Source organism: Solanum stenotomum, chromosome 1 (genome assembly GCF_019186545.1).
Source record: "Solanum stenotomum isolate F172 chromosome 1, ASM1918654v1, whole genome shotgun sequence".
Lineage (NCBI taxonomy): Eukaryota > Viridiplantae > Streptophyta > Magnoliopsida > Solanales > Solanaceae > Solanum > Solanum stenotomum.
Window position 1 is genome coordinate 78,569,584 of NC_064282.1, and position 61,717 is coordinate 78,631,300.

Sequence of the window (61,717 nt, forward strand, 5' to 3'; positions counted from 1 at the left end):
AGCACTTCTAGTCAGTTTAGAGGCTTTTTTCTGACATAATTAGATTCAACTATAGTCTTACTCAAACTCACAGTTTTCATATTTTCAGAGTTAGTATTTTGTTATTCCCCATCATTACAGATTATTTATATGATTTAGCTTTTGCACAGTTTTATTGCTCAGTTTATCTTTAGTATGCTTATGATTATGCGAGAAAGGTTAGCTTGGGGTCACTCGTGATCCTATGTCTCGTGTCCGCATCCAGGAGATAGCCTCGGGGTGTGACAAACTTGGTATCGGAGCCTTAGGCTTAAGTGTCCTAGGATGTTTGAGAAGCCACACTAAGTAGAGTTTTTTCCATGGGCGTGAAGTGCACCATATCTAATAAGAAGGAGGCTGCAAAGTGTTTTAGGAAAATCTTCAATTTCTTTGTTACTCTTATCGTGCGTAAGGTATGATCTCATTTTTCGTGCTAATCCTTCGTTATGCGCTTTTAGTAATCATGCCTCTTTGTAGAGTTTATAGATGAAATGTGAATGTCGTAAATGCAAACGCAGCTCCTCCAGTCCCACATCAAGAAGCTTCAAATGCTGAATTCTGAAACGCTATCCAGTTGTTGGCTCAGTGTGTGACCCACCAGAAAAATTAGTAGGCTCCAATTTTGGCAAATTCCAATGTTGGGTCAGCTACAGGTAGAGTTCGTGATTTTGTGAGGATGAATCCGCTTGAGTTCTTAGGATTGCAGATTGGTGAGGATCCCCAAAGATTCATTGATGAGGTCAAGAATATCTTTGGGGTGATGCAGGTAACTAGAAATGATCGGGTTGAGTTAGCATCCTATCATCTTAAAGATGTAGTTCATATATGGTATATTCAGTGGAATGAGAACATGTGTACAAATGCAGCTCCTTTCACTTGGTATTGCTTTAGTGAGACCTTTCTGGATAGGTTTTTCCCAAGAGAGTTGAGGGAGGCAAAAGCTCAGAAGTTTATGAGTTTGAGGCTGGGTTCTATGACGGTCCAAAAGTATGGGCGCCAGTTCACCCAACTCTCCAGGTATGCTCCTCATATAGTTGCTGATTTCAGGGCATAAATGAATAAGTTCATATATGGGGCATCCAATCTAGTGGAGATAGAGTATAGGAATGCCATGTTACTTGAAGATATAAAAATCTCTAGGCTTATGATTCACGCCCAGAAGGTTGAGGGTGATAAGCTTAGGGAACATGCTAAGGAGAATAAGAAAGCAAGGACAGGCAACTATGACTATTCTCACCATAAATCGGGTGGTGGAAGTCGCTCCCAGTCTCAACAGAAGTCTTCAACTCCAGCATATTCATCAGTTAGTGTTTCATCCTCCAAGTTCTGTATTGATCAGAAAAGTAGGGCATCACACTCTAAGACTCAAGGTAGTGTTTCAGGCACCAGAACTTACCCAAGTTGTTTGAAGTGTGGTATAAACCATCTGGGTGAGTGTCCTACACGAAAGGACGGATGTTTTATGTGTGGTCAGTTTGGTCACAGGTTGATGGATTGTCCTTCTAAGCAGGGTCAGAGAGGCAACAATGGTAGAGGTCATTCTACAACTTCAGCAGGACATGCAGGTCACCCGACTCAGCACGATAACTAATCTAGTATAGGTGGCGGTCAACACCCAAATAGGTTGTATGCTCTCCAGGTTCACCAGGATCAGGAAGATTCTCCTGGTGTAGTCATTGATATGGTACGAGTCTTTGACCTTGATGTTTATGCATTGTTAGCTCCACGGGCTAATTTGTCTTTTATAGATCCTTATATAGCAATCAACTTCAATGTTAGTCCAGATATTCTCTCTGAACCTTTCTCAGTATCTACTCTAGTCGGTGACCTAGTTATAGCTAGACGGGTATACAAAAATTGCCCTGTCACAGTCTCCAAGAAAGTCACTTCAGAAGATCTTGTAGAGTTAGAAATGGTAGACTTTGATGTCATTCCAGGCATGGATTGGTTACATTCATGTTATGCCTCAGTTGATTGTAGAACTATGATTCTTTGTTTTCAGTTTCCAGATAAATTAATTTTTGAATGGAAGGGTAGTAGCTTTGAGCCTATGGGTCGATTCATTTCTTACCTTAAGGACAGAAAAATGATTTCTAAGGGTTGTCTCTATCATCTAGTTTGGGTTAAGGATTCAAGCTCCAAAACCCCAACTCTTGAGTCAGTTCCAGTAGTCAATGAGTTCCCAGAAGTGTTTCCAGAAGATCTTCTAAAAGTTCCTCCTGAAAGGGAAATCAAGTTTGGAATTTATCTCCTTTCATATACCGTGCCTATTGTTGTTCCTCCTTACATAATGGTTCCAGCTGGGCTTAAAGAATTGAAAGAGTAGTTGAAAGACCTTCTAGATAAGGGTTTCATCATACCTAGTATTTCCCAATGGGGTGCACCAGTTTTGTTCGTGAAGAAGAAAGATGGGTCTCTCAGAATGTGCATTGACTGTAGGCAATTGAACAAGGTCACAATAAAAAATAATTATCCTATCCCTAGGATTGAATACTTGTTTGACCAATATCAGGGTGCTAGTAATTTCTCAAAGATAGACCTCATATCGGGTTATCATCATCTTCGAGTCAGAGATAGTGACATTCCAAACACAACCTTCAGAACTCAGTATGGTCATTATGAATTTGTAGTTATGTCATTTGGACTAACCAATGCTCCTGCAGCTTTTATGGATTTGATTAAGAGAGTGTTTAAGTAGTATTTGGACTTGTTCGTTATCGTCTTTATTGATGATATCCTCATTTCCTCTAGGAATGAGGAAGAACATGAGAATCATCTGCGGGTTGTTCTGCAGACTCTCAAAGATCGATAGTTATTCGCTAAGTTTAGCAAATGTGAGTTTTGTTTGCAATCCGTTGCTTTCCTTTGGCATATTGTGTCTAGCAAAGGGATTCAAGTAGATTCTCAGAAAATTGAAGCAGTGAAACAATGGCCAAGACCTACCTCTGCTACAGATATCAGAAGTTTCTTGGGTCTAGCAGCTTACTACAGAAGTTCGTCGAAAGATTTTCATCCATAGCCTCTTTAATGACTAAGTTGACGCAGAAAAAGATGAAGTTTTAGTGGTCAGATGATTGTGAGAAGAGCTTTGCACAATTGAAAACTAGGTTGACTACAACTCCTGTTTTGACTCTACGAGAGGGTTCAGATGGTTATGTTATCTGTTCTGATGCATCCGGAGTCGGCCTAGGTTGTGTGTTGGTGCATCGTGGTAGGGTTATAGCTTATGCTTCTAGACAACGTAAGGTGCATGAGAAAAACTATCGGACTCATGACCTCGAGCTAGAAGTAGTGGTGTTTGTACTTAAAATTTGGAGACATTACTTTTATCGTGTTCATGTAGATGTGTTCACAGACCATTAGAGCCTTTATTATGTGTTCACCCAGAAAGAGTTGAATCTTCAGCAGAGGAGATGGCTTGAGTTCCTCAAATATTATGATATGAGTGTGCATTACCATCATGGTAAGGCCAATGTTGTAGTAAATGCTCTTAGAAGACTATCTATGGGTAGTGTAACACATGTTGAGGAAGAAAGAAAGGAGCTAGCAAAGGATGTTCACAAAGTTCCTCGCTTAGGAGTTCGTCTTATAAGCATATCAAATGGTGGTGTAATAGTTCAGAATATTTTTAGTGGCGGAGGTTAAGGAAATGCAAGACACTAATCCTATATTGGTTCAATTAATGATAGGTGTATAAACTAGCTTTTCCATCAACTCTCCAAATCCTCTCAGAAAAGCATCATCAAAATCAAACCTACACTCCTTTTCGAGTAATTGGCACAATGCTTGTGCAATCTTGGAGAAATCCTTGATGAACCTCCTATAGAAGCCTGCATGCCTAAGAAAACTTCTAACACCTTTGACAGAGATAGGTGGTGGAAGCTTTTCTATTACCTCGACATGTGCTCTATCAACCTTAATACACTTCTCAGAAATTCGATGACCTAGAACTATCCCTTATTTCCCCATGAAGTGGCACTTTTCCCACTTGAGCACAAAATTGCACTCTTCACACCGTTTAAGTACCTCGGCCAAATGATCCAAACAACCATCAAATGAGTCACCTACCAAAGAGAAATCATCCATAAATACCTCAATAGTGTCCTCCACCATATCAGAGAATATCGACATCATGCAACACTAAAAGGTCATTGAAGCATTACACAACCCAAATGGCATTCGTTTGAAGGCGAAAGTCTCATAAGGGCAAGTAAAGGTGGTCTTCTCTTGGTCTTCTAGAGCTATGGAGATATGATTGTAGAGCGAATGACCATCAAGAAAGCAATACCACCCCTTACCAGGAAGGCGATCCAACATCTGATCCATGAACGGCATAGGGAAGTAATCCTTTTCTGTTCAAGCATTTAATTTTCGGTAGTCTATCCATACTCTCCATCCAGTAGCTGGTCTCATCATAACAAGCTCGTTTTGTATATTAGGTACCACAGTAATCCAACCATTCTTGGGCACACATTGAACATGACAAACCCAACTACTATCTGCAATGGGATAAATGACTCCAACATCCAACCACTTGATAATTTCCTTTCACTACCTCTTGCATCGTCGGATTTAGTCTCCTTTGGTGCTCGATACCAGGCTTGTGATCTGGCATTAGTTGGATTTTATGAGAACAAATGCCACGATGAATTCCAATAATGTCCGTAATATTCCATCTCATAACTCGCTTGAACCTCTTCAACATAAAAACCAATGCCTCTACTTGTACCGCATTCAAATCTACCGCATTGATGACTGGTAAAGTACCATCTCTCCCCAAGAATACATACCTCAAATGTGATGGTAGAGCCTTAAGCTCCAATTTTGGAGCCTCTTAAATATATAATTTTTCAAGTAGATAGTCCTGATTCTTCATATCTAACTCAAGCTTCTTTTGTTTGGAACGGAATTTGNGTCCCATAAGGGCAAGTAAAGGTGGTCTTCTCTTGAACTTCCAGAGCTATGGAGATATGATTGTAGAGCGAATGACCATCAAGAATACTATACCACCCCTTACCAGCAAGGCGATCCAACATCTGATCCATGAACGGCATAGGGAAGTAGTCCTTTTCTGTTCAAACATTTAATTTCCGGTAGTCTATCCATACTCTCCATCCAGTAGCTGGTCTCATCATAACAATCTCGTTTTGTATATTAGGTACCATAGTAATCCAACCTTTCTTGGGCACACATTAAACAAGACAAACCCAACTACTATCTGCAATGGGATAAATGACTCCAACATCCAACCATTTGATAATTTCCTTTCACTACCTCTTGCATCGGCGGATTTAGTCTCCTTTGGTGCTCGATACCAGGCTTGTGATCTAGCATTAGTTGGAATTTATGAGAACAAATGCCACGATGAATTCCAATAATGTCCGTAATATTCCATCTCATAACTCGCTTGAACCTCTTCAACATAAAAACCAATGCCTCTACTTATACCGCATTCAAATCTACCGCAATGATGACTGGTAAAGTACCATCTCTCCCCAAGAATACATACCTCAAATGTGATGGTAGAGCCTTAAGCTCCAATTTTGGAGCCTCTTAAATATATGATTTTTCAAGTAGAGAGTCCTGATTCTTCATATCTAACTCAAGCTTCTTTTGTTTGGAACGGAATTTGAACCTATCAAGTGTGGCAACCAATTCATCATAGTCTTCAATATCATCACCCTCAAAATTCATCATTACCGCTGCCAGTGCATCAACACCCAGCCTCTCTTCAATAAACACATCAAAACCTCGCTCCATAATATGATTTACCACTGACACTGACTTGAGATCAGTTTCCTGCTTCATGGACTTACAAATATTAAAAGTTACCTCTTCACTATTCAATGTGAACTTCATCTGCCCTTTCTTCATATCGACCAAGGCGTGCCCAGTAGGAAGGCATGGTCTCCTAAGGATGATGGGAACCTCAAAATCAACCTCACAGTAAAGTATCACAAAATCTGCTGGAAAGATAAATGACTCCACTTTCACAAGTACATCTTGGAGAACACCAATGGGCCTCTTTACAGTTCTATCGGCCATGAGAAATCGCAGTACAGTCGGTTTTGGAGCCCCTAAACCCAACTTCTTGTAAATAGACAATAACATTAGATTGATGCTAGCACACAAATCGCACAACGCCTTAGCAAAATGTGACAACACGATGGTACATGGAGTAGTGAAGGCACCAGGATCCTCCTTCTTCTGCACAAGTGACCTCATAGAAAGAGCACTACAAAGTTGCAACCTATTATCATCTTCAAAACTGACTGCCCTCTTCTTGGTTACCAAATCTTTCATGAATTTTGTGTACCCAGTTAATTTTTCCAAACCTTCTATCAAAGAAACATTGATGGAAAATTGTTTAGACATACTGATAAACCTGGGATACTTTCCTCCCTCATTCTTCTTTACCAACCTCTGTGGGAATGGAGGTGGAGGTCTAAGCATGGGGACAACTTTTTAGGTTACTTCTGCTTCCTTCTCTGTAGCATTCCTGGACTCTCCAGTAAACATAATCTCATCATTATCTTTATCAACAATGATTTCAACCTCAGGCGGCATAGGTGGATCAATGGTCTGTTTACCCCCTCGAGTAGTGATTGCCATACAATGCCCATCAATCTTTGGATTTTTTATGGTGTTGCTAGGAAGAGTGCCAAGCTGACGTGGTTTTATTATAGTGGAAAACTGATTCATCTTTTGCTCAAGTTGCTTGATCGACACTACATGGGCATAAACTTTTTGACCAATACCAGACAAGTCATTATGCATCTCCTTCACATTGTTATTAGTCAAATAAAACCTCTTCATCATCATATCCTCAATACGTGACATACTACCCCCCAGCTTCCCTATTACCAGATTCCCGATTTGCAGGTAGAGCATAAGGGCCAACCCTATCGATTTCATTCCCATAGTTATTCTTATTATAGTTGTTGTCACGATTGTAGTTTCCATCCCGAACATATTGACCATCCCGGTTGTAGTTACCATAGTTCCGCTCTTGGTTTCCTTGCCCTTGGCCCCAATTATCCGAGTTGGAACCTTGGGCGCTCGCTAGGAAACCCCCGTATAATTATTTACCAAGTGCGCATCCTCTTCATAGTAACATTCCCCAACCAGTGGTGGTGGATTCCTAGTCAAATAATTCACGACATTTACCTTTTCGTCACTTCCGCTCACGTGCTTCAACACCAACCCCAATTCGGTCCTCATCTAAGCCATCTTCTCACAAATATCATCGGCAAATTGACTAGCTGTAGATTGAACTGCAAAAGTGGTTCTCCCGGTTTTTTACTTTCTAGTGCTCCAAGCTTTGTTGTTTCGGGGGATTTTCTCCAATTTCTCAGTAAACTGCTCAAAAGTGAACTCACTGTATGAACCCCAAACGATAATATCAAGCACAACCTTACTATTGTCATCCTGACCTATGTAGAAGTATTCTTTCAACGACTCATCATTAATGCGGTGATTCGGAACACTTCTTATGAATGCAGTGAACCTATCCCATGAACTACTAACAGACTCTCCAGGTAGTGCCATGAAGTTGTTCAGTTTATCTTTGTGGTTTAGCTTCTTTGACAATGGAAAGTACTTGGCTATGAACACCTTGTGAAATTCATCCTATGTATGAATGAAGTTATACTGGAGCTCAAAAAACAACACCGCAGCATCACCGGTCAAAGATAAAGGGAGGACTCTCAACCCTATGACATCCATGTCCAATTCTGGTCGACCCACACAACTTTTGCAAACAATCCTCAACTTGTCCATGTGTCCATGTGGATCCTCCGATGCCATACCAGAAAACAAACCCCTCGCTGTAAGCATCTGCATCAGAATGCTAGTCACCACAAATGTATGCCCCAAAGGTAGAGGAGGTAGAACAACAGGTCCTTCGGATTCAACGGTATTGAAGTTGACCCTTTAATTATCACACAATATTAGTTCTAGTGGATTTTTTACCCTCAATGCATCTCCCAGTTGATTACCACGATGATCCTCAGCGTGCTCATTAACAACCCCAGGAGGCTGCAACTCAACTTCATCACCTAGATTTCCTCTGATTTATTTAACTTCGACCCCTTGATTATTTATCTTTCGCAAAGTTTTGGTCAACTCTGGATCGTATGGAGTAAGTGGTTTGCCTCGACTGTGTGTACTTGCAATACACTAGAGTAGGATCCTTAGAGAAACAAAAACAAAAGAAAAAGAAAAATTAGGAAATAATTGACTAATGTTCAATAATGTAGTTAAACTTAATCTAAAAACCTTATTCCCTGGCAGTGGCGCCAAAATTTGATACGCTCAAATTACACCTCCATAAAGAAGTATAAGCGATCGTTGTCAAATAAAGAACCCAACTAGTTGGTTGAGGTCGATCCTACGAGGAATATGGTTTAGACATAAACTTAACTCACTAATATATTCGTTTAGCCAACTTATATCCAAGACATGTAAGTAAAGGGGAGGGGGGTTTGTGTAAAAAATAACTTATTATTATTTAGAGAAAAAGTGAGCAATATTCGACTGTAGTTGTTAGCAATGAGAGAAAGAAATGAGGGTGTATGTGTTCCCCATAAGCTCATAACGTGGTAATCCTAATAATTGTAATCCTATCCTAGTGTAGCACATGCAAATTAGTAAGTTATGTATCCCTAATTGCTTGGTCCATCAAATAAGGAATTTCACTCCGCACCTTGGTACGACTACATATGTATAATTTATTAACCCTTACTTTTACCTCAGATTAGACATCACATCAATGTATTACTTAGTTTTCACCCTCGCACACATTGACATTAAACTGTTAGATAGTATCACACTAAATCTCCATCGACAAATATTTTCTTATTAACGACCTCCTTGGTCCAGCAAGTAGCAAAAAGGTGAGTTCTAACGTGTGAACTTGTTAAAAAGACTTCTAAACGAAAGAATTATCAATCCATGCATCAACACTATTCAAGAATTACTTAGTTATTATTCATACTTTGTTAATTGCTCATGGTTCCCACAAACCCTAATGGTGGATTTAGTTAATCATACTTGGAAGAACACAATTCATATTTTTAGAAGAAGAATTCACGAACTTATGTAATGAGTAGAAGAAACCTGTATTCTCCAATTGAAATTCAAAGCAAAATCATTACCAACCAAAATTTGGAATTCAAATTGCTAAAGTTTGCAAGTTAATTCCCAAGAAAATACCAAGAACTAAAAGTTAACAATAATGTCTAACCCCCAAAAATGAGGTTTACAGACCCTATTTATAGAAAAAGGTGTCCTAAACAAAAAGGGAACGAAATAAGGAAATACATTGTTGGATGCGGCATCGATCGACGAGACTAACCTATGGACCATGGATAGACCTACGGTCCGTAGGTCCCTTCCGTAGCTCAAGACTTAGACTTTTTCTCAGAAGCTGGAACCTTCAACTTTAGACACAAACGTTGGACGTGCAGTACAGATTGTAAGATGACCAACGGTCCATGGGTCCCCTTCCATGGCTCCTCCCTTAGAACTTTTCCTCAGGTACTGGAACTCAAAATCTCTGAATCAATCAACGGCTGTGCACGATGGCACGTGGGTCAAACTACGGTCCGTCACTCTCTTTCGTAGTTCCACACTTGGTTAGATTTCCCGGAGGATCATTCTATGCTCAGTACTAGAAAGGTACTGAGAATGCAGGATAGAACAAAAACTGAACAATGAGCATAACTGAACAAAAGCATATACTGAGCAATGATAAGAGATAGGCATGGTACTATATTGAGACTACTGAACATGAACTAACTGAATCCAATGACCAAGTCCATAACATGCTGAGGCTGAAATCTGACTGTAACTGATTACATAGTCAATGCAATAGAATCTGACCATAAAGAAGCTACTAATAACCAACATAAAACCACATGTGCTAAATGTGGAGTCTGATGTATACAGGCCATCGAGAGGACCCAATATACCCTACCAGAGGTATAGAGGCATTACTGGCGTGATCACTAAAATGTAATGCCCACATAGGGGACTTATAAACCTATGGTGGCACGTAGTTCTGGGACTATTCGAGTACGCGGAATACTAGTCCACTCGGTATTAAGCTACTCCCAGTTAGAATGTATATATAAGCTATTATGATTGACATGTGAAGTACTGGATAGCTCAATTATTGATATGCAAATAATGAGAATGCATCAATTATAACTGATAATGTGGCAATCGTAAAGTGAAGCATGTATATCTGAAATAACTGACCTAGCATGCATAATTCATGAACTAAAAGAAGTACATAGCTAGGGTTTTGAATATCATACAAGAAACTAAGCAATAACATGATAATCTGAATTGGCTATTTCTAAGAACTAAAACCGAATAATTTCTAACATTCAAGAAACCCTAGGCTTAGATAAAATTATGGGAATCAAGATTCTGACTGAAATCTAGAGACCTAATGGGTGAAAGGAACCCACTAGTGAAATCCCACATACCTAGTGACGAAATTCATGGAGAAATCTTTTGATTTCAGGGATGGAATTAATGAAAACTCGTTGCGTTCTTGAACTAGGGCTGCTTGACTTCTCTCTCTAATTTGCTCTTAGTTTAATGAATTGTTTTGGTGAATAAATGATTAGGTTAGGTTCTAATTTGTTTACTAGGCTAAAACTGACCAAAACCACGTAGTTTAGGGGTTAAACAACGTAGTTTAGGTGTCCAACACATAGGGGAAAAGACCAAACTACCCCTAACTTAAACGTCTGACAGGCTGACCACGGCCCCTCTGACGAGCTATCAAAACGACCACAGACCGTCGAGTCGGTCATGGTCCTTGGTCCAGTAGTTGCTGACTTTGGGGCTTCGACCACGAGCCCTACCACGCCCTGTGTGATGGATCACAGACCGTGAAGGTCGACATGGTTCTTCACTTGGGTTGGTGTCCTACTGGCTCAAGACCCGTCATCAAGACCACAACTAGTAGGGGACTCCGTCGTCTGATTTCAGGGCCTGAGGGATTCCAAATCTCCACCACGGACTCCTATATGGCTCGTGAAGTGGTCCACGACTCGTGAAGGGTCCCGTGGTCCACCTATGATGGATGATACTGAGTCCACGGGCAGTTCAACGCATCGTGGACCCTATCACGGTCCGTGAACCCTGCCATGGTTTACTATTTCAGGTGATTTTCTGTTGCACTTTTCAAAGTCTAGTTTCCGAGATGTTACATTAGAACCCATATGAACCTAATTTATGGGATCTCCAATCACATATGTTGGTTACCATCATTATTGATCTTCTCAAATGATAAAACTCTTACTCCCCTAAATGTTTTATTAGTCAGTTGATCAGATTCACCTTCGGCTAGACATTATTTATTTACGTCAATAACTTATCTCACTGCAGTNTAGTTTCCGAGATGTTACATTAGAACCCATATGAACCTAATTTATGGGATCTCCAATCACATATGTTGGTTACCATCATTATTGATCTTCTCAAATGACAAAACTCTTACTCCCCTAAATGTTTTATTAGTCAGTTGATCAGATTCACCTTCGACTAGACATTATTTATTTACGTCAATAACTAATCTCACTGCAGTATTTTCATCACATTGTGTCTCAAACACGTGTATCTAATTTAGTCACATAAAAATTGGTTTTATTCCAATAGGAATACACACTTATAGTTGTCTTAACAACTTAGTCTCATCACTAATCAACTCCACAACAACTAACGTTATTTAGTTGATTTTTAAATTATAGTGTTGCCACAAATAATAATTCACAATTACTTGTGAATTTTCAGATTCACATTGTACCATTCTAGTTTAACAAAATATTCAATTATACTTGTGACACCAATGACTTCCTTTCAAAATAATGCATCAAAAAGCAATATCATTTTCAACAAGAATATGGGAAATAAAATCACTTTTAAGAAAACTAAACAACATTTTTTTTCCTTTACCGTTACATTCAATCACATCACAAATGACTATCACAACTATCTATATGCAACATTTATTAACATACAGTTAAAAAACTTAGATCATGTTTTTCTTTACACTTTTGTTTAGAATCATGTAGCACAACATTGGCAACTTACCCCTTTCTTTCAAATATTTCATAATAGAGGAATAACATTCATAACCCTAAGGAAGAAACCCCTACACTTTTAAATATTTCATAATAGAGGAATAACATTCATAACCTAAGCAAGAAACCCCTACACATTCAAATATATTATAAAGTTTTTTATTTTATTGTAGCATACCAATTTATTCATCAAAAAAAGTCTATCTATGATAACTTAGCCAATTTAATAATCTTTTGTTAACAGAAGCATTCGGTAAAACAACAAGCATAAAACTCGTGTCCATTAATATGTACAAACATAAATTGCTTCAAGTCAAATCTAGAAATGGTAATTCACTAACATTAGGCAATGGGTCAGTTGCAAACATGAAACAAAATATAATTCTTGAAAAAAAAAAATCTTTCTAATTATCAAAAGGAATATAATATCAAATTAAACATTAAAAGCACATACCACCACAGTTGACATTTTATCAAATTCTTATAAATATTCATTCATTTTCTAATATTCACATAAAATCAAATTGACTTGACTACTACAATCATGTACTACCTCCAAAAATGCCAATATATAGTTGTGAATATTTAAGAAGAATTTTTCATTCTAAGAACTTCAAGTAGTTCTAGAATCACCAACACATATAATTTTTTCTTCTCCAATTTGGGTGTACGACACAATAATTTTAGTTAGCATAAATGTAGTAAACAATACAAAAATCTAACACCCACTTTCTCACTTTCACATATTAGCCACAAGATTCACTTGATAAATGACCACAACAATTTACATCCTCCTCTTAGTCACATTTATTTTTACTTAGCGAGATAATCATTTCTCCGAATCTTCTCAAACATAGAAGGATATGATGACTTAATTTACCACACACAAATTCAATAAAAATATGAACATATAATATCATGACATACCTTATTAGGTCTAACTCACAAAGATTTAGTCATTTTCCGCAATAATGATTTATATGTCTTGCCTCTTCAGTCCAAAACGAGCAATATCCAAGTGAGAAACATTAACCTCAACTAAGTGGGCCCCTTTGGGCCAAACAGAATTTTCACTTGGAATTCCACTAAACCTTTCTTTCTCTTCCTTTTTTCTTTTGTTTTCATTGCATACATTAACCATCTTATAAATTAACAATAACACAACTGCTTTATGCAAATTCAACTTTCTGCCTCCCTTTTCACTTTAAACAATACTTCAACAAATTTAAATAATTTCTTTTAGTTGGCACGGTACTATTGTAAATAACGCTCCAACCAATAGACAAACATAATAAGGCCGGAAATTTGAACAAAGGGGCTGAATGATGCAATCTTTTCAATATTATTTTTGGGAGAGGGAGATAGTATTTTTCGTAAGAAAAAAGTTTAAAATATCCTTAATATTGTTGGAAATCTTACGGAAAAATACCTTCATCACGAACAGTTGTACCAAATTCACCAAAGCTTGTACTTCACCAATAACTTTTATAGGAAATTCTCATATCTTGAGGTGTGTCGAAAGACACTATCCTTAAGGATATTTCACCCGGTATTGGTGTATCCCCAGGATTCAACAAGCTCTTCTAGTATAAAGCAAGGAGCCAGAAACTCACAAAGATTCAATAGAATGAAAACCCAACATAAGAATATATTAAAAGAAGAATTTTTATCTTGTATCCACTCTTACTCTCCATCAATAAAAATTAGATTTATATAGGAAATTAGTAACCTCTCTAATATGTTAATGGCTGAAATAGTCACGCATTAAACACAACTAACGAATTGAAGGCCATTCATTTCAGCAAACAGACGTTCGGTAAAAACCATATTATGATAGAAAATAATGGCTAATTAAAGGATAATAATAATAATGGCAACAAAATATTATTTATGGAGAGAAAATATTTAGGAAATAAAATAATATTGTCATTCAAGTATAATAGGAAATAAAATAATATTGGCTTTCAAGTATAATAGGAAATAAATAATTCCTTTTGAGCTACTAGAATCATTTTTCCAACATTCTAACCTATCACTACCTTTATTTCCTTTTTAAGAGGAAGGTCTATTAGTCATTTTTCTTTCAAAACATGACTCACATGTTGGTAGTGACTTCACTTTCAATGAACCGTTATGTCCATTCGTTAACCAACCACAATGTTTTATCCGAATGAATGATGTAGACATGTTAGTGTACAAATAAGTTTCATTCAATTTAAAAGATAATTTCTCTTCTGAGACAAATTAAAATAGTTCAATTAATGAGAGATAATACTAATAATAAAATGCATACATCAATATACCATAAGAGATACCATATTTATCAAACTCAATAAAAGAAGAGTTACAAAAAAAAAATACATTTAAGTATTCATCTCTTATTTAGCTAGAAACCGAAAATAATTTCTTCTAACATGAACATATTCAAAGAATTTTTTTAATTAATATATTTTCTCTATCGAAAGAAATACTTGAGTAGTACTAACTAAGTCCGTAAAGTACATTGAGAATTTGAGATATAAATATTAAATACATCATTATATGTCGAATAATCATAAATAACAAAATTCAGGGCTCATTTATACATATATATACATGCATCTAAAATAGACAATCGATGGGATTGGAGAACTACTCATGCAATACACATGTACAATGACCGATATTCACTCCATAAACTTATACAAATCTAACTCAGATAGAGAGTCTACTGTTAGTTTATGTCAGGTGAAAATCACCCTAGTAACATGTTACATTGATCCAATATTATATTACTTACTTTAGGACACTTACTACAAATTATCAAAACTAGCGATTAAACATGCAGTTACTTGTATTAATTTCATCTGATATGGAGGAAAGTCTAAGCAGACACATAAAACTAATACTTCACTTCTATTTAATCTTGGTAATCAATGGAGGGATCGCTATAACAAAAATGACCAAAAACTAATATCATGATAAAAAAAAATATTCTTACTAGGCCGCTCTTATTAATCTACCAAAGTTCAAACCAATCAAAGTCCCTTTTATCGAATTCCAAAACTATGATCAATTTGGTATAAAACTTGTTTTAGTCAAAATAGAATTCATAATTTTTCGATTAGCAATACTTATAAGATATTATCATTTGTGAAATATATACACGAATGAAGAACAAAGAACAAAATTCTAAAATCTATTTACAATATCAGAGTACTATTTTCCAAAAATCAACATATTTATGTATATATTGAATATTAAAATTCAAAACATACCTTACAATTATTAATGCATATTGAACAACAAATTTTGAAGAAAAAATAACCACTCATGCAACGTATATATATGGTGTCAGATATTCATTCCAATAAATTAAGAACAAAAGCTAACTCAGATGGAGAGTATACTGTTAATTTAAACTAAGTGAATATCATTTTCTCTAGATCCATTGATCCAGTCATATATTACTTAGATAGGGAGAGAATACAGATTATCAAAACTAGAGATAAAATATACTGACTTGTATTAATTTCATTCGATATGGAGGAAGGTCTAAGCTAACACATGAACTTAACACTTCACTAGAATTTAGTCATCCATAGAGAACAAACTCTATCACCACTATATCATAGTCGAGTAATTTTTCATTTAAATTAATATTCAAATTACAAAAATATCCAAAATAATAACTTCATCTAAAACCACTTCAAATTACCAAATCACTTTTTAACTGTGAATATTTTAAATTTGACCATTTCTGATGAACCTACTGATTTCAAATCACTTAGAGTTTAGAAATAATATTTATCTACAAAGCTATGATCAAATTGAGATTCAAATGATTTATGGAAAAATAATCAGCTCTATATCCTTATCATATATCAATTCATGTTAAATCATAAAGAGTAATCATGTTCCTAATTTAATATAATTCACATAAAGAGTGACTTTATCATATTCAAATCAAATTTTAATCCGACAAACTACCTAAAACCCATCTAAATAATTTTTGATGGAACCATCAAATTTCAAGTCAATTAGAGATCATAAAATTCATGACCACCTAAACCATGACCAAATGTGAAAAATAATCATTATAGATATAGTTAAACATTAAAATAACTTGATTCAGATGTGCATTCTCTTTTTATAATTATCTCATGATCATGTAACATACTTCGTGTCCTTTCTTTGGCTGAGACACTCAATACCTTCTTGTAACAAAATATTCTATAAATTAATACAGTTGAAAATTCAAGATATTATGTTTCTCTCTGTTGAGTGAAAACCTCGATATCTCTTATCATGAATTAATTTAAGTGTTACTATTATTTTAAGGTAAATTGCCATTTACGTAAATAAATATTTACCACTAATATTCACTTTAGAATAATTTACACCTGATGAATTGAGGATGTTCTAATGACTCAAATAAATAGATCATTTTAGTGAATCCTATTTATTAATCATAATTCTCAATTCATGTATTACAAAATATGTTATCACATGTATAAAGTCTAAAGAATTTTCAATGATTTCAAATAAATAAACCACTTAAGTGATAACTATTTATTAGCCAAAAATTCTTAATTTATACAAATTGATTTATATATGTAATGAATAACATGCTCAAATAATTATTAACCAAAAAGAAAAAAAAATAATCCAATTCACTTGAATAGTGAGTGCCACTGCCACTTAATAAGATTTGTCGTCAACAATTAGTCAAGAACAAATTGTATAAAAATAAAAAAGAACTTCACAATCACTTCAATGATAATTTGTTCATAAACAACCTCTTGGATTCCCTTTCTTATCAAGCTTTGCAAATTTGATGGATTAATTAGAAAAAACCCCTAAAGAAATTGCAACGAGTTGCCGATAAGAAAAGCAATTACATGTGCAGAAGTTCATAACTTCATTTATTAAATTAAAAAATCCATTGAACTTTTACTTTTCTTTTAACTGACGTTTTCAATTTGGGTTCCATTAATTTAAAAATAAAGGACTACAAATAATCATTAAGACAAGTGTGCGTTGTTGATGTCCATTCCTCGGTGAATGTGAAAATATGTCGTCAACACATTTTGCCCTCTTGATCATCTCAAATTTAACAATGTATGTACTTTAGCCAACGAATCAACAAACGTCAAGTTTCATATGATTCGTTCTTTTTGTGATAAAAATATATTTACCTAATACGAATCATACATACAATTGCACACATATATTTTATGTTATCTATAAAGATGTAAATATGGCTCTTGATGCCAATTGTTAGAAAACTATATGCACAACGAAAGTATACCAGAATCATACAACTTATATGAATAATTGACAATACATTGTTTATGCTAGAACAAGTACAATCATGTTAGAGCATATAAACTTTTCTGAAATCTAATTAAAGAACTACCTCTTGAATCGTGAGAAGATACCGTCAAGTGAATCCAAAAGCTAGTCGACAAGCTAGAACCTTTAAGCGAATCCACAAGCTAGTCCACAAACTGGACCACAGTTCTGCGGTCTTCTACAATGATCCCAAGTTCACTTCCGAACTCTCTCAATACGTGAGTAGACATGTATTCTATAGAAAACTTATAGTTTTCAAGGGTTAGAAGAATCCCTATTTGTAGAGATTTCGTCATAGTCGAAGGATGAGAAGGAATACCATGTCATTCCTTGGAATAGAAAAAGACATGTACATCTCCCTTTCCTTAGAATAAAAAAAGTTATGTCCCTATCCCTTACCTTAGAATAGAAAAAGTGATATACTTCTCCCTTACCTTAGAATAGAGAAAGACATATACTTCTCCCTTTTATTAGAATAGAGAAAGACACATACTTCTGCATTTTCCCTTTAGAATAGATTTAGAGTTCTTGTTAATTATGGTCACGGTGGGGACCATAGATTAATTACTGAGGCTTCCTATTATGAAAATAATTCCAATAATTAATTTGAATTATTCTTACCATAGTAAATTGTAAATAACTCCACTAGAAATTTGTAAGTGCACTCCTCTATTTATATTTCGAAATTCCCCATTAAACACATATTTAATTCCCTATGTTAAGTATACTAGTACTAATTAGTAAATTAAATTACTGAAGAATTTAATTCAATGTTCAATTTCCTTTAGAGCACAACTTTACTTGTTTCATGTGTCGGATTCATAAATCCACTTGCAAAATTTGACACGATGAGAACTTATAAGCTTCTGAAAAAGACATATCATCAATCTTTATATCGAGACATGGATTCCATAAACTTCCTTATTATTTCACCAATATATAATATTATCATCCAATCTAATAGGCTTATTGACCCATCTTACAATCTCACCTTTTAATAAATCAAAATGATAATTAACACATATCAATCGTAATAGTTATATAAGGATTAAGAATATAAGTACATTTAATAGTTTAGGAATATGTTTTTGTCAATCAGTCTAAAACAACTATCTCTACTCGGTCCTGTTCAGTACATACAAAATGCACTAGAACAAGAAGTTGGAGCTATACCATTCCCCTAATCAAGATAAATTACATATAATCTTATGCTAGAATTGTACTGATGGCATGTCCAATTCCCATCTTGAATTGTGAACAAAAACTTTATACTTAGAAGAAGCGATGATTTAATCCTCTGTGTATAAACTAAAATTCTATACACTCATCTACTATATAAGTGAACAGACACCGTAAATGAATAAATGATCTATTGAAAATGAATAAATAATTATTCTATAATGAATAATATATCTATAAACATGGCAAATAGTATATATCCCAACAGATGCATCTGCCGATGGTGGGACTGTTGTCTTAATTATTGGCTCGGCAACAATTTGCTGCTTGCGCTTCTTAAGAAATGACTGTTGCAAGGCATTTGAATTTTGTTGTAGGAACCAAGGTTTGCCTATACGGGTAGCATTATTAGATTAGTTTGACCATCAAGTGATTGTGGTTGCTGAAGCTGCATGGAAGACTGATGAAGTTGCTCCGGAGAAGAAGAAAGCTTCTGCGGATGATAGGGACTAAGAAAGAAGTTTATGTGCTTCTCAAGAGAAAATAGTTTCTCCTTGTGATCAAGTTGAATATCATGCTTGTTAAGCACAAGAAAAGCATAATGCGTTCCAATGTTATCTTGAACATCTTGAGCTTTTCAATTTGCTCACTTGTAAGACACAGATGAAGAGAGTCCTACTTGAAAACGGAAACAAAAATTAGTTTAGTCACAATCTTGTTTCTTCCCTATGCAAACTTTTGAAATTCAGATTCAAGTACCTCGCACGGCAAAGAAATTTGAGGAAAATTCAAGAAATGGCATATAGAGACAAATAACATAGCTTGAAAGGTTCCCACAATTCAACAGAACGTTTACTCAAGTGCTCTTTAAATTTAGATAAATCAAGACCCTGCCCGATGAACTTCGGAGGCCTTAATTCCATCCCCAAAAGGATAACAAACTAACATAAAATGGCATCTACACTGCAGTGTCTACCTAGATATGTGAAAATAACTCCTTTTATGGTGTGGACAATCACAATGATTCACAATGTTTTGACACAAACAAATGATGCAGATGCTAGAAAAGAAAGGGGGTTAACCACACTACAACATATTCCCACTATGAGAGTACTATTTCTCACGATAACAAAAATCAACCAAAAAAGAAAAAATGTGAATTTAGAGTTTGGAGTTTCCAGCTTCATTTCCCATATAGAGCTTTGAAAAATACATTTCCTTCATACACTTGATTTGCATTACAATTTTTTATCAAGTACATTGCAGAAATGTCAGGAACACATTCCCATGTTGTAAGGTGATAATTAGTTCAACTTATGATGCAGTAGAGAACAAACTAGAAATCCCCACAAAAGAACATTCCAGATAAAGAGGTTAAAAGTGAAGTAGAAGAGGATGACTACAACTGATTAACATGTAAATATATAAGTATGCATTTGAGGTTTGCTTCCATAATATGATCATAGACCAGTCCAACTAGGAGGAATTAGAATATGCTTGTTTTAAAGTTGGGTTTGGAGATATACAACAGTTTAATGGAAATCGTCATCTTCTATTTTTTTAAAATTTACACCCTTCGCAAGTGAAAAATGATAGGAAAGGAGTATACAAAGCATGTTAGTGTTATATGCTTATTCACGGAGAAGTCAAAGTATTCCCACTTATTCTTAGTAACTAAAGCAAATTGATGAAACACTAAGAAGAACATTTTCCAAACTTACATATATATTACCTCATGAATTAAGATGATATGATCTTAGTATTTAACAACTAGTTTTCTGTATTCAATTAATTTATCAAAGAGTACTTGACTTCTCAATTATGTCAGTTCTTGGGAAACTATTTTTTGTAGTCGACAATATTGGATGAAGACAAGCTTAAAAAAAGCACCATTGACTGTGATGATTCATATAATCGACCTCAACTTGCTTGGGATTAAGGTGCAGTTGTTGTAGTGCTTCTAATTTGAGAATATACCAGTTTCAAATAAGTTATGAGGTAACATACACAATTCATGTTTCCTTTAAAACATGTAATATATAAAGCACCTTGTCGGGGAGGGGTACGACCATGAATTTAGCTGAACACTTGGTATGGTAAACCTATTTTATTACTCAATCATCATTAGAAATATATCAAAACATATGTCTATTTCTTATAATGTTATAACCAACTATTTTATCAAAATTCACATATGTAATTTGTAGAGTTTCAAATAAAAATACTATTGCAACCAACACCTCCGGGTAAACGTCTTCCTTACAATCAACTCTATTTGCATTTCCCCCATTGGAGTTGTAGAATATAAAGGTGCTACAAATAAATTTTTTTTTGAAGATAACACAAATATTACAGAAGTTGACTGATTACATTATAAAAATTTCAGGCGAATTTTGGGGTGGTGTTAGATATTTCAGGTATATTCATACAATTTAACTTCTCTCCAAATGTACTTGTCTAAGAAAGTTAAGTTTAAAACATTACACTGGGTATTTGGTTATATATTAATATTTCAATCTTCTAATCTGTCACGCCCCGAGGCTACCCCCTTGACGTAACATTGCACCTAGGATCACGAGTCACCCCAAGATAAACCTGAGTCTAGCATATAACAATCATACGAAAGAAATAACTGAATAAATCATGTATTATGTGGAAGCTAAAAACAATGGATATTTGAAATGGGGAAAAGCCCAACTAGTCCGAATATATAAAACATAACAAGAGTTTAGTAATAACTGAAACAACAATTAAAAACACTAGTTGAATCTCTTACTATGTCTGAAAAGCTTTTAACTGAGTTGAGTTGCTAGGAAATTCCCCCAGCTTACTCCAACAAGACTGAAACCTGAAAGTAACAACTGGAAAGTAAAACATGTCTGTTGTCCTCGAACAATTATTACTTACCACTAAAGCAACTGAAATCAAACTGTGAATCGAACTAAGCGTAATCTGGATGCTCAATATCCGAACCTACATCATGAAATGATGTAGAGGAAAGTATGTGTCAGTACTTGGAATATACTGAGCATATATGATACATATATGTTAAGCTGAAGAAAGTATATAAGCTAAGAAATGCATAAGTGAGCAATGATATAATTTGAACAATGATATACATATGTACTGAAGTATAACTGGAAACTAAATTGCATGCAATGGCCAAGACTAATCATGAAGATAACATGTTGAACTGTATACTAAAGTAAATGCTGAAAACCTGGTCAATGCAACAAGAGTCTGACTTGGGAGCTACTATAATTGAAAAACCACATGAGCTAAACGTGGAGTCTGATGTTTATGCCTTATTGAGAGGACCCAATATACCTTGGTAGGCGTAAAGAAGCATTTATTGTGGCATGATCACTAAAAATGATTCCTAACATAGGGGACTTAACCTACATGGGCACGTAGTTCTGGACTTTGAGGGTACATTGAACCCTAGTCCAACTTGGTGCTAAGTCTACCCCGTCTAAATATTCATTTAGCTAAAATGCACTAAATATGAATACCTCAAAACCTAACATGCCACTGAAAATTCAAAATTTATATACTGAGAATATGAAATTCGAAATCTGAAGCATGCATTTCTGTTTGACTGGCCTAGCAAGTATATTTCATGAACAAGGATAAATTTAAACAAGCTAGGGTTTTGAATTCTACGCAAGGAACTATACTACTTCATTAAGAAACATGGTATTTAGATCAAGGGAACCATAATAATTGAATTTACCATAAATCTTCAAAATCTAGAAACTCTAGGTATGAACAATTCATGGAAATTGAAGATACTAATTGAATTATAGGTACCAAATGGGTGAAAGCAACCCACTAGTAAAATTTTACAAACCTAGTGACGAAATCTGTAGAGAAGTCCTTCAGATTTCAGGGATGAACTTTGAAGAACACTCTTGCTTGTTCTTTGGTGAAGTGGTCGACTTTTCCTCTTCTTTTTGCTCCAAGTTAGGTGATTTTTGGGGAATGAGGGTTCTGGGACTTGTCTGACTAGATTATTAGGCTTAGAAAGAAAAAAATGATGAAGTTTAGGCATCAAATAATGTAGTTTAAGTGCCTAACACACAAGGGAAAAGACCAATGCGACCCTAACTTAAATGTTACCGAAGTAACTTCTAGACAGGTTTCGCGGGCCGTCCCATTTATTTTATTTTCTTTTGAAAGATATGGTCATATAAAGTTGACCCTAAACTCTAAGTCTTACATGTACCCTTCACGGACGACTTCATGGTCTGTGTGGTGCTTCACGGACCGTTTAGACATCCGTGGTGCTTAACCAGTGACTTCAGGGGTGAAAACTCACTTAAAAGCTGATGATGTTACTTCAAGACAGGCTTCACGAGTCATCTAGAGCCCCACAGCCCATCAAGTGGGTCGTGTAGATGCTCTGCTCCACAGGGCTTCACTAAAATGAGCATAACTTTCTACTCTTGGTTCGGAATTAGGCAAACGTGGGGGTGTGGGAAAAAGGACTAAAAGACCTTTAATTTGATAGGTCGTGGGCCACCTAAATTTGTTTGGCTAAATATAAATGATCATTTAAAATTTACCCAAACCTCAAAGTTTTTCAATCCTCTTTCACGTGCAACTTCACGGCTCGTGTGTAGCTCAACGGACAATCTAGTGGGACGTGGTCCTTTAGAGTAAGACATGAAGTGGACCGTGTGGACCTCCAAGGGTCGTTTAGTGGTCTGTGGTCTTTCACCTTTTCCAGGGTCCACAACCACGAGCAGGTTGATGGATTGTGGTCTTCTTCATGGCCTGTGGACCCCCTCCATGGTTTGCCCTTCTTTCTTGGTCAATTTTAGTTATGATATTTGAGGTGCTACAATATCTCCCCCTTGGGGTCATTAGCCCTCAAATGAAGTCTAAACAAGCTGAGTTTGGATGAAAGAGTTGAAATCTTTACCAACTGATTACTAAAAAATAATATCTAACTAAATAAAGTTTGATGAACATGGAAATATGCTGAAATGCAAGGATAACTGGGGGAACAAGATACTAATATTGAATTACACGAGTGTCAACTGGGAGACATGAATGGAACTATTACCTCAAGCTGAAAAGGAATCAGAAGGAAAGAGGTGAGGATACTTGGCCATCATGGCTGCTTCTACTTCCAAAGTAGCTCATTCTACAGACCGACTCCTCCACAAAATATTTAGTGAACAAACTTCCTTATTTCTTAAACCATAAGCTCTTTATAAGTGAGACTATCCTTCACAACTACACTCTCTAATGGTACTATCGATGCCGGTTCACCCACACTTTTTTTAAGAAGGAAATGTGAAGGACTTAATGAACCGCTACTAGTTTTGTTGGAAGCTCTAACTCATAAGCCACATTACCAACCCTTTTTCAGGAATTTGTAAGAACCTATATACTTGGGACTGTGCTTCCATTTATTTCCAAAATCTCATCAACCCTTTCATGGGTGACTCTTTTAGGAAGATCCAATCATCGATTTCAAACTCGAAGTCCCTTCCTCTCACATCTACATAGGACTTCTTATGACTGAGTTGTCCTTACTCTATCTTTGATGAGTTGAACTTTATCTATAGCCTTATGAACCGAATTTGACCCGATCAAGTGTGTAATCTACTTCGAACCAATAAATTGAAGACATGCATCTACGCCCATATAGTGTCTCACAAGGGACCATATGAATATTAGAATGGAAGCTATTATTATAGGTGAACTCTATGAGAGGTGGGTGATCATCCCAACTACATTTGAAATTGATCACTCATGCTATCAACATGTTCTCTAAGGTCTTAATGGTATATTTTTACGACAATCCATCTAAGGATGAAATGTCGTACTATGATTTACCTGAGTACCAAGACCTTTCTGAAACGATTTCCAGAAACACGATGTAAAGTAAGGACCTCTATCTGAGATGATAGACAAGGGAACCCCACGAAACCTGACTATCTCATTGATTATCAGTCTAACATAGTCCTCCACCAAATCTATAGTCTTGAAAGCCAAAAAGTGAGCTGACTTAGTAATTCTGTCCATTATCACCCAAATGGAGTCATGTTGTTTGCGAGAACGAGGTAAACCCATAATTAAGTATGTGTTTCTCACATTCCACTTCCACGTGGGAATGCTAATCTCTTAAGTCACACCTCTTGGTCTCTGATGTTTTACTTTAACCTGCTGACAATTAGGACACTTAGCCAAAAAATCTCCAATGTCCCTTTTCATGTCGTTCCACCAATAGACTTCTTGTATATCACGGTACATCTTAGTTGCACCCAGATGATTAGAATATATGGAATTATGGGCTTTTATAAGGATCTTCTACCTCAACTCACCCACATTTGGAACACATAAGCAACTATGGTAATGAAGTACACCATCTCCCCCTGGGGAGAAAACCTCAACTTTTTGATGATGAACTACACCTTTCAACTGAAGTAATATAGGATCGCTATGCTATTTTTCCTTAACCTCTGCTACCAATGAAAAGTCTGATCTATTTTAAACTATCACACCGCCATCTGATGTGTCTGTAAGGAAAACTCCTAAGAGAGCAAGTCGGTGAACATCTTTGGCTAACTCTTTCTTTTCTTCCTCAACATGTGTTACATTACCCATGGATAGTCTGCTAAGGGCATCAACTATTACATTGATCTTACTCGGATGGTCAAGCATGTTCTTGTCATAGTCTTTGAGGAATTCAAGCCATCTCCTCTGACGAAGAATCAACTCATTCTGGGTGCACATACGGGAGGCTCCTATGATCTGTGAACACATCAACATGAACACCATACTAGTAATGTCTCTTAATCTTTAGGGAAAACACTACAGTTGTAAGTTCAATGTCATTTAGTCGGGTAGTTCTTCTCATGGACCTTAAGCTACCTAGAAGCGTAAATTATGACCTTACCTTGCTATATCAATACATAACCTAGGCCGACCCTAGATGCATCACAATAAACCACATAATCGTCTGAACCCTCTAGTAGAGTCCAGAACAGAGCTATAGTCAACCTGGTGTTCAATTCTAATAAGCTTTTCTCACACTCATCTGACCATTCAAACTTGACCTTTTTCTATGTTAACTTTGTCAATGGGGAAGCAATGGATGAAAATCCTTCAACAACCCTCCTATAATAACCAACCAAACCAAAGAAAACTTTGATATCAGCTAGAGAGATGGGTCTGGCTCAGTCGTTTACTGCCTCAATTTTCTAAAAATCTACTCAGATCCCTTTGCTAGATATCACATGACTATGGAAAGCTATCGACTGTAACTAGAATTCACATTTGCTCAACTTAGCAAATAACTAGCGATCTTTTAGAGTTTGCAGAAAAACTCTCTGATGTGTCACTTTCCCTTCCTCACTCTGAGAATATATGAGGATATCATCAATAAAGACATTAACGAACAAGCTCAAATAATGTTTGAACACCTTGTTCATTAAGTCTATGAAAGCTGCATGAACATTTATTAGTCTACAAGATATATCTACAAATTCATAATGGCCATACAGAGTCGTGAAGACTGTCTTCGGGATGTCACTATATCTGACTCTGAGCTGATGATAGCCGGATCTGAGGTCTATCTTAGAAAAGCAACTAGCACCTAGAAGATGGTAGAACAAGTCATCAATCTTGGGGATGTGATACTTATTTTTTATTGTGACTTGGTTCAACAGATGATGGTCAATCCACATCCTAAGAGAACCATTTTTCTTGCGCACGATCAACACTGGGGCACCCCATAGAGATATGTTAGGTCTGATGAAACCTTTATCTAGAAGGTCTTTCAACTGCTCTTTCAAGGGAATTCTTGAAGAACCCATGATCCCCAAATTCTCAAAAATTGGCCTATGATGTGGGTCTTTATGAATATGATCTCTATTGATGAAATTATGTTTATATTAGATTGTATTGATGTTTCCTATGATTATCTATACTTATTCATGTTGAATTGTTGGCATATTGATGAGTTGAGGATTATGGCCTTATGGGCAAAGTTATGGGTTGATCCCTTTGTTTAAGGAATTGTACTTAGACTATGTTTATGATATTGAATTACATTGTTGATTCCTATTTCTACCTATGTCAATTGATTATGAATTGTTGAGGATTGATCCATGGTGATCATGGATTGGAGAATTGGTAAGTTGACCTAACTTCTAGTCTATAGTATTAGAATTGATGTTTTGTGGTTTGATCCACTTATGGTGGAGGTGTTCACTTCTTGTCTATCTATGCATGTTGAAATCATGGCCTTGAAGGCAATAGATGTGAAGTGAATTGATGATTACGATGCATATTTTTATGAAGTTATGCTATGAAGGCTATGTATAAAATCCTCAATGCTAGCATGATGTTTAAAGTGTGTTGATGATGAGGAGTATAATACGAATGATAATGTTAGGGATAAGGTGTGGTCTAGAATCCCTAAGGGATTTATATGTGGATTGCTCATGAATTGGGGACATTGTGAATGTGTTGTGATTCCTTTAAGGGAAGAGCACTCAATATCACTGTTGTTGCTAATATGTCACTATGAGGACCAATATGCACACACACACACTGTACATGTATAGCTATGAATATGATGTGTTATGGTGTCTATTGAAAGGTGAACTCTTATATGCACCCTTACATTTTATTATGCATGCAAAGTGTATCATTAGCAAGGTATGAATATGTGTTGTATAAAGGTGGTTATGTGAAAGGCTTTCTCACATATGTACACGCACACATGAATGAATGAATAAGGTTATGATAATCTAGTGAAAGTGAGTCTCTTGAAAGGTTTCCTCAATTGTACTCTAAACTAGACTATGTTATGAATATGGTATGATTATGTGAAAGGTCATTCTCACATAATGTAGGTTCTATGATGAAAGGTCATTCTCATCTTAGAAACCTTAGAGCTATATGATATGAGGGATTAAGTCCCTAAAGCCTATTTTATGAACTAATGTTAAATAAAGGCTTAAAGATGTTTAAAAAGGGAGTTGGAGATTAGCACTGAGTGAACATGAAAAATGAGAGTGGGGGCTTCACGTTTAGCAAGTCCGGCTTCCCAGAAGAGAACCTTCATGTTTAGTAAGTCCGGTTTCCCAACATAGATGTTGTCTCATGAGATGGAAACCTCCACTCTTAGTAACTCAAGGTTTTCTAGTAGCAATCTCCTTGTTCCATAACAACGTGCCCTCGTAGGTATTAGCTTAGTGGATCCTCTAGATAGCTATTATGTATGTAGGTCCTACTTTGGCAAGTAGTACCCTTTCTTTTCTGTGTGGGAGTATAACACCGGATTCCATGTAGCTCACATGGTCTATGTTGGTTATGGCAATGTCTCCCAAAAGTTAAGAAATGAACTAAGATAAAAATGTGAACTCTAGTCATGATTTCTTAAAGAGTTACTTAGTGTAGGTAGGACTATGGACCCTAATTATGCATTGCACAAGTGGACTCTAAGGGAGGTTATGATTAGGCTCTTTATGTTTTGAAGACTATGGTCTATGTATGTTAATATGAAAGCATGTTAAGGTTTACTTTACTTATTGCAAGACATGAAGTATGATTATGCATGTGAATTACACTTATGACTTCTTAATGGGTTTGCTTAGTATATGTGGGGGTATGGGACTCCATGTGTACATTGCACAAATGAGCTTGTGAAGGGGTTGTAAGGGTGGTTTACCTATGGTATGGACTAAATGAGTTATGACTAAAGATGTAGTAAAGGAATGAGTCCTTATATGATGTTATGAAGTATGTTGGTCTTACGTCTAATGTTAAATGAAGATGTTATGATTTGTTGAATATGATGTGCCTAGTCTATGGTGGCTTCCTAGGAACACTTGGTGTGAGTAGTATTATGGGATGCTACTTGCACATTGCACTAGTGTGACTTGGGGGTTGTGTTAGGTGATGGTTCCTACGTGAAGACTATGTATTATGGTGTACTTATGACTCTATGAATATATGTGGTTGGATTGATGAAGGCTATATGTAAGTTCACCTTTGGTAACCTTAAAGTGATACATTGCACCAAGTATTCCATAAGGGTTGCTTGAGAAAAGGAGTTAAGATAAAGAGGAAGGTAATGTATTGTATGCATTGAATGTGCCTAAAATGCTATAAGTGGCTCTATGTTCTATTATGAATGGTTTCGATGTGTCTGTTGATGTATGTGGTTTATATTGTGCCTAATGTACTAAATGCTCATGAAGTTTATCTAAAAAGGCATAATGCATAGTTTCCAACTAAATGTCCTTTTAAAAGCATGTTTTGCGTGGTTATCATACTTAGTGCATTCTTGTACTAACACCATTCTTCTTCATCCTTTTACACCAAGTGTAGGTGGTGGTGGATAAAGGGTCTTTCCTAGAAGTGAAGAGTTTGGCTTACTATTCCCAAGTTCGGGTGTGTCCTTAAAGATTCAAGGACCTTTATGTTAAAGAGTTTCCTTAAGTTCTATGTACTAGATAGTAGTTTCTTTTGTATTGTAAGGGTTGTGTCCCTCTTGTGTTGTAGTCATGTTTTAAGATGGCTACCTTGAGACGTAGTACTCCGATTTTGTATTAAAGGTTTAATGAGGTGACTTTTAAGTCTTGTGTTATATTATGAGAAAGTTTTATGTTTTCCGCTATTTTTCTATGATAAATGTTATGACGAATGCTAAGGGCTTGTATAAGACTTCCGAGAGGTCGAACACGCCATTAACGACTAGGGGCTGCTGTCGGGTCATTACAATCTTCTGGAAAAAACTCATTTACGACAGGGACTTACTCAAAAGTTGGGATTTTGGAGTTTGAATCCTTAACCCGACAAGATGATAGATACATCCTTTAGAAATCATTTTATTGTTCTTAAGTTAGGAGAAAAATCGATCTATAGGCATTGAGCTACTACCCTTCCACTCTAAGACTGGCTCGTTTGGAAACATAAATTGAATGACCCTAGTTCTACAATCGACGGAGGCATAACATGAATATAACCAATCTATGCCTAGAATGATATCAAAATAAACCATTTCTATCTCTACAGGGTCTGTAGAGGTGACTCTCAGGGACACTGTGACATGGCAATTTCTGTATACCCATCTAGCTATAACTGGGTCACCAACTGGAGTAGAGATTAAGAAAGGTTGTAAAAGAATTTCCTGACATGCATTAGTACTACAACATTCCTTCCACAACTAGTACCAAGTGTAGGCCACTCCCTTCAACTAATAGGTGGTCAAATTTGCACTCTCGACTGGAGTGATGCCCATAATGTATGTTACCTTCTAGATGCCGTCAAGAAACTCTTGTGGATCTTATTAGACCCATGAAACTCTAGGAGGTTCATACAAGTGAGGCCCCCAATTCTTGTTGCAATAGTGTTAGTGTATGACAGAGCTAGGTCCACAACATATTGATTGACCTGGGCGGTCATGACCTGAGTAAGCACTTAGAGGGAGCCCTAAAATCGAGTTGCATGACTTGCTCAATCAATGGGTCTACTAGAGCTGCTGGCTATTTCCTAGTGTAAATTATTCTGGGAGGCAGTTTCCAAAATGCAAAGAGTAGGAGTTAGAAGGAGATTAAATTGACTTTACACTCTATAGCACGATCCAGAAAAGAATGAAGGGAGTTTTTTCTTAGAACACCTCATAGCCTCCCTCTCATAGGTGTGGTGTGCTTCACATTCATTAAAGAGACTTTACTTAGTATAGTTTTCAAACACCCAGGACTCTTGAATCTAATGCTCTTATACAAAGTTTTTCACACGTCGGGGCTACCCCCTAGATGTAACACCAGACCTAGGATCACGAGTGACACCAAGCTAACCTTGAGTCAGGCATATAACAAGCATACTAAAGAAATAACTGAGTAACTCATGTATTATGTGGAAGTTAAAAACAGTGGATATCTGAAATACGGAAAAGCCCAACGGGTATAAATGTAGAAAACATAACAAGAGTTTAGTGATGACTAAAAGAACATTTAACAACTCTAGCTGAATCTACTACTATGTCTGAAAAGCCTCTAACTAATGTGAGATGATGGGACATGCCCCCAGCTAACTCCAACAAGATTGAAAATTGAAAGTAAAGACTAGAAAGTAAAGCATGTCTATTGTCCTCGAACTATGAGGACTTACCACTGAAGCTACTAAACTCGAACTAGGAATCGACCTAAGCGTGATCTGGATGTTGAATTCTTGAACCTACATCATGAAACGATGTAGTGCAAAGTATGCGTCAGTACTTGGAATGTACTGAGCATGCAAGATATAGATATGCAAAGTTGTATAATGTATATAAGCTGAACAATGCATAACTGAGCAATGATATAATATGAACAATGATATACATATGTGCTGAAGTATAAATAAAAACTAAATTGGATGCAATGACCAAGTACTAACCATGAAGATAACATGTTGAACTATATACTGAAGTCAATGCTGAAAATATGGTCAATGCTATAACAGCCAGATTGTGGGAGCTACTATTAACCAACAAAAACCACGTGAGCTAAAAGTGGAGTGCGATGTATATGCCCAATTAAGAGGACCTAATATACTTTGCCAGAGGTATCAAGGCATGATCGTTGTGTGATCACTAAAACTGATGCCCAACAGAGGGGACTTATAAACCTATGCCGCCACATAGTTTGTTACAACCCAAGGCTACCCCCTTGATGTAACACGAGACCTAGGATCACGAGTGACCCCAAGCTAACCCTAAATCTGGAATATAATGAACATACTGAAAATAGCTAAGTAAAATGAACTAAGTGGAAGCTAAATTAATTGATATATGAAGAGAAACAAGCCCAACTAGTCTAAATAATAATATAACATAACATAAGCTTTTTAGTGAAGACTGAAATAACCATTTAACAACTAAAGTTGAATCTACTACTATGTTTGAAAAGCCTCTAACTGGGTTGAGTTACTGGGACATGCCCCTATCAAATTCTAACAAACTGACAACTGAAAGTAAAGACAAAAATGGAAATCATATCTATTGTCCTAGAAGTATGAAGACTCACCACTGAAGCGGCTGAGGTCGAACCGAGAGTTGATCTAAGCGTGATCTGGATATTGAGTGCCTGAACATACATTATGAAACAAGGTAGCACAAAGTATGCATCAGTACTTTGAATGTACTGAGCATGCAGGTTATAGATACTAAGCTGAATAAAAGTTATATAAGTTGAACAATACTGTCACACCCTAGACTTAAACCCTGGGCGGGACTATCACTCGGGAACTATTGTTGGCCCCAAGAGAACCCTGTCTTACTACTCAGCGGAAGATTTACTCATGATATGAATACTTTTAAAGTAAATTGAAATATCAATAAAACGTAGAATATGTAAAGAACATTCAATAGCCAAAATGGCACTCAAGTCTCAATCATCAAAACAGGAATGGAAAGACTCAAGAACTAACATCAACTACTGTCTATGAATCCTCTAACAACTGAGATGGACGTTGGAACAAGATCCATGACATCCTAATGAACTAACTGAAAACGCAATAAAAAGGGAATCCTCCAGAAGCAAGGAGGCTCACCAACTGACTTTGAGTGCTCAACTGGATCAACGAGGCGCTAGATGTTGATCCTAGTTACCTGTAGCAGCATCATAAAATGATGCAGGCCAATTGTCACATCCTGATCTAACCCCGAAATGGAGACATGGGACCTAGATGTAACATCCTGCAATTTGAAATAGCTAGGAAGAAGCTAAGAATTGGAAATAGTCATTTTTGGAAAGAATTGAAATCTGAAAATTTGTTTATGTTAGGAAAAGTGAGTTTTTGGTCAACTTCAAATGGCCATAACTTATAGATATTGATGATTTATGTGTACTTCCAGATATGGTTGGAAAGCTCTTGTAATGATCTTTCGAACGCTGTCGAGTTTGTACAATTCCGAGTTTGTATGAGTATGTTATGCCCTTTGGAAGTTGGGTTGTTGGATTATGGAAAGTCCAAATCCGGATTTTTGAATGGTAGTTTGGTCTTTTCCTTACCCTTTTATTTTAATTCGTTTTTTGTAATTACTTAGGGGTGTAAACTGAACTTATCCAATTTATGCTTTTGGAAAAAAAGTTAGGGTTTTGAGAAAAGAGAAAAGAAAAGGAGAAAAGAGGAGAAAGGAGAAGAACGTTCATTATTTGTATTTCTTTATATTGCACTTGTTTTAAACTGTTTTATACTAAAATGAGTTCAGTTATGTTGAGTTGAGTTGAGCCAGGTAAGTTCTTCATGTTCTTTTCAAATTCTTTTCAAGCCTATGTTGTGTTTAGCATTCCAACTCGCATACTCATACATTCAATGTACTGATGCCAGTTGGCCTGCATCGTATGATGCAGACATAGGTAACTAGGATCGGTATCCAGCGCATCGTTGATCTAGTGAGCAATTTAGAGTCTGTTGGTGAGCCTTTTTGCATTACGGAGGATCCCTTTTGTTTACTTTCAATATTAGATAGTTTATTAAGATGTCCTGGGCCTGTCCCGACATACATCTCATTTTGTTTTAGCGGCTTCATAGATAGTCAATCAGATGTTAGTCCATTCGTCTTCATTTTGTTATTGACTTATGTTCAAATTTGAATTGCCATTTTGGCTAAGTTAAATGTTTATTTTCAAACCATTATGAGTTCAGTTTGAGACAATTAAGTTGTTTAGCATTTGAATTCCTTTTTAATTGCATATAGTTTTCTGCTAAGTAAGTAAGCCAAGCCAATGGTTTGCTTGGGGCCAACAATGGTTCTCGAGTGCCAGTCCCGCCCAGGGTGTAGGCTCGGGGCGTGAGAAACTTCGTATTAGACCACAGAGTTCAAGATTCCTAAGGAGTCTATGAAGCCGTGTTTGTAGAGTCCAATTTATCGGTGTGAAGCGCGCCACATCTATAATTATGAGGCTGCAACATTTAGGAAATATCTCACTTCTTTCACACTCATTTCATGCGTTAGAGTTTGATCTCTAAAAGTTTCCCTCTAATTCGTGTTTGCGTGTGTTTCTAGATAATCCTGCTTCCACGAAGAGCAGTCAGAGGTCGTCCTGGTAGGAGAAATGTCGAGGAATAAAGGGTACCAAATGCATTAGAAATGCAACCCCAATGTGAGGTCACCAAGGCTGAATTCCATAAAGCTATCCAGATATTAAGTCAAGTTACGACCTCTCAAGTTAGACAGAGAGATAATCGACAGAGAGTGACTGATACTTTAAGGATCCGTGAGCTTTTAAGGATGAACCCACCAAGCTTCACAGGTTCAAGTGTCACTGAGGATCTGGAGAACTTCATTGAGGAGATGAAAAGGGTATTTGATGTGATGCATGTTGCTGATGCGGAGAGGGTGGAACTAGTTGCATACCAAATGAAGGGTGTCACTAGAATCTGGATTGACCAATGGAAAAAGAATAGGGTTAAGATGCGCCAATAGTGAGTTGGGTTGTGTTTGAGAGTGCTCTCATGAGGCGTTTCTTTCCCCGTGAGTTACGAGAGGCAAAGATAAGAGAACTTCTCACCCTTAATTCGTAGTCTATAAGTTCTCATGAGTACAGTTAGAAGTTCACAAAACTTTCCCGCCATGCTCCGGAGATGGTTGATGACATGAGGAGCAGGATGAGTTTATTTGTGGTTGGGTTGTCTCCTCAGTCAAGCAAGAAAGGCAAGGCAGCTTTGCTGATAGAGGATATGGACCTAGCAAGACTTATGATCCATGTACAACAAGTTGAGGAGGATAAGCTGAAGGATAGAGAAGAGTTTAAGAATAAGAGGGCTAATACATCAAGGAATGAGTTCAGGCAGCAAAAGAGTAGTGCGAACCGGTGTTCCTTCCAACAAAAACAGAAGGGACTTGCCCCATCATCTGCTAGTGCACCATCACCTAAGAACAAAGATGAGTACAATAGTTAGAATTTCCAGAGTTTCAGAGCTAAACTTGCCTATTCTCGAGGCAGTATTGCACAAAGGGTTAGTAAGCCTCCTGCATGTACTAAGTGTGGTAGGAACCACTCATGGATGTGTCGTGATGGCTCTACTGGTTGTTTCATGTATGGTTAGAACGGTCATTTTATGAGGGAGTGTCCTGAGAACAGGCAAAGTAATGGTAAATAGGGTAATAAAGCCCAGTCTTCTTCAGTTGCTTCACCAGATAGAGCTGCACCTAGAGGAGCTACTTCAGGTACTGGTGGAGGAACACACCGATTGTATGCTATCAATAGTCTCCAAGAGCAAGAGGATTTGCCAGATGTTGTCACTGGTATGATCCAAATCTTTGACTTTACTGATTATGCTTTGCTAGACCCAGGAGAGAGTTTACCTTTTGTAACTCCTTATGATGCTATGAATTTTGATGTTATTCCTGAACAACTTAGTGAACCATTCAGTGTTTCTACCCTTGTTGGTAATTCTATTCTAGCAGAAAGAGTTTATCATGATGGTTCTGTTTCCATCAATCACAAGATTACCATGGTAGATTTTGATATCATTCTAGGTATGGACTTATTTCGTGCATGTTATTCCTCAGTTGATTCTAGAACTCGAGTTGTAAAGTTTCAATTTCCAAATGAGCCAGTCTTAGAGTGGAAAAAGTAGTTCAGTAGTGCCTAAGGGTCATTTTATCCCTCACCTAAAGGCAAGAAAGTTAGTTTCTAAGGGGTGTGTCTATCACTTAGTCCAAGTTAATGACTCTAGTGTTGAGATGCCACATATTCAGTCAGTTTCAGTAGTAAGAGAATTCCTAGAAGTCTTTCCAGATGATCTATCCGAAGTCCCTCCTGAGAGAGAAATAGACTTTGGTATAGACCTTCTTCCAGATACTCATCCTATATTTATTCCGCCACATAGAATGGCACCAGCAGAGTTGAAAGAGTTATAAGAGCAGTTGAAAGTAAGGGAATGTGATATTCCAAAGACAACATTCAAGACCCGTTAAGGTCATTATGAGTTTCTGGTCATGTCATTCGATTTGACTAATGCACCAACAACGTTCGTGGACCTTATGAATAGAGTCTTTAAACATTATTTAGATATGTTTGTTATCGTTTTCATTGATGACATGCTAATCCATTCTAGAAATGAAGAAAATCATGCTAGCCATCTCAGAATAGTTCTTCAGACTTTGAAAGATAGAAAGTCGTATACCAAGTTCTCCAAGTGTGAGTATTGGCTTGAGTCTGTGGCATTCTTGGGCTACATAGTTTCCGGTGATGGAATTAGTGTTAACACTCAGAAGATAGAGGAAGTGCAGAATTGGCGTTGGATATTAGGAGTTTCTTGGGTTTGATTGGCTATTATAGAAGGTTCGTCGAAGGGTTCTCATCTATTTCATCTCCTTTGACCAAGTTGACTCAAAAGATAGTGAAATTTCAATGGTCTAAAGCTTGTGAGAAAAGCTTTCAGGAAGTGAACAAGAGGTTAACTACTACCTCAGTTTTAACCTAACCGGAAGGTACTCAAGGTTTTGTGGTGTATTGTGATGCATCTAGAGTTGGCTTGGGTTGTGTATTAACGTAGAATGGCAAAGTTATAGCTTATGCCTCCAGACAGTTGAAAGTTCCTGAGAAGAACTATCCAGCACATGACTTAGAGTTGGTTGTCGTAGTATTTGCTTTGAAAATATAACGTCATTATCTTTATGGTGTGCATGTGGATGTGTTCACCGATCATAAGAGCCTTTAGTATGTGTTTAGTCAGAAAGAGCTTAATCTCAGACAAAGAAGGTGGCTAGAATTACTCAAGGGTAATGACATGAGTATTTTTTACCACCCAGGTAAGGGTAATGTTATTGCTGATGCCTTAAGCAGGTTGTCTATGGGTAGTACCGCCTATGTTGAGGAAGATAAGAAAGAGTTAGCAAAAGATGTGCATAGACTTGCACGATTATGAGTTCTACTAATGGATTCCACAGAAGGAGGAATTGTCGTGATGAATGGGACTTAATCATCATTAGTGTCAGAAGTAAAATGAAAGCACGACCAAGATCCTTTATTGCTTGAAGCAAGTGTTCATAAGCAAAAAATGTGATGATTTTTGAACAAGGGTGAGATAGTGTTTTGAGGTATCAAGGTGCATTGTGTGATTGGGTGTACTTGAAATTTTCACCCATGAAGGGTGTTATGAGGTTTGGGTAAGAAGGGAAAACTTAGCCCCCAGTATGTTGGTCCTTGTAGAATTTCCAAATGCATTGGCAAGGTAGGTTATAAATTGGAGTTACCACAAGAGTTAACAGTAGTTCATCTGGTATTCCATATCTCCATATTGGAGGACTGTATGGGAGATCCTTCACTTATCATACCAACCGAAGATATTGGTATCAAGGATAACTTATCTTATTAGGAGATTCATGTTCAGATTCTAGATTGCCAACTTCGCAAGTTGAGAACAAAAGAGGTAGCATCGGTCAAAGTTCTTTGGAGGTACCAATTTGTCGAGGAAACTACTTGGGAAGCTGAGGAAGATATGAAAAAGAGATATCCACATCTCTTTGAGTCCGGAGAAAACGCAGACCAAGGTACTAATTCTGTTCTTAGTACTCTTTAAATTATATGTAAGAATGTTGTAATTGCTTTGCTTGTTGGGTGTTTGAACTTGATGTTACCACCCTTAGCCTAGTAAGAGTAATCTCATTCGAGGACGAATGTTCCCAAGGGAGAGATATTGTAACATCTCGCCACTGGAAATAGCTAGGAAGAAGCTAAGAATTGGAAATAGTCATTTTTGGAAAGAATTGAAAATCTGGAAATTTGTTTAGGTTAGGAAAAATGAGTTTTTAGTAAACTTCAAACGTCCATTACTCCCAGATGTTGATGTGATAGATGTACTTCAAGATATGGTTGGAAAGCTCTTGGAATGATCTTTCCAACGCCACCGAGTTTGTGAGATTCCGAGTTTGTATGAGTATGTTATGCCCTTTGGAAGTTGGGCTGTTGGATTAAGGAAAGTCCAAATCCGAATTTTTGAAGGGTAGTTTGGTCTTTTCCTTACCCTTTTATGCTAATTCATTTTTAGTAATTACTTAGCGGTCTAAACTGAACTTAGTCAGTTTACGCTTGTGGAAAAAAAGTTAGGGTTTTGAGAGAAGAGAAAAGAAGAGGAGAAAAGAGGAGAAAGGAGAAGAACGTTCAAGATTCGTCAAGATCGTCGAGTTTGGCTTGTGAATTTCGTCAGGGGTGATCGATACAAGGTATGTGAGATCACATAACATTGGGTTAATTCTCCCACACGCCAATCATGATTTGTTTCAGCGAATTTAAGTTCTTGAAAGCTTAGAAATTGAGTTATTGAATGGGTTTGTTGAAGTTTAATTAGATTCTTTTTTCGTTGAGGAGTTGTTTGATCCTAATCTTTGATTTTAAGTTCGATCCATAATTCAATTTTAGGATCAATTAGGAGTCAAGTCAAGAGAAGTCTAGAAGTCAAGAGTTAAGTTAAGAGAAGTTCATAAAGTTTCTTTTTTTAAAAGTCTCTTACAAATGTTTTAAATTTGTTTTAAGACTTAAGTTTTGAGTTGAGTAAAGAGTAAAGAGTAAAGTTTGAAGTTCATTTCTTCAAAAGTATATGGGGACTATGTATTCCCAGAGAGTTTAAAATGTTTTCACATTTAAACAGGAAAGAAAAACCTTGATTTCCAAAGAACCTTTGAGCTAGTTTTAAGAAAAGAATAAATGTTTTCATAATTAAGCAACAGGGGAAACTTTGATTTCCAAGATAGCCTTTGAGCTACGTTTTGTGCAATTATCTCAATTCACAAAAAGAAGTATATTTTTAAAATGAAGGGCTAATATAATATTTTGGGAGTAGTATTGAGCACCGAAATGGGTACGATCTTGAGTTCAGATAACTCACATCTCCATAAACCATGTAGCCATAATGGGTAGAACAAGGTCATACTTTTTAGATGAATCCTTTTCGCATAGACTAGTGGATCCACTTAGTTAGTTAGGTCCTATACCCGTGGCAGGGTATAGGATGCGCTGGCAGCGTGAGGGAGATCGTTGTATCATCACAATAGCTCTTATGTGATGGTTGTCGGTTAGAGAAATTCCCACAACAGTACTTTGAATTTTTATATACATCAGTTTATTTGTATTACATACATCTCAGAGTTATTTGTATCTTTGAATACAAACAGAGTTGACATTATGTTTTAAATAACTTTTCTTTATATTGCACTTGTGTTAAACTGCTTTATATTGAAATGAGTTCAGTTATGTTGAGTTGAGTTGAGCCAGGTAAGTTCTTCAGTTCCGTTCAGATTGTTTTCAAGACTATATTGTGCTTCGCACTCCAACTCGCATACTTGTACATTCAATGTACTGATGCCAGTTGGCCTGCATCGTATTATTATGCAGATGCAGGTAACTAGGATCGGCATCCAGCACATCGTTGATCCAGTGAGCAGTTCAGAGTCTGTTGGTGAGCCTCTTTGCATTCCGGAGGATCCCTTTTGTTTACTTTTCGTATTAGATAGTTTATTAGGATGTCGTGGGCCTGTCCCGACATCCATCTCAGTTGTTTTAGAGGCTTCATATATAGTCTGTCAGATGTTAGTCTATTCGTCATCATTTTTTTGTTGACTCATGTTAAGACTTGAGTTGCCATTTTGGCTGAGTTAAATGTTTATTTTCAAAACATTATGCGTTCAGTTTGAGACAGTTAAGTTGTTTAGCATTTGAAATCCTTTCTTATTGCATATAGTCTTCTACTGAGTAAGTAAGTCAGGTTAAGGGTTCGCTTTGGGCCAGCACTGGTTCTCGAGTGTCAGTCCCGCCTAGGGTGTAGGTCGAGGTGTGACATAGGATCACAAGTGACCCCAAGCTAATTGTGCTAGCATGACGTGAGCATACTAAGAATAATAATAACTGATGTGTAAGCTAAATCATGAAAGTGAAAGTGATGGGGAATACCCATATACTAAAACTGAATATATCAACTTTCAGAGTTTAATACAAAAGAAACATCAAACTCAAATACTAAGTTGAATCTAACTATGTCCAAAAATAGCCTCTAACTGACTAGAAATACTGGGATAGGCCACATCTAAGTCTAACGAAACTGAAAATAAAAGACTGAAAAATGAAAGATAACATGACTATTGTCCTCGAAGAAGGAGGACTCACAACTGTAGTTGTTGAGCTGGAGATCGAAAACCGATCTATGAGTGATCTGACTGCTAAGGACGTGAACCTACATCACGAGAAGATGTAGCGTAGAGTATGCGTCAGTACTTGAAAGGTATCAACCATGCATGATAAAGTAAAGCTGAAATTAACCGATAACTGAACAAGTAATAAAGCAAGAATATAATATGAATCTAATATAGGTACTGATTACTACGCTAACTAAATACAATGACCAATTTATATCATACTCAGACTTAGTACTGACTGTGTTGAAATGTGGTCAATGCAATGGAGTCTGACTGAACTGTGAGAGCTACTAATAACCAATAATAAAACCACATGAGCTAATTGTGGAGTGAGATGTATACCCTCCATAGAGAGGACCCAATACACCTGGCCAAAGGAATAGAGGCATGTTGGCATGATCACTAAAATGATGCCCGCAGATGGGACTTACAATCTAGGTGGCTCGTAGTTCTGGGACTATATGGGTGACTGACCCTAGTCCAACTCGGTATTATGCTACTCCCAATATATTAAGTGATTAACATATTACGACTGCATTTTTGTAATATACTTGATAGCTCAAAACTGACATGAAAACTGAGAATGAACATTCAAGACTGAGACATGTATATCTTAAATATGAAGTATATGACCTAGCATGTGTAATTCAAGAACTAAAGAAGTACATAGCTAGGGTTCTGTAATTCATGCAAAAAATAAAGTAATAACATGACAATCTGATTTGGAGCATTTAAATAACTAGTTCGTGATAATCTATTGAAGTTCTAGAAACCCTAGGTCTAGTTGATATTATGGAATCAAGAATCTGATTGAAATCTAGGGACCTATTGGGCGAAAGGAACCCACTAGTGAAATCCCACATACCTAGCGATGAATTCCACGTAGAAACCTTTCAATTTCGGGTCTGGAACTAATGGAATCTCATTGCGTTCTTGAACTTAGGTTTGATCGCCTCATTCTCTTCTTACGCTTCTAAATTTCTATGTTTTTGATGCAATATCTGACTTAGGTAAGTTCTAGTAATGTTTATAGGCTTAAACTAATCATAACCACGTAGTTTAGGGTTAAAACGATGTAGTTTATGGGTCCAACAAAATAGGAAAAGACCAAAAGACCCTTAACTTAAGTTGCAGACGGTGCTGACCACTCCCCCTTTCACGGACTGTGAAAGGGACCACGGACCGTGAAGTCCCTCGTGGTCTTCACTTGGTCCTGTGGTTCTGAAGGGTCGGTCCACGAGCAACTACCACAGCCTCTGTGGAGGACCACAGACCGTGAAGGCCTCCGTGGTCCTCACTTGGGCTGAATTCTGGAGGCTCAAGGCTAGGGGTCAACTACTTCAACTTCTACAGACGCCCTCACAACCCATCATAAGGACCACGAATGGTGAAGGTCCTCGTGGTCCTCACTTAGGCATGGGGGTTTAGAGTTCTACGTTTCGGGGTACTGGTTCAGCCACTACAAGCACCACCACGGACCGTAAAGGTTCCCGTGGTCCGATGTCTGGGATTGGTGACTTCCAAGTATTGACCACGGGCAGGTCAATGGACCGTGGACCTTATCACAGTCCGTGAACCTTGCCGTGGTTCACCGCTTCAGGTAGTTTTCTGCAAAAAAAAAATTGAGTCTGGTTTTCGAGGTGTTACACCAAATGGCATCAATATATTGAATGTATGAGCATGCGAGGGGAATTCTAAACAATACATAAGCTGGAATTGGAATCCGAAAGAAACACTTACCTCAACTTTACTCAACTCATCAATTGATGCAGTTTATATGAAGCATTTAAAACAATAAGAAACAACTCAATATACATATATAATAAAGTAATATAACTTTGTGAGAGTTTCTCTAACCGACAACCATCACTATGAGCAATGTGATGATACATCGTCTTGCCCACGTTGCCAACACTGTCATATAACTTGTCGTGATATAGAACGTCTCAACTAAGTGGATCCACTAGTTAATGCTAAAAAGCACTAAAGAAACATCTAAAGAGTATGACCATTTCTACTCACGATGGTACATCGTTTATGGAGACATTGAGTTGTTATGAACTTGTCCCACATTGGTGCTCAATACTACTCTTAAAATAATCAGCTCATATGTTTTAAAAACAAAAACTCTTTCTGTGATTCGAGATAATTACTCAAAAACTATCTCAAAAGCTCTTTTGGAAATTAGTGTTTCCTCTCTTGTTTAAATGTGAAAACATTTACTCTTTGTGAATACTTAGTTCCCATATACTCTTTTTGAAGACATGAAATTCTTGTGTTTCTCTTACTTAACTCAAACTCAAGTATTAAAAAAAGTTTAAAACATTTGTAAAAGATTTCTTGAAAAGACTTTATGCACTTTCTAGACTTGGCTTTTCACTTCCCTTGAATTTGAATTTATGGATTCAAGGTTATGATTCACATGTATGGATGATTCTAGATGTTTAGAAGTCATTTAGTATAGATAGAATCAATAGGAAGTGTTAGTACACTTTAGAAGGAGTTAAACGGGCAAAACGATGAAAAATGGGTTAGGGCAGACGGACCTAGTGCTCTGCGCCTACCCCCAAAGTTCTGAGACCACTTTTTGGCACATATATGGTGGGATGCCCAGCCCTCCTAGCGCAGCGGGGGCGTGCTGCGCCAGCATTCTCCTAGGCGAATCTGACAAATTTGTCCTCTGGTTTTCAAACCTTAATTCGATAAATTTTGATTCTTTTTCTCAATATCTCTTTAGATTCAGATACCCAATACGTACGCACAAGAATGTAACTCAAAGAAACTCTAATAATCAACATTAAACTCTCAAAAACTCCTCACTCTCAACCCAAATTCAAGAACGAAAGCAATTCACGAACACCCATCAAGAGCATTCAAACATCCAAAGGATGAATTCACGATATAATAAACATGTTTGAAACGTGGGTGAACGAACCCAATGTTATAAAAGTCTCACATACCTCGTAGGATTGAATCCTTGGCGAAATCCACAACCAAAATCTCAAGAACTTGACGAATCTTGAACTTTTCTCCTTTCTCCTCTTGAGTTCTTTCTCCAAAAACCCTAGCGTGAATTTCCAATTGTCTAAACTGAACCAATTCAGTTTAGAGCCCTAAGTAATTACCAAATCGAATTTAATTAATTGGGTAGTGACAAGACCACAATACCCTTCGAAAATCCGGTTTTAACTTTCCGTATCTAGGCAGCCCGACATCGAATAGGAATATCTCCCTCATACGAACTCGAAAATGAGCAAACTCGGTAGCGTTGGAAATATAATTCAAAGATATTTACTATGGTATCTTGTAGCACACCAAACTCATCCTGAGCTAGGAGTTATGGTCATTTGAAGTTGACCCAAAACTCAAACTTAACATAATTTAAACATATTTCCAGATTTTTCATTCTTTCCAAAAATGAGTCTTTCTAACTCTAGATTTTTCACATAGCGAGGTGTTACAAATACATAACTGAGCAATGATGTAATCTGAACAAATATATTAATAGTAAAATATAACTTAAAAACTAAACTGAATGCAATGACCAAATACTAATCATGAAGATAACATGTTGAACTGATTACTGAAGTAAATGCATAAAGAAACGTGGTCAATGCATTAAGAGTTTGACTGTGGGAGCTATTATTAACCGACATAAATCATGTGATATAAATATGGAGTCTGATGTATACTCCCCATCGAGAGGACCCAATACCTTGACAGGTGTATAAATGAATGGTTGTGGCGTGATCACTAATATTGATCCCCAAAAAAGGGGACTTATAATCCTACACGGGAACGTAGTTCTTGGACTATGAGGGTGCGTTCAACCCTATTGCATCTCGGTTCTAAGTCTACTCCCAACTGAATTCATCTGAAGCTAAAATGCAGTAAATACTGATTTACGGCGAAAGAATTATTTGTGATCTCTAAGCAAACATTTAAATCCTATGTTCAATGCCATTAAGATAAAACATATAGGATGCACCAACATATAGTGTCAAATTGATTTAATTGCTAATCTAATAACTACAATTATGAATTCAATGATCAATCCTTTATCTTTCGTTAGAAGACCCTATTATTCTTCTTTTTGTTACCATCTTTTTACTAAGAGGTGATTAGTTATACTTTAATTTGTGCAATTTTTCTATCTTGATTGCAGGTGGATGTATAACTATCGTCCACAATGAACTTTTCTTTGGTACAAATAATTGATATGTCATCTTCCTAATTATGGGATTAACCTATAATATTGAACATAGAACTTAATAATTATTAAACTGGATATTTTGGAAGAAAAAATAATAATTGTTTTCAAAAGTTTTATTCATTGTTGTTCATATAAAAAAATTGAGATATCATTAGTAACTTAAAGTATTTATAAATTGCAAGAGCATTAATTTTAAAGACAAGAAATCTTAGGAAAAAAAAACAAAGATTAGTAATTTTGGTGGGTTGATATATTACAAAGTTTGCTAGTCATATCCATCTCAAGGGTTCTAAAAGGTAAAAAAATAAATCAATAATTATCATCAAATGATTTATTCACTATTTTGTGCTTAGAGGTATGTTCAGGCTTTCAAAACCATGAAAACACTACAATATCAATAAGTTTGAAGATAAAATATTTTGCCATGACAAGTAAACTATAATGAATATTATAGTCAAGATAGTATAACAAATATTTATATTTGAAGACCAATTAAAATAGTATCATTATTGAAGGAAACACACTTTATGAATAAAAAAAAAGAATTGAAATAAAAAGAGACCATAAAAATATTGTGCAAATTTGTGACCTTTGTTTGTAAAAGTGTTGCTAAAGATCCAAATAGACAAAAATTTGGAGAAGCATACTTCAAATTTTAGCAATTGTTCCCGCATAAAATATAAGTAATTTATCTGATTAAATCCAGTACTTTACATTATCTAGGAAAGGGTGCATGAGTTCACGAGTGCACGAAACATAAGCAATTGAATTATCCAAACAATCATGTTGTAAGTTGATAATATTGTTTTGTTGCATTGCCTTCCATGGAACCCTGTATGGATTTCATTTGTTTATTAGTTTTGACCAGCAAGATACTATAGTTGCTAAAGCGGCATGGAAGACTCATGAAATCGTGACATCTGGTGGGTTGGCAATAGTATGGTGTATTGTTGCTTTGCTTGTTGTTGTTGCATTAACTTCTATCTTTGAATAAGTAGTTATCGCATATGCCAATGGTGGTACTGCTATCTTAATTACTACTTATGCAATATTTTCTGGCTCTGCGACTTTCTGTGCCAAATGCTTGAATTTTGTTGTGGGGAATCGAGGTTCCCTACACTGGGTTAGTTCCACTTTGTGAACTTAATGAGCTTATGTCAACTTGTTGACGATGGTTAAAAGGATTCTGTTGCAAAGATCCCGTAGACACCTGTTGCAATGACCTCAAATAATTGGAACTAGGTTGTATTGTATTTATCATGTCTTGTTGAGAGATGGAATTTGTCGATATGCAAGACAAGGAATTACTCTGCAAGTTGGTGCAATTATTTTATTGCAATGAGTTCATTGCTTGCTGATGTTTCATTAACTGCTAACTTCGAAAAAGTTGTTTCTGCATCAATAGCAGTTTGCATAGCGGTGTTAATTATTGGTTCTACAACATTTGTTGCTCGTGTTGTATCAAGAGTAAATATGGCAGCACATTTGAGTTTTTTTGTAGGGATTCGAGGATTACATATTGCTTTGCTTGTTGCTGTTGCATTAACTTCTGTTTTTGAAAAAGTATTTGCTGCCTCTGCCGATTGTAGGAATGTCGTATTACTAGCTAGTTTTGCGACATTTTTTGGCTCTGCGACATTCTTTGCCATGCTCTTGAATTTTGCTGTAGGGAAATCGAGCTTTGCCTGAACTTGGTTCATTCCACATTGTGTACTTAAAAAGCTTTTGTTATGATGTTGAAGACTGTTAACAGGATTCTATTGTAAGGAGCCAGTAGCCACCTGCTGCGGTGAGTTCAACAAATTACCATGTCCCAAAACCCATCTGGAACCAGGTTTTACCATATTTATCATGTGATATTGAGAATAGGAAATCATCAGAATGCCACACAAGGAATTATGTTTCAAGTTACTGCGCTATTTCTGTTGCATCGGTTGATTAGTTTGACCATCAAGAGATTGCGGGTTATGAAGCTGCATGGAAGACTGATGAAGTTTCCCCTGTTGTGGAGAAGAAAAAGTCCTGATGCGTGTCCAATTGGAACTAAGAAGGAAACTTATTTTCTTCTCAACCGTGACTAGTTTGTTCTTGTGACTAAGTTGAATATCCTGCGTGTGAAGCCGCAAGAAAAGCGTAATACGCTCCAGGATCACCTTGAACACCTTGAGATTTTTAATTATCTTATTTTCAAGACGCTGATGAATCATGCATAACATCAGAAAGAAAAAAATCAATTTAGTCACAGTCCTATTTATTGTCCTTAGCCCTACTTTTGATATTCATGCTTCAAGTACCTCCCACGTCAACAAAAAAGGGAGTAAAGTTTAAGAAATGACATAAAGATACAAATAGCATAGCTCGAAAGGTTCACACAATTCAGCAGAATGTTCATTCAAGTGTTTTTAAATTCAGATACATCAAGCCCTTTCCCGATGAATGGAGGCCTTAATTTCTTCACCGAAAGTAAAACAAACTAACAAAAAAATTACATGTGAAAATAACACTTTTATGGTGACCACTGCCACCTCGACTTCACAATCATTCACAATGCTTCAACACAAACAAATAGTTCACAATGCTTCAACACACACAAATGATGCAGATGCTAGAAATGAAAAGGAACTAGCCGCATTACAACTATCAGAGCATTGTTTCTCAAAATGACAAGACATGAAAGGAACAAAATTAAAGAAGCAAAAATGAGAGAACACTTTCTCAAGATGACAAGATGAAACTTTCAAGAGAGTAAGCCAAAATTTGGATCTATGATGAAGCACTTAAAGGGGTGTTAATGGCATACCTGCTGCACTTTATGAGAAATTTTCTCGTATAAATCATTCAGGTCCGATAAGTACATCTCCTTCATATAATTGATCTGTATTACAAATTTTCAATAAATCAAAATGTGGAAATGTCATGAATGCATTTCCATGTGGTTAGTTGATAAATAGACTAAATGTACAATGTAGTAGAGAACAAACTAGACAATCTTCACAAAAGAACCTTCTAGATAAAAAGGTTAAAAGTGAAGTAGATGAGGAAGACCACAACTAATTAACATAAAACTGATAAAAGAAGTAACTGATCTTTGCTTCCTTCAGTTTCTTGGTACTCACATCAAGAATACAACTTCCGCAATGTGTCGACAACTATGAGGAATTACAATAGACTTTTTAAAAGTTAGTTTGGAAGATATAATGATGTTGTTGAAAACTAAATCCTGAAATAAGACATACATAGGCTGGATGAACTAATAATAGAACTTGGTTTCATACATTACCACACATTTATTACCTCTTAACATCAATGTATTTCATACTCGGATTGATTGTTGGTTATTATTTTGCTACTAAATCCTTAAACAAGACATACATATGTTGGAAGGACCACTAATAGAACTTGGTTTCCCACAGGTTGATTGTGAGGAAGGTGGGGGTCGCCTCCTCCTGAATTGGAGTGTTGTAGAAGCTAAACGTATGTGATATATCAATGTTGATGTCATTTACTAATAAAGTAAGAATGCTTCAAGGTTGGTGCTCTTCTCTACCTTTTCTTGGAACAACGCATTTTCTAGTAAAAGAGGGATATTCATTACAGAGAGTGTGCTTGTAACATGGGTTTTTTGGGGCACAGTTCTAAATTTGGTGGATAATGGGTCTGCTCCTCTACCCTCTTATACTTAAATACTAATAATTTGTTAGATTCGCCAAATCCAACATGTCATATGTTACACTCTTACCACTAGATCAAAGTCCGTTCATCTACTTCAAAACATTAATCTTTTTTCAATACCAACAACAGTCTTGTGGTGCTTTGGTGAGTCCAAATATTCTATTACACAGAGCTGTAATGCTATGTTGGGACAACAGAGCAGTCAGCGACATTCTGCCTTCTATCTATCCACCATTTCTTTATGGAACTTTCTCTGGATTCCTCGGTTTGGGCCAAAGAAGCATGACTGAACTTTCACAGCCAACACATCGATTTATTGTGTGGTTGGTTGTACAAGGGAGACTACTTACAAAAGAAACATTAAGGCATCTAACTATTCCAGTGGAAGATTCTACATGTTGTCTTTGTGCAAGTCAATCTCTCGATACTTCGTTATACATCTTGGATAAAGACATTGAGAGATGGCATCCAAAAGTGGGTCGGACTAACCATACATCAGAAAGTGTTGGAAGGCATACAGAGGAAAAAATGAAATTTCAGAAGGAAGTGATCACAACTATTTGGGGAACAATGATCTATCATACATGGAAAGCAAGAAACTAGAAGATTTTTAGAGGATCATCGGTAAATACTGAGATAGTGTTAGGTCAAATTAAGAAAGAAGTTATAGAAAGATTAGACATACTTAAATGATCTAGGTAAGCTAGAAATAGGCATAGGTTGATCACCAAACTACTCAGCACCTAACAATTTTTCATGTTTAGTTCGAAACCTATGCTTCGTAGTACTCTTCCTAGAAGGTAGTTGAGATGATAGGTTACCTTATGATGTAATGTTCTTTGTTGTTTAATGGTAATTTATAGTTTTATAAAAAAAAAATATAATACATAGTTGGCTTCACAAGTAAAAAATGATGGAATGGAGAATATAAAGCATGTTATATGTTTATTCTTGGAGAAATCAAAGTATTCCAACTTATTACTAGCAAGTAAACCAAGTCGTGTAAGTAGAGAAGGACAATTTTCAAAAAAAGAAGAAGCATTGAATTCTCTATTATAAGAAATAAAATAAAAGCCAAAAAAAGTATACCAACTAATACAGATGAAAGGATGTCTTCTCACATAACACATCTTCATATAGCCATATATTCAGGTATATACTTCTTGTACAAATAGGTTTATCCATCAAACTAGCAATTAAAGATTTTAGTTGCCGGAACATAAAGCTAATTGGTGACATTCCATGAAGACTTTGACCCGAACTTACAGACAGATTATCTGATAGATTAAGTTACTATGATCTTAGCACTCAACAACTAATTTTCCATAATCAATTAACTTATCAAAATATGCTTCTCTTCTAAATCATGCCACTGCATGTGAAACTAATTTTTTGCTGTTGACAATATTTGACAAAAACAGCCTTACACAGAGCACCATCGACAGTGAGGTTTCATGGTCGTTTCTAAGAACTTACCCGTTTACACATTCAAATTTCTATTTGTTCTAAGAAGTTGATTACATAAAGCACTTTGCAGGTAGGGGTACGACCATGAATTTGGCTTAACACTTGGTATGGTATACCTTTTCTATTACTCTATAATTATAGGAAATATTTCGCAACATTCAACTATTTGTTTATAATGTTATAGCCATTCAATTTATCAAAATCCACGTTTCAAAGTTTCACATTTTTCAAAATCTTGGGCAAATTAAAAGTGCCATGGAAAACCATACCTTTTGATAAACCTCATCCTGCTAATCAACTCCATTTGAATTATCCGTCTCAAACTATAGAATGTAAAGGTGCTATATGTAAAGCAAAAACTCAGGATAACACAAATATTAAAGAACTTCATTGCTTACGTCATTACATTTTTAGGAAATGTTTGCGACAATGTTACACATTTCATGGTTCTCAACCACTTCACTGAATACTATGCCACATCCTTACGACCAAATGTACCTGTTAAACAAAGTTATGTAATTTCGACTTTTATTGGGTATTTTATAATATATTCATACTTCTATCTTTTAATCTATGCTAATATAATGTACGAACCTCCAACGCAAAATTTGAATTGTAATATATTAATACTTCTATCTTTTAATCTATGCTATTAAAAAGTAAGAACCTCCAACACAAAATTTGATTACAATTCATAAGTGCAATTGTGTTGCATAATATTGTTATTACAATTAATGATCATACTTCTTTTGAGACAAGAGTCTATTTACAGAGATAACTCACAGTATGGATAACTAATCGAGATTATAGTGTTATTATTATTGAATAACAATCGTGGATAACAATAGTGAGAGGATAATTAATCCGCAATATGTAATGATCTTAATTGGTATAGCTTAATTCGAAGCTAAATTACGGAAGGAGAGAAACTACTTTGGAAAATAAACAACCAAGATTAAATCCCATTTAAAGAGGAACAAGGATCAGGATCTCGCGACATTATTTGAAGGTTATTATAAACTGCCAAGGAAAGAGAATGCAACAAAGAATTTCTGGTAAATCAATTTCTCTCTCATTTCTCTTCCCTTCTATTCTCTTCTTCTGTAATTCTAATATTCTCCTTTTCTTCTATCCGGAGATTCGATATCTTCCATGGATACCCACTCATTTCCACGATCTTAGATTTAATTAGTTTTCAATTTCATTGTATTAGACATCCATTTTCCAGTTTATATAAATCATAGAAAATTATCCCAAAAAAACTGAGTTTATTTACTTTTGAAATTGTAATATACAATCAGATCCTAATTGAGAACATGAGAGGATAACTTGTCCTAACCAAAACCCACACTTGCTACTACCTTCAGGTTTGTATAAAATAAACCCCACTCTAGGATGATAACCCACAAACCACACAACAAAAATAAACATAAACACAACTAAACAATTTTCATAGTAGTAGTTTAAGATCATTGACAAAACAGAAGAAAAAAACTAGTATAGGTAAACATCGAAAAAAAAGAAGGAAAATCACTACCTTGAGCATTATTTTTATCAATATACATCTCCATTCTGACCAACCTTTTGACACCTAACATGAGCCCTAGTATATATATTTATATGTGGAGTTATGTTTGTGTATAGTCTCTCAAATAGTATTATTTTTATCAACTTTGTTTTTTTTAAAAGGTTACTCAATTAATGATAGTTATATTTAATAATCATTTTATTTTATTTTACAAAAAAAAATTAGTCATTTTTGTTTTGTAATATAAAGCTCACTCGGATAATTATTTCAAAAAGTTATTCAACTCTGTTTATTTATAATAGAAAAATTACTTAACCATACTAGAGCTGAAAAAGAGATCAAATCAACCTAAAAAAGAAAGAAAGAAGGAAAGAACTAAATATAATGTTATTGATTTGCTGCATAAGGAATTACACCCTCCAAGTAAGCATTAAAATCCTCTATTCAATGTCATTAAGATCAAATTTCTAAGACGCACCAATTGATATTGTCATAGCTAAAGTAAGCGATACTCTAGTAACTAGGAGTATCGATTCAATTATCATTCCTTTATCTTTTATTAGAAGACCTAACGTTCTTCTTTTTATTACAATTACAATGCTTCTACCCAAAGGTGATAAGTTATCAATGAATTTAATTTGTATAATTTTTCAATCTTGAATATTGACGGATGTATAACTAGCCTCTACAGTCAACCGTACTTTGATACAAAAGATTGATGTGTCACATTCCTAACTATGAGATTTCTCCACTAGAAAGTTTGTTTCCATGCTTCTATCCAAAGGTGATAAATTATCAATTAATTTAATTTGTCAATCTTAACCATTGGAAAACATATAACTCTCCTTCACAATCAATTGTACTTTGATACAAAAGATTGATGTCACATTCCTAACTATGAAATTACTCCACTAGAAAAGTCGGGTGTGTGACCGTACAAGAAATCTTATGTGATAACCTTTCTTTTATTTTTAATGAAGGATTAATTGGTACTTTAATTAATAATAAGTGTAGTTGGCCAAACCCATTATATGTCTTTGTTGCAACTATCTTTTAGCGATGGAAAGAAAACCAATTTGGGCAATTCATTCCTTAATTTTGGAGAGTAAAATAAATTCGCATAGCATAATTTTGTGAGCATTTAAACTCAAAAATATCCACAAATAATAATAAAGATGGTCTTACTTTCCTAAAAATTAAGAAGAAAAAAGCATGTTGCTTAACATATTTTTCAAAAATATAGTTTGTCCGTTTCCAAGTTTGCAGTTCACAAATTCAATTGAAAGAAGCCAAAAGAAAGAGTTATTACTATAGAAAAAATAATCTTTAACGAAAATTAATAGCTTAATTACTGTAAAATATGTATTTTCAAAGACAATTAGTACTCTCTACAAATTTCACAAAAGTTTATAGCGACATTTAATCTAATAAAAATCAATTAATGTCGGTAAAGGCTCTAGCACTCTTCGTTAATGTGCATATTTATTGATGATAAAAAAATGTTTTAGCTATAGTGTATTTAGTAGATATTTTAATTTCAAGAAAATTTGATCTCTTATTATACCTAAAAATAAGAGAGGAAGAAATATGACAAATTAGTGCCTAAAAATAAATTGTCTCTATACTAATATTCTTTGAAGAGTGCAATGGCATAGAAAATGAATGTTCCTAAGATAAAACAATAAAAATAATATACGAATTGTGGCAAGCAAGAGAGCAATCATATTGGTTCTTTTAACAAACTTCACCATTGGTTTCGTATTTGTTATCAAATATTTGTTATTTTTTGCTACCAAATATAGCACAACCTACAAGCAATTTTCCCAAAAAGTATATGAAGAAATGTCACACCCCGAGTCTACACCCTGGACGCGACTGGCACTCAAGAACAATTGTTGGCTCCAAGCGAATCCTTGGTCAGGCTTAACTCTTAGCAGAAGGCTCACTCAATAATAATAGAACTTTAAAAGTAAAGCTTCAACTCAAATAACTACTGAGAATATTTAATGAAACATTCACTAGCCAAAGTGGAAACTCAAGTCTCAAACATCAATAAATTAAATAAACAAGACTCATTAAACAATGTTTATCTATCTATGAAGCCTCTAATACTATGAGGGATGTCGAGACGAGACCCCCGAACATCCTAACAAACTGAAATGACAAAACATAATAAAGGGATCCTTCGAAAAAAAGGAGGTTCACCGAATAACTATGGAGCTTGATTGGATCAATGAAGCGCTCGATGCTGATCCTGACTACCAGTATCTGTATCATAAAATATGCAGGCCAAATGACATTTGTACATGCAATGTACGAGCATGTAAGGGGAATTCTAAAACAAGCCATAAGCTTGAACTGGAACTGAAGAAACAACTTACCTCATCTCAACTCAACTCAACTCATTTCAATGTAAAGCAGTGATAAAGATGCAATATAAAGGAAAGCTTTTAAAATAGTAGAAATAATGCACAATACATTGCAAAATACAATATGACTCAGTTTGTATATATATATAAAGATACAAAATAACTCTGTTGGAGATTGTCTAACCGACAACCATCACTATGAGCTATGTAATGATACAACGTCTAGACCACGCTGACAGAACTGTCTTATACTTTGTTAGAGTATAGAACCTACTACTAAGGGGATCCACTAGTCTATACTTAAAAGCATTAAGGAATCATCTAACAAGTATTACCCTTTCTACCCACGTTGGCTACATGGTTTATGGGGGCTGTGAGTTTTATGAACTCAACCCCATATAGTTGGTCAATACTACGCCCAAAATATGCTAGCTCATATGTTTTTAAAAACATAACTCTTTATGTTGTTTGATATTATTACTCAAAAATCTTTCTCTTAAAAGAGATAGTACTCAGAACTTCTCATGAAAAACTCCTTTGGAAATCGATGGTTCCTTTCTGCTTAAATGTGAAAACATTTGCTCTTGGGGATAATTAATTCTCATATCTCATTTTAAAGAAAATATACTCACTCTACTCTTCCTCAACTATATTTTCAAGTCATTTAAAACAAGTTGTAAAATAATTGTATGAGACCTCTTAAAATGACTCGAAGAACTCTCAAGACTTAACACCTTGAATATGAATTATGGATTCAAGGGTTATGATCTCATGTTATCGATGATCTCTTGATATTTAGACGTACCATAGAGTGTATAAATCAATTAGAAAATATAGGTACGATTCGAGGGAACTCAATCGAAGAGAAGGTCAAAAGGGTGAGGACCTGGTGACCCTGGCACACTGAGTGGCGTAGGGTGCCAGAACCTAAACTACAGAAGCTTACTTGGGGCACACTGAGTAGTTTGGCGCCCCAGTACCCAAACTACAGAACCTGACTTAGGGCGCACAGAGTGGAGCAACGCTCCACCCCTTTTCTCAGAAATTTTGACAAATTTTCTTACTCATTTTCTAATCCCAATTCACCTAGAATCGAATGGTTTCTTCCCCTATCACGTCGATTCAAATACCAACAAAAGTATCGAAGAATCTATTCAAAATAACTCTTAAACTCCAAACGATTATCTGAAGAAATCATCAAACCTATCCTAACTTCTAGAACGAAACTACGCTAAAAATAACATGATTGGCGCGTGGGTGATCGAACCCAACACTATGAGAACTCACATACCTCTTAGGAATCAAACCCTTGGAGAAATCCGCAATCTAACCTCAAGAACTTGACGAATGCTTTACTTTTATCCTTTTCTCCTCTTCTTGAATTTTTCTCAAAGCCCTAGCGTAAATTAGGATTTGTAAAACTGAAGCAAATCAGTTTAAACCCCTATATATTACCAAATTTTGTTTTAATCTGATTGGGTAAGTAAAAGACAAAATACCCCTCTTAAATTCGGGTAACTTTCCTTATTTGGATAGCCTGACTTCAAACGAGCATATCTCTCTCATCCGAGCTTGAAAATTAGAAAACTCGGTTGCGTTGGAAAGTGGATTCCAAGACCTTACATTTGATATCTTATAGGCTACCTAACTCATCTTGTACCGAAAGTCATGGTCGTTTGAAGTTGACCCAAAACTCATACTTAGCATAACTTGCCAAAATTTCCAATTTTACTCTCTCCAAAGTAGTTCTTTCTAATTCTAGTTCTTTCAAATACCGAGGTGTTATATTATCACCCTATTGGGAACATTTGTCCTCAAATGAGATTACTCTGAGTAGATTAAGGGTGGTAACATCTGACATCCAACTCAAACATTCGATACAAATAGTAATACAACATTTCAACTTAAAATAAATGCCAAGAAAAGGATTAGTACGTTAAGTTGGAATATCTCCGGACTCGAAGAGATGTGGGTATCTCTTCTTCATATCCTCCTCAGCTTCCAAAGTTGTCCCAACAAACTGATTTCTTCACAGAACCTTGACTAATGCTACCTCCTTGGTTCTCAACTTGCGAACCTGGCGGTCTAGAATTTAAACAAAAATCTCCCTGTAAGATAATTTATCTTTAATACCAATATCTTTGGTAGGTATGATAAGTGAAGGATCTCCCATACACTTCTTCGACACGGAAATGTGAAATACCAAATGAACGACTGTCGACTCTTGCGGTAGCACCAACTCATAATCCTAAGGACCAATATATCGGGGACTAAGTTTCCCCTTCTTACCATAACTCATAACACCCTTCACGGGTGAAACCTTCAAATAAACCCAATCATCTAATTCAAACTCTAAGTCTCTTCTCCTAACATCTGTATAGGATTTCTGACAACTCTACGTTGTTTTCAATCTCTCTTGATAAGTCTTAACTTTTTTCACAGCTAGATGAACCAAGTCTGGTCCTATCAACCCAGCTTCACCAACCTCAAAACATCTGATAAAAGATCTGCATCTTCTCCCGTAAAGAGCCTCGTAAGGATCCATCTGGATGCTAGAGTGATAACTATTGTTGTAATGAAACTCTATGAGAGGTAAGTGATCATCCCAATTACCTTTGAAATAGATCACAAAGGCCCTTAACATATCCTCTAAAGTCTGAATTTGGTGTTCTTCTTGACCATTTCTCTGTGGATGAAAAGGACTACTCAAATTTACCTTGGAACCTAAACCCTTCTGGAAAGACTTCAAAAATTGTGTGGTGAATCGCGCACCTCTATCTTAAATAATAGACACCGTAATTCCGTGAAGTCTAACTACCTTGTGAGTATATAACTTAACATAGTCTTCTGCTGAATGGGTATTCTTTACCGGTATTAAATGGGCTAATTTTGTCATTCGGTTGACAATCACCCAAATCGAATCATTCTGCCTGCGAGACCATGGTAAAACTGTAATGAAGTCCATATTGATCATCTCCGAAAGATCTATGTTCTGAGACATACCATCGGGCCTCTGGTGTTATACCTTGACTTGTTGGCACTTCGAACATTTAGCAACAAACTATGCAATGCCACTATAGGGTTCTATCCTTAGTTTTGAGTATTCTTGAGATGAGTTGATATTGAATTTTGAGTTATTGAGATGAGTTGATATTGAGTTTTAAGTTCTTGAGTTATTGATTATTGAATTTCTATTTCTAATCATTGAATTATCATACATTGTGTATTGCGATTATTGAGTCTATTGTTCATGTCTATTTTTTCATAATAAACTCTATTCCAGAGTATTCATTGAGTTCTTATTGAGAATCTATTAAACAAAACATAACTGTTTAAGCTGAGTTTTGAGGAAGTAAAGAGGAATTTGAGAAAGAGTATAAGGGAACTAAGTATTTTCCAAATGTTTCATTTTTAAATGAAGAAAGATAGTATTATTTTGAGAAAAGTAGAAGAGTTTTAAGAAAGATTGAGTACAGAGTAGTTACCTCTAAAAGTGGTCTTTTGAGTAATTGTCTCAACTCAGAGAAAATATTTTTACTTTGAGCAAAGAGAAACCTTGTTTTCTAAATGAACAATGAGTTCAGAGATATTTCATAGCATTTACCTATTTTAAGGGGATAATTTGAGCAATTATCTCATACCAGAGAAAGAGTATATTTTATACATTTGAGCAAGAGTATATATATTATTAGGTGTAGTATTGAGCACCGATATGGGGGAGATTTCAAGCAAATCACAGCCCCTGTAAACCATGTGTTGCTGACATAGGTAAAGGATCATACTTTTTAGATGAATCCTTAGTTCCTTCAATCAGAGCTTAATGGATCCACATAATTGAGAGGTTATATATCCTAGCATGATATATGAGAGTTCTGGCAGTGTGGACAAGACGTTGTATCATCATGTATCTCATAGTGATAGTTGTCGGTTAGAGAATCTCCCAATAGAGTTAAAGTGTATTTTTATATATCACTTATTATGTTGAGTTCAGAGATAAGAAAGTATTTTCTAAAGTTTTAAAGGATTTAACTCTTTTATTTCTTTACTTTCACCTTCAGTACATTTTTATCTTGTCCCTTCTTTCAGTTATTTTGTCTCGGCTATATTATATACTCGTACATTCAAATGTATTGATATCATTCGACCTCTATTTGCTTATGATGCAGATACAAGTGTTCAGGATCATCAACAGGCACTCTATTGAGATCACTCTACACTCCAGACAGATATGAAGAGTTATGTGCTTTTCCTGAGGTAGAGTTGCCACCAGTTACAAGATTCCCATATTTGAAAAGTTTGATGGATCTGGAAATCCTTTCTTTCACTTGAAAGTCTATTGTGAAAAGGTTATTGGTGTCAGGAAGAATGAAGGGATTAGGATCAAATTGTTCAATTAAAGCTTGAGTGGGAAAGCTTTAGAGTGGTACTCTAAGCAAGATACAACAAAATGGCCTACTTGGGATGATTTGGCTTATTCTTTTGTGGATCACTATAAGTTTCATGTCGAGATTGCTCCTGACAGAATTTCAATCACGAAATTGAAGAAGAAATCAACTGAATCATTTCAAGAATATGCCATACGGTGGAGGTTTTGCATCTATTGAGATATTAGGAGCACCAAGTCAGTCGTCTGTGTATGATACTAAGGTCGTACCATGGAATTATCAACAAGTTGTGATGGAATGTCGAGGAAAGGAAACAGTCCCTGATAAGACTAAAACTTCAGAAATGACAAGGTTTGGGAAGTGCTATACGCCGGAGGAACTGATAATATGACATTTGTAAAGTGAAACATGTATATCTAAAATAACTGAACTACCATGTGTATTTCATGAACTAAAAGAACTACATAGCTAGGGTTCTGAATATCATACAAGAAAGTAAGCAATAACATGATAATCTGATTTGGATCATTTTAACAGGTAAAACCCAATAATTTCTTACATTCAAGAAACCCCAGGCATAGATAATATTAGGGGAATCAAGATTCTGACTGAAATCTAGGGACCTAATGGGTTATAGGAACTCACTAGTGAAATCCCACATACTTGGTGACGAAATTCACAGTGAAATATTTTGAGTTCGGAGATGGAGTTGATGAAAATTCGTTACGTTCTTCAANTAAAGTGAAACATGTATATCTAAAATAACTGAACTACCATGTGTATTTCATGAACTAAAAGAACTACATAGCTAGGGTTCTGAATATCATACAAGAAAGTAAGCAATAACATGATAATCTGATTTGGATCATTTTAACAGGTAAAACCCAATAATTTCTTACATTCAAGAAACCTTAGGCTTAGATAATATTAGGGGAATCAAGATTCTGTGAAATCTAGGGACCTAATGGGTTATAGGAACCCACTAGTGAAATCCCACATACTTAGTGACGAAATTCACGGTGAAATATTTTGAGTTCGGAGATGGAGTTGATGAAAATTCGTTAAGTTCTTGAACTAGGGTTGCTCGACTTCTCTCTCTAATTTTCTCTATGTTTGATGAATTCTTTTGGTGAATAATTGATTAGGTTATGTTCTAATTTGTACTAGGCAATAACTGACCAAATACACATAGTTTAGAGGTTAAATGGCGTAGTTTAGGTATTCAACATATAGGGAAAAAAAACAAACGACCCCTGACTTAAAAGTCTGACGGGCAGACCACGGCCCTTCTGACGGGCCGTCAAAGGGACCACAGACCCTGGAGTAGGTCGTGGTCCTTTGTCCAGTAGCTGCTGACTTTGGGGGCTTTGACCACAAGCCCTACCACGGCCCGTGTGAAGGACCACGAACTGTGAAGTTCGACGCGGTTCTTCACTTGGATTGGTGTCCTGCTGGCTCAGGTCTACCCACCCTCCCATGGCCGGTCATCAAGACCACGGCTAATGGAGGGCTCCATGGTCTGCTGTCAGGGAGTGAGGGATTCTAACTCACCACCACGGGCTCTAATACGGCCCGTGAGGTGGTCCACGCCTCGTGAAGGGTCCCGTGGTCCATGTCATCTAGAGGATGCTGAGTCCATGGGCAGGTCAACGGACCGTGGACCCTATCACGTCCGTGAACCCTGCTGTGGTTCACTGTTTCAGGTGATTTTCTGCTGCACTTTTCTAAGTCTTGTTTTTGAGGTGTTACATAATAACCCATATGAACCTAATGAATGGGATCTCCAATCACATAGGTTGGGTTTCCCTCATTGTTGATCTTCTCAAATGACAAAAGTCTTACTCCCCTTAATGTTTCATTAGTCAGTGAATTGATGAGATTCACCTTCCACTAGACATTATTTATTTACATAAATAACTCATCTCACTGCAGTATTTTCATCGCATTGTGTTTCAAACACATGTATCTAATTTAGTCACATGAAAATTGGTTTTATTCCAATTGGAATACACACTAATAGTTGTCTTAACCAATTAGTCTCATCACTAATCATCTCCACAACAACTAACTCTATTTAGTTTATTTTTATATTATAGTGCCACCACAAATAATAATTTATAATTACTTGTGAATTTTCAGATTCACATTGCATCATTGTATCCTTCTTGTATAAAAAAATATTCAATTTTTTTGGTACTATACTTGTGACACCAATGACTTCCTTTCAAAATAATGCATCAAGAAGCAATATCATTTTCAATAAAAATATGGAAAATAAAATCACTTTTAAGAAAACTAAACAACTTTTTTTTTCTTTACCGTTACATTCAATTACATCACAAATGACTATCACAACTATGTCTATGCAACATTTGTTAACATATAGTTAAAAAACTTAGATCATGTTTTTCTTTACACTTTTCTTTAAGATCATGTAGCACAACATTTGCAACATACCCCTACACTTTCAAATATTTTATAACGGAGGAATAACATTCATAACCTAAGCAAGAAACCCCATATTTCATAATAGAGGAATAACACTCATAACCTAAGCAAGAAACCCCTACACTTTCAAATATATTATAAAGTTTCTATTTTATTGCAGCATACCAATTTATACATCAAAAAAAGTCTATATGCGATAACTTAGCCAATTTAATAAACTTTAGTTAATAGAAGCATTCGGTCAAACAACAAGCATAAAACTCGTGTCCATTAATATGTACAAACAAGTCAAATCTAGAAATGGTAATTCACTAACATTAGGCAGTGTGTCAGTTGCAAACATGAAACAAAATATAATTCTGGCCAATTTTTTTTCTTTATAATTATCAAAAGGAATATAATAGCAAATTAAACATTAAAAGCACATAACACCACAATTGACATTTTATCAAATTCTTATAAAGATTCATTTATTTTCAATAATCACAAAATCAAATTGACTTGACTACTACAATCATGTACCACCTCAAAAAATGCCAATATATAGATGTGACTATTTAAGAAGAATTTTTCATTCTAAAAACTTCAAGTAGTTCTAGAATCACCAACACATATAATTTTTTCTTCTCCAATTTTGGTGTAGGACAGAATAATTTTAATTAGAATTAATGTACTAACAATACAAAAATCTAACACCTAATTTCTCACTTCCACATATTTGCCACAAGATTCGCATGATAAATGACCACAACAATTTACATCATCCTCTTAGTCACATTTATTTTTACTTAGTGAGATAATCATTTCTCCGAATCTTCTCAAACATAGAAGGATGTGATGACTTAATTTACCACACACAAATTCAATAAAAATATGAACATATAATATCATCACATACCTTATTAGCTTTAACTCACAAAGATTTAGTCATTGTCCGCAATAATGATTTATATGTCTTGCCTCTTCAGTCCAAAACGAGCAACATCCAAGTGAGGAACACTGTAAATAACATTCCAAGCAATAGCCATATATCATGAGGAAATTTGAACAAAGGGCTTGACTGATAAAATCTTTTCAATAATAATTTTGGGAGAGGGAGATAGTATTTTTCGTAAGAACAAATTTAAAAATATCCTTAAGATTGTTGGAAATCTTACAGAAAAATACATTCATCGCGAACACTTGTACCAAATTCACCAATCTTGTACTTCAGCAATAACTCTTATAGAAAATTCCCATAGCTTGAGGCGTGTTGAAATACACTGTCATTAAGGATATTTTACCCGGAATGACTGTATCCCCCATGCTTCAACAAGATTTTCTAGTATGAAGCAAGGAGGCAGAAAAGTAACAAAGATTCAGGGTGTGTTTGGTATGAAGGAAAACATTTTTCGGAAAATATTTTCCAATTTTCTCATGTTTGGTTGGGTTAAATGTTTTGGAAAATGTTTTCCAAATCAACTCATTTTCCTCAAATTCAAAGAAAATGACTTCCCTTCAAAAACAAGGAAAACATTTTCCAAAACTTTCCACCAATTTCAAATTACAACTTTTTTGTTGAAAAAGTAAATTTAAGGCTTATTTTTCAACTTCAATTTTTTTATCCCACCCCCCTCCCTCCAGCCCCTTACCACCCCTAAAGAAAATAAATTAAAGTTTGTTTTTAGAAAATATTTCCAATTTCAAAATTTTATTTTCACCCACCCCACCTTCGACCACCCCCAACCACCAGCCCCACACTCCCCCCTCTCCCCCCAAAAAAAATAATTAAAAGTTTGTTTTTAAAAAATATTTTCAATTTCAAAATTTCATTTTTTCACCCCTACCCTTGACCCCCCACCCCCCCAAAAAAAAA

At 35.8% G+C, this 61,717-nt stretch overlaps 1 pseudogene; it reads right to left on the reverse strand.

Moving 5' to 3' along the window:
* Positions 1–45,107: 45,107 nt before the first annotated feature.
* Positions 45,108–58,892, reverse strand: LOC125857026 (mediator of RNA polymerase II transcription subunit 15a-like; annotated as a pseudogene).
* Between the last annotated feature and the right edge of the window lie 2,825 nt (positions 58,893–61,717).